We start from the raw sequence: 72,089 nt of genomic DNA, 5'->3' as shown, positions 1-72,089 counted from the left end.
ATATATATATATATATGAGCACCAAAATGACTCACAAAAGTGAGTACCCGTGCAGAGCCAGCACGTGTGGTAAAACACCAAAAAAGAGAAAATAGGGCTCGCACTAAATAGTATTATGAATATATAAATTTTATTAGTGTCTCCATATGAGACAAATCACAATTAAAACACATAGGAAACAATGGATATGAAAAATGAGCACACAGAATGACATGGAGCACGACCAAATTACTAAAAATGGCAAATAGATACAAAAATGAGTATATAGATATAGCACTAGGTGTGCATGTAAATCAAATAGAATGTTAGTAATACATATAATCAGGCAAAGGTATACAGGCTAGGTAATGATATCATACATAGTGAAACCAAAGTCTGCATATAAAGTGACCAGTGCACATAGTCAGAATAGATATATAGCCAACGCTGAGTAAATCATTATAACGCCATAAACCAACTACCTGTATAGTGCTCCAGCAACCCCGACGCACGTTTCACGCAAGGCTTCTTCAGGGGGAAGTGTGTGTGGAGGGGGGGGCTAGTGGGGTGGTTTATATAGCCAAAACGACATGGCTAATGAACGCAGGGCAGCTGCATACGATCAGGGAGCAGGACATGTGTGGCCACACAAGGAAGTGACGCGATGCGTTCCAGCTTGGAACGCACTGCATCACTTCCGGTTCCTGTAGGTGAACCGCATGGTGGAACGCAAGACGTCACTTCCGGGATTCGGCAGGAGTAACAGGGTAAAGGGAAAGCTGTGACCTGATGCGCTCCAGTAGATACATGGAGCCTAACTGATAAATGGGGGAGCAAATGTAACTTATATTTATATTTTATAGAGCATGCCAGAGTGTATTAAGCCAAACTGTGGAAAAGACAATATACAGTACATCATATGGCACGATGAAAAACGGACCTCCTACAGCGCTAAATGAAAAGCATGTTAATAAATAAAGTATATACATATATGTAATATATTACAATTAGAATGAGCAGAAAAGTGTATAAATGATAAAACAACAAGTTGCACATAAAACGTATATATAAATATATACATACACATGTGGAAGCTTGTCCCCACACATGTGTATATACAATGAATACCACAAAAGATACCACAGTGATATAAATATATAAAGTGACAAAAGTGAATAAGGTACAAGCACTGCTGTACATATAGGAAAGAGAACAAGTAAGGTGTGTGAGTGCGCGTGGACGCACGCGCGCACAGGGAAACACATGAGCGCACGCGAGTGCAAGCGCACACAGACACATGCAAATACATGAGTGTGTAAAATGAATAATAATTTAAGACCTAATTATATATAGATAAAGGTGAATACAAGAAGGACGGTTGACAAATATATAATGTCCGTGCTAATAACGCCATGAAGTGGGAATACAGAAACATGGTCAATTAGTCTAGGAAGTAGATACATCTGTGGACCAGAATGGAGGGGAGAGGAAGAGCACGCCGAATCCCAGGTAACGATGGCAACCACACCTAAATAACTGACACAGGAGATATACAAGAAAAACGGAATTAAAAATCAGACTATGTGAAAGACAAATAATTTTTTTTTTTAAACCGAGTCAGCCAAAGAAGAGGCAGCCCTAGGGGATATTAAACTAACCCTAAAAGCACCCAAGGTGGAGACGTGCCTGGGAACAGACAAGACCCCACCAGTGGGCAGACACACACACATAAAATATGTAATCGCTCTAAGGAACACAAATAATAATGCATGACCGAAATACAGAGCTCAAGAAAAACCAGGAAGACCAACTGCAACTCGTGGGTGAGGCCCCAAGGGCATTACGGCAAAAAAGGGGCAAAGCTTAAACCCTCATTTAAACCATGTGGGGTGACAGTATGCAATTGGAAGATCCACCTAGCCTCTCGTTGGGCTAGGAGGCGTTTCCAATTACCACCCCTACTGCCCACAAAGACCCTGTCGATCCCCCTTACCTGGAGCAAAGAACTGTCGCAGGCATGATGTGTCTTGAAATGGCGAGGGATGGTCTTTAGGGCGATGTCATCTTCCTCAGTGGCAGCTGACTGTATCCCCAGCACATGTTCTCTCGTACGACGCCTCAATTCACGTGATGTGAGGCCAACATATAGAAGCCCACAAGGGCAGTTAGCAACGTAGACTACGCCGGTGGTACTGCAAGTGATGGTATGTGTAATTTGATAAATCTTCTGTCCAGCAGAATCAGTAAAGGAGGTGGTAGTGAGGATGTTTGCACATGCCACGCAATTGCCACAGGGGCGGCAACCCCATTTTGGACCTTTAGAACCAAAAATGTGTGAGGGGGTGGCAGCCTGGTGATGGCTATGAACTAAGCCATCTCGTATGTTTCTGTCACGTCGAAAGGTTAAAGATGGCCTCGGAAGAAGGTGTTGTTTCAAAATGGGGTCCATACATAAGATGTTCCAATGTGTGTTTAGTGATTGCAGTACGGCACTATGGCCTGAATTGTAGGTGGTGATAAAGCGTACCATGTTGTTCTGAGATTTCTTTATCTTCGGGCGCTGTTGTAGAAGGTCCTCCCTCACAGATCGTTTGGCTCTAAAGTATCCTTTCTTCAGAGAGGATTCAGTATAGCCTCTCTCTCTGAATCTGTTGGTCAACTCCTGGGCACGCTTCTCGAACAGGTCATCGTTTGAGCATATGCGTCTTAGTCGTAAAAATTGACCCGTAGGGATCCCTTCAATCAGTCTCCGTGGATGTGCAGAGCCAGCGTGTAACAGACTATTTACTGAGGTGGGTTTGCGGTGCAGGTCAGTATAAATAAAGCCATGATGATCTACCTGTAGAAGGACATCCAGAAAATCCATGTCTTTTCGGCCAGATTTATAGGTGAGGTGGATATTAAGCTGGTTTTTATTTAAGTTGGTCATGAAGGAATCAAGCTCTCCAGTTGTACCCTGCCAAATCATGAGAACATCATCAATTTAGCGATTCCACATATGTACCCTGTCAATAGAAGGAACGGGGTCAGTCAGAAAGAGACCCCTCTCCCACAGCCCCAGGAAAAGGTTGGCGTAGGACGGCGCACAGGCCGCCCCCATTGCCGTTCCCTGGAGCTGTAGGTATATATATAAGGATGCTAATATTGCTCAGCGTGAATAAAATTGCTCAGTGTGAAAATTTTTTTAAAATATTATAAAACTTAATTACTCACTTCACTGGGCGGTGGCCTGCTGGATAAATTCAAGACACCAGCAGGGTCTCAAATGCTGATGGTTACCCAGTATGGAAGGAAAGGCTTCACTTCAGTATTATTAATGAAGTCTTTGGCTTCTTTATTGTGGACAATGAGCTCAATGCGTTTCGGGTGTGCAAACCCGTTCATCAGGAGCAGGTACATAAAATCAGTGAACATATATTAAAACAACATTTACCTGATGGGCCTTTAAATATGACTGTAAAACCGCCAAAAAGTCTATGGGAGGCGTCTTTTGGGGCCGAGGCTGCACATGTGGGACTCTAAAAGAGATACGCCCCCTTGTTAGCGCACTCCAGGCATGGAGAGATTAGGAGTGGAACGCAGGCAGAACATCCGGCCCGATATGTGCTCCACTGCGGAACACACCGAGTAACTTCCGGTTCCTGGTGTGCGCTCCACACTGGGGCGCACAGAGGGACTTCCGGTAAGCACTAGCACCGAAGGTAGAGTGTGGATCGGGTACCAGCCGCAGATATAATGCTAGGGGGCATAGCAGGATAAAAACTGGACTCTTGATAGAATTATATGTCAGATTAGAAAGCCGCCAACCTTTAGGATTAAATCAAAGGTTGGATTTGATTCTTCAATACTGAACACTAGATTCCCTGCATTCTCCATATCAAGTATGAGATTATTTTAAGTTTGAATAGGGTTTTTATTGTTATATATCCTTATAGGAGGGAGTGGCCACATGACCCTTTGATTGGTCCAGGTGCGGTTTTCTCCTCCTATAAATGTTAAGACTCAATGTTTGTTCAATGGTCATGAGTAAGGGCTGTAACTGTTTTGTTGCCTGAAACGCGTAGACCAACAATACCTGTACCTAGATGTTTTAAAATTTTGATACGAAATAAAGTGCAATTAGAACTTCTCAAAGAAAGGCTGGACAACCCCCCCCCCCCTTTTTTCATTCATACGTGCCTCCATGATTGAAGTTTCCAGACCGGTGAGAGCTGCTCTGATTACCTTTGAATAGATAAAGATAATGAGAATAAAAAATCATTAATAATATAAAAAAGTAACCAATTTTAATAATGTTATTGTAAGATTTTTTTTGGGGGGGGGTATGTGAATGTCGGTATTTGTAATGACAAACAGAAATTGAAAATAAATACATAAGTGGTTTCGTAAGTAGTTAACATATTAAAGTGACTCGTTCAATCCAAAGGGCGTAAGTGTATTGAGGTGGTAAATCCAAAACATTTATTTTAGGCTAAGTTGCTCAAAGGAAGAAGGCATGTGTTTAAGGGGGATTACTTTTAAACCAGCCAGATTACCATCATGTTCTAAAGCAAAATGGCGCGATACACTGTGGGTGGTGATTTTTCTATTGATGTTGGAGCGATGTTCATTCATACGTTCCCTACAGGGGCACTGGAGTAAATATATTACATTCATTGTGCCACAATTCATATGGTGTTTGAAGATGATTTTGTTACTGGATGCTGAAAATTGAAGCTCCCCAGTTGCACATTGTATCATTTAGCAACATTTGCATCTTCGTACTCTACATTTGAAAGCACCTTTGCTATCTATCTTTTTGTTGTTGGGGTGTATCCGAGTGACCTCCCTGGCACTCCCTGGCAGGAAGGGGCTATTATATTTTTTTGCGTTTTGGCTCTGCGGTAAATAAGGTTAGGTTGTTTTGGGATATCTTTCCCTAGAACAGGGTCCTTCTGTAGAATTGACCAGTATTTAGTGAGGATCTGTCTGATTGTTTTGTGTTTCGAGTTGTATCTCGTAATAAGACTCGGTTTGTACATATATGAATTGTTTTTAGTGTTAGTTTTAGGTTTTAGACTGTCGCTCTATGTGTCCTTTAAAACCCTATTTTTAGATTCTTTGATAAGCTGTGATAGCTAGCCTTTCACAATGAATCTGTCACTTAGGAAATCTAGTTGGTCTCTCATTACCTTATTATCTGTACAGTTACGTCTGATGCGTCTCATGTGGCCGAACGGTATGTTCGTCTTCCATTTATGATGGTGACAACTTTTAAAATCTAGGTAGCTATTTGCATCGACATTTTTAAAATGTGTTTTTGTTGCGATTTTATTGTTAACACTACTAAGGTGTAAATCTAGGAAAATGGGTTCCCTTGGATGGCATTCAAGGGTTAGGTTGAGAGTCCAATCATTTGTAGTCACGGTCTTTGTAAAGAACTTCAACACATCAATGTCACTATTCCAAATTAGAATAATGTCATCTATATATCTTTTGTAGAATATGATATTTGGGTGACTGAGGAGACCAATATGTTTCTCAAAGGCCCCCATCAGTAAATTTGCATATGATGGGGCAAATTTTTTCCCCATTGCTGTACATTTTTCTTGTAAATAAAATGTATTGTTATAAATTATGATGTAAAATTAACTCAATGGATTGTAAGACAAAATCTCTTTGGATTTGTGGCATAAGGGTGTCTGCATCAATGAATTATTAAACTGATCTTAAACCTAATGAATGTATAATATTACTGTAAAGTGCTGTGACATCAGGGTTGCCCACATGTACATAGTTGTCTTTCCACTCAAATGATTCTAAAATGCAAATTAATTGTGCAGAGTCCCTAAGGTAAGAGGGTAGTGAGATGACATATTTTTGAAGTAAACCATTGACATACTCAGACAAATTAGAAGTAAGTGAGCCAACCCCCGAGATGATAGATCATCCGGGAGGGTTATGGATTCCCCCCAAAATGACCCTAACAGAAAATCATTCAATAAACGTTCAATCCAGTTATAAATTCAGATTCTCAAGTTGAATGTTCTGACACGTTATTTAACATCAGTCCTCTTAAGACAGAATTAAAGAGTAAAGCATCTTTTTACCCTCTTGAGAGTAGAGGCCCTCACATCGAGAGCTTCTACAATATGGTTATGGGAGAATTCAAGGACACTTTTTCCCAATTAGGTCCATCTAATAAGTCAGCTAAGACTAGTAAGATGAAAAAGAGTGAGTCCTTCCCACCAGATTTGGAACCTAACAATTTAAACCCTAACCTCCAGAATTTGAAAAAGAATTATGATATATTGGGCCTTTAGTTTATGCTACACTAATCTCAAATAAAATTCTAATTACTAATGGTAGGTACTACATACTTACCATTGGATAACTACCAAGTAGAAATAATTGAATTTATTGAAAAAAAAAATAGGTCAGAAAATTCAATTCACCTCCGAATTGATTTTACCTAAATTGAGTGTGAGCCAATTGGCCTGAAAATCTGTGTATGACACACTGAGGACTTATAGAACTCATAGGTCTCTCTGTCTCTCTCCTTTCAAGCTATTATACCAATGGCAGCAATAGTAAATAATGTCAGAGTGACATATATACATATGGGAAACATACTGCGCCATCAGATTTGTTATGCTTTTTGAAACAAAATTCCAAAAATAGTCCCTTATTGGGGGAAGATGGCTGCTGTTGTTTGAACACACACAGTGGTATTAGAAAAAAACAAACTGTGGTTTGTTCTGAACAAGTGGTCCAAAAAATTATGTCATAATACATAATATACACACAGTAGTATCAGAAGAATCATTGGCTTGTTCTGAACCAGCAACTAAAAATTCTCTTTTTTTGGGAGCAGGCTTGCGGTGCTAACACGCATAGTGCGCTAACATGACATAGTCCCGTGCACAACTACTGGCTGGGCTGGTGGACACTGCTATCTGGGAAAATGCTTTTCTCCCAGCACCTTTCTGTTACTTTCCTTAACGCCATCATGAATAAATATATTAGTCCCTTCCTATAAGGTGAACATCTATTATCCATTACATCTGATATCTTGGGTTTTGATTGGTTTATATGTATTTAAAAAGGTGTGTATGTATGTTCATTGCACCAACCTCTGAAATAATTCTCTGTGTGAAACGGTGTTGGGTTGAGAGTGTTCCACACTTGGTTAGTATTGTTATTATTTGCTACTGTGCTTTATGCTTGTCTTCTTGGTTTTCCATTCAGTCTTTGCATTGCTTTTTTGAAGCGAAGTTTAGAAAAATTTGATTTGGCTGCTTCGCCGAACTTTGTCAAGAAATTTGATTTATTACGAATTAATTTGGCTTTGCGACAAATCATATTTTTCCTTAAATTCGGATCAAAATCCACTTTGGATACTTTGATTCACTCAACATTAATTGTGACCATTCTTAAGGCTTGTGCTACTTTTCATGCAGTCCTGAACGTTTTTTTACTTTACCACCCAGTGTCATGACACGTGTCATGACACCTGGATGGATGTCTTCCGCATTTTATGTATACTCTTTATCATGTTATGTGTCAATTGTATCAATAAAAATGTGTTTATATTATTATCTTTTATTAAGTATATATTTTGTTGACATTATGTGACATAAAGTTACAGAGCTTGGTTGCTGAATGCTGAGACACAATGGGGGTCATTTACTAAGTGATATACATAACTAAGCACAATGTCAAGTGGCAGATGGAGTGGAGTAAAGCATGCTACCACTTAAATGTGGAGCAGGGAAAATTTGTTCTGTGGAGCAATTACTCCCACTTTTCTATCTGTCAGTCTGATGGAAGAGTTTGGGTTTGGAGAATGCCAGGAGAATGTTACTTGCTTGACTGCAATGTGTCAATCCTCTTTGTTTTTTGTTTTTTTTCAGTGGTTCGCCTAAAAAGTATGTTTACTGACACCAGGTCTGTCGTGGGTCCTGGTAGGCCAGCTTGGAGACAGTATACAGTTATGTATATTTGTATGTAATGAAAAATATGATATTTTGACTAATTAAATTGGAATTTGGCCAACCCCTTTCGAGATTTTGTCCATCTGGATGACCAGTCTAAATTTAGAGTCATTTGCACACAGTTTGCTATTTCTACACCTTCTCCAAATCCCTCTGTAATATTATATTAAAGTGCTTTTCTCATCTCTAAAAACTATGTGAAAATAGTTTACATGCAGTAAGATTAGTACTTTTCTTTCAAATGATGAACCCTAGAGTTCTTCTCCTGCATTCCACTAAGTCCTTTAATTCCTTTCCTCAACCTTCCTTCCACTTGCTCCATTTCAGCAATATCTTTTTTATAAAGTGTGCACAATATTCCATGTGAGGCTTGCTAACTGATTTGTACTGTATACAGGGAACTTACATCTGTCTTCATTATACTATGCTATTTCTCTGCTTTCTCCAAATCCCTCTGTAATATTATTAAAATGGTTTTCTCATCTTTAAAAACTATTAGAAAGTGGTGCACATAAAGTAAGATTAGTCATTTACTTAGTTTCTTTCATACATGCGGCAAAGCAATCCACAGGCTGTTTTCTGGAGTTCTCTGGATTCGGAATAGCCAGATAGTGAGGTTTTCCTGCCAGACCCCATTGACTGTAAATGCTGGCTGTTTGCATACAGAAATTATAGACTGACTGAATCTTAGCACTTTCACTGTGGAGTGGTCGGATCCCTGCCAGTGCTGAATCCAGAGAACCCCAGCAGGGTTACTGTCTACAGCTAAGGTGCCTCTGTTAGGCAGTCTCATATGCATTAATATTATGTTCCTAGTGCTAACCTCCTGTTTGTGTGACGTCCTATACCTTAAACACATATTTATCTCCCATTGGCCCCTCTATATAGTACTGGAGATTGTACATTACATGTATCGTATCTCCATTGCCACTTAGCTTTCTCCATTCCTGTCTCTGGGGGTATAATGTTTCACATATTGGGTAGTAGATGGTGCAAAGTCAGTGAGCAAAATAATAGCAGAGAAGATGGAGTAATCACAGCACAACCTTACAAATTGTGATTGAGGAGCACACAGAAAGTTGTTAATAGAGGCAATGTCTGTGAGAGGAGAGAGAGAGGCCATTGGAACTGCAGACCTTCATATTAGTAATCAGATCCATAGCATGCCCTGTCAACATCAAAACAAAGGCACAACACAGAACTGGACATGAAAGAAGACAAGAAAATGTATTATGGCATAATCTAGTGGTCATCTATGTTTTTCTATACTTCTTATGGGCTCATTTTACCTCTTCTGTATTGATTACCATATTTTTCATCTTATAAGATGTACCTTCCCATAAGATGTGCCTAGGCTTTAGTAGGAGGAAAATAAGAGAATATATTTTTCCTCAGACCTCAGATCAAACCCCCCTATCAGATCCCCAATGTTAATCAGCCCTCAGCTTAAACATTCAATGTTAAATAGACCTCAGCTAAGAGCCCCAATCAGACCCCCAATATTAATCAGACCTCAGACCAGACCCGCAATGTAAATAAGACCTCCATGTTAATCAGAGCTCAGATCAGACAAAAAAATATATATATATAAAAAATCAACTCAACTCACTTGTTCTGGACGCTGCCACCACTCCTGAAAACCATTATTCTTCCCACGGCACCCAACGTCACACAGAGTGAGGTCACAGAGCGTGCTGATGTCCTCACGCTGTGTGCAGATCTCAGCACAGCATGGAGCGCTGGCAGATGAAGACCAGGAAGCGGTAAGTACAGAGCCTGCACAGGCAGTGCAGCATTCATCGCTTCTCGCTCCTTCTGTACTAATAAGTACATCTATAATGATAAGCCATCTATATGTATAAACATTGAAAAGAATAGAATCAAAAACTGACTCCTATGGTACCGCACTAGCAAAAGTCTTCCAATCTGAGCATGCACCATTATTACCAATAGTACTAAAAAAGGTAGATAGTGGAGACTATAGTAGTAAAGCAAGACTGCCAAAGATACAATGCTCATAAGATAAGTGATTATGCTAGCAATCAACCGTAGTTAATCTATTATAAATGAAAATAAAATAAGCAATGTATTCACAATATTCTTACTAAAAACTTACTTCCTCTCTTGTTCTTATTCTTGTAAGAGTCTATTCGTCACTTAGGTTGTGTCTGTCTATCCCTGTCAGCATGATATAAAGTAGTCCCAGGTTTTTTTGACAGGTGCATCATTCAACCAAGAATGTCCAACAAAAGTCTGGTCAGGTCATTTTTTAGGCTACTGATTTCATTTCTTTTAAACAGCAATCCTATGAATGGCTCATGCTATGACTACATTTGAATGCCATTCATTTAAAAAATATACTACACAGTCAGGGAAAAGGATATCACAGTCAGGTCAATCTGTCTAATATATCATAAACCTGTAGGTAGTTTTACATTACACTGTCGTGGTAATATATCTGCTATAGAATGCTTTTCAGAGAGGGAAAACATTATTTATTTTACCTATCAAATGCATCGTTGTTCAAATTTGTAATTTACATTATTTACCTAGGATGGCACTAAGACACATGTAAGCTATTAGATAACTGAGAGTCCATATTTTTAATTAATTCCAGTTTGTTTATAGACGCTAGCAAGCTAAGAGATAATAAAGCAGGAAACATATTTTATACTGCAGTTTATTTCTTGACTTTATAAATTTGCTACTGCTTAATGGCCTATGAAAACATTAAGGCTAGATGTGCTTTTCTATAGCATGCGAAAGAAAATGCTGTAAATACAAGTAACATAAAATCTGCAATAGTGGAAAGGTAATATCAGTTCTGTTAATGGGTAATAGAGCAAGAGGAAATTCGGTATCACAAATCATAAGTCGCTGTTTGTGTAAAGAAATAAGCATATTATGAATTATGGATTAGTGAATAAAATACATAGCAGAAATTGATAGTGCTCTGTGAAGGCAGTCATATTAATTAATAGTATTGGTAGGTTTATTCAAGAAATTTAAAGGGGTTTCCCATTAAAAAAAGCCTTTGACTAAGAGAGAAACTATGTAAAATAAAAAAATGTAATGCCTGCTGTAGGCTGATACCTGTAGGCTGTTCGGGCATGCTGGGAGTTGTCATTTTGCAACAGCTGGAGGGCTGCCGTTTGAGGGTGCCTGGTATAAGCCAATCTCTGGATAGGGTATGGTTGTTTACTTTGGTTTAGACAGATGGGTAAAAATGGTTTACTTTTATTACCAACTTTATGAATAACATTTTGGGGTGGATTTATCAAAAGTGGAGTAAAGGAAAACTGGTATAGCTGCACTTAGCAACCATTTAGATTCCACCTTTCATTTTTCATAGCTCTTCAGGAAAATTAAAGAGGGAATCTTATTGGTTGATATGGACAACTAAGCCAGTTCTACTTTACACCAGTTTGATAAATCCCCCCCTTAGTTTTTAAAGCAGATCTAGATAATGTATTACCATTGAAAAACAGGTATGTGTATAATATATTTCTTCTTTTGTTCAATATCAATTGTTAAGTAACCTAAAAGGGTTTGTCCCAGCCACCGACTGTCCCATGACACGCTATGAGCAAGGTAGTAACATTTAAAAAAGAAACGCCTTTGTTAAACTAATGGCTTCATAAAAATACAACCAACTCTGTTATTGCTATACTTGAGCTTAGTTTATATGACAAAGATCCTGTAACTAGAGATGGCCTTGCGGTTTGCCCGGTGGTTGTTTCACGGCAAACTTTGCTCGTTCGCCGGAAGGGGCGAACATATGGCGATGTCCGCCAGCACCATATTCTTTTACATTGTGAAGAACTTTGACCCATGACACATCCATCAGGTGGTACAGGACAGCCAATTGAGACGTTTCAGCACATGGAAATACCCCCTACCTTATAAAAAAAATTTCAACTGTGTTTATATACCACTTGCCCCCCCAAAAAACTGATTGAGGCAGGGGTGTGATATACCTTCTTCCACAAATACTGCTCTTCTATAGGGACTTTTGTCACAGGGTCATTGAAAAAAAAGCAGGCAGAGTAAGAGGCAGGCCATTCTGCAAAGATGGTAGGGGTCGGACAGGTGCACCAGGCCGGAGCCTAAGTGGGAAGTTGCAGAAGATGCGTATGATTACATCAATGGAAGCAACAGACTTGGTTTAGTGGCTCACTCAGCCTTCCGCTTCTGCACCCTCCTCATTCTCTCTATCTGCACCCTCTTCACTCTCTGCTGTGTGCATCCCCAAAGACTCCACCACCACCATATCCCCTCTGCTGGAGTCAGAGGAATTATTTTACCATCCATTACAAGACCTTACCGATGCACAGCCATTTTTAGCATCGGATCAGGAAGAGGGGGTATCAACGGTCGCCACCCAGCAGTCTGATGACAGTACCCAGATCAGCCCAAGGAGGGTGGTCCCCACTGTTGCTGCCTACTCTGAGATTTCTAATACCAGTGGTAGTGAAGGTGACCATGATGACATGTCGATGGACGTCACGTGAATTCCCACAAGAGAGGAAGAAGAGGGGAGTTCAGAGGGATAGAAGGAGCAGCAGATAGGGAGGAAAAGGATGAGAAGCAGGCAGAACTTACAGTGCACAGGAGGCAAAAACTGCTAATGTATCTGGAAAGAGCCATCCACCATGCACAGTCACATCTTGCGCTCCCAGGACGCCAGCACATGGCTCCGCAGTGTGAGCTTTTTTAATGTATCAGCTGCTGACAATAGTGCTGCCATCTGCAGCCTGTGCTGTCAACACATAAGTCGCGGTAAGCCCAACACTCACCTAGGGATGACCTCCTTAAGAAGACACCTGGCCTCCCATCACTGAGCCCAGTGGGAGAAACACCATCAGAACCCACAAAGCCACACTCCCGGCGCTCCACGTCCTGCCTCTTCTCCTTCTTCTCTCTCCCCTCTCATTTGTCCTCCACTCCACCTTCCACCGTGCCGTCGTCGAGTTCAAATGGCAAAAGGCAGGCTTCCGTGGCCCAAATGTTCGAGCGAAAAAAGATGATGATGCTGGATAACCCTCTTACTCAATGGCTGACCGCTGGCTTGTCGGAACTGCTAGCCCGCCAACTACTGCCATATAAACTGGTTGACTCGGAGTCCTTTACAAAATTTGTGGCCATTGGCACACAGCAATGGAAGATTCCCAGAACAAAATATTTCCCCCAGAAGGTCATCCTGGAGCTATATGGCAACGTTCAGCGGCAAGTGAATGTATCTCTGACACACAGTGTTGGTGCCAAGATACATCTGACCACAGACACGTGGTCTAGCAAACACAGGCAGGGAAGGTACATAACTTTTACTGCCCACTGGGTGAACCTTTTGACGTCCGTCAAGCATGCAACCCGTGGCACCCGTGTAATTAAAAAAACGGGGGCACATCAAATTTAAAACAAGAGTGCAGGCACACGGTATATAATACACAATATAGTTCAAAGAAGAAAAAAGAATACCGAGATAAGAGCCGCACATCTAAAACAGTATCAAATATATTTAAAGCAACAAGCACGACAAAGAATGGGTTAAAAACATTGTATACAATGGATCCGGGCCATGTGGACCAATCATGTGCACATGCCCCCCTGACTCACCACAGAAGCATGAAAATCCCCCCACATGTACAAATATATAACTGATTAAAGTGCATGAAATCCATCAACAATAAAATAATGAAGAACTGTAATACTTATCATTTAGGATAGCATAGTGGGAGTATGCCTGGTGGTCAGGAAACAAGCCAACCCGTATCGCCAGGCTCTGCTGGCTTCCTCAGGAGTGCCTGTTCCTAAATTGCACATAGGCTCATATATATACAGCCTATGGATTTGGTGTTACCGCCACGGATTGCATGCAGGCCTGCCTCTTCTTCTCCTCCTCCTACTCCATCCTCCGTATCCTCCTCAGCTGACTCCTCCTTTTCCACTGCTTCTTCCACTGCTCCCCTCAAGATCCCCAGAACCTATTTGACGTGCCAGGTGAGATGTTGCCATGCTGTGCTGCGGCTGTTATGCCTGGAAGCAAAGAGCCACACTGGTCCTACACTTCTTTTAGCGTTGCAATCAGTGGCTAACCCTGCTCAATTTGTAAAGTGGTGTGCAACAAAGGTGCCAATCTTATGAGCACGCTGAAACAGGGCAAAATGACACACATTCCGTGCATGGCACACGTCCTGAACTTAGTCATGCACCGATTCGTTGCCAAATACCCCGGGGTCCAGGACGTCTTGCGGCAGACCAGGAAAATCTCTGGCCATTTTAGAAGATCTAACATGGCCATGGCTCACCTTGCCGACGTTTAGAGGTGACACCACCTGCCTGTCAGATGTCTGATTTGTGACTGCCCGATGTGATGGAACTCCACCATGTATATGCTTGATAGGCTGCTCCAGCAGAAACGTGTAGTTAACAACTATCTGTACGAACTCTGCAGCAGGACAGGTTCTGGGGGCCTTGTTTTTTTTACACCGCACCAGTGGCTGCTCATGCAGACTTCTGCGGCCATTTGATGAGATCACCAAACTGGTCAGTTGCAGCCAGGGTGCCATCAGTGACATTGTATCTTACACCTTCTTTCTGGAGCGTGCATTGCGTCGTGTCATTGATCAAGCCGTCGAGGAGCAGGAAGATGAGGAAGTCGCAATGCTGGATGAATTCCCAGGGGGGCTACTACATCTGAGACAAGTCAACAGGAGTCTGAAGAGGAGTCAGAGGAGGATGGTGCCGGGGCGGAGGAGGAGCAAGAAGAGCATGCTGTAAACTTTTCTCGGCTTTCTAGTGTTGTCTGTGGATGGGGGGAGGAGAACGAGGACGACATTATCCTGGACAATGAGCAGGAGCCAGGCCACTCCACCGCTTCCAGTTTAGTGAAAATGGGGGCCTTCATGCTCCAGTGTTTGAAGAAGGACCCCCGTATAAAAAACATAAAGGGCAAGGACCAGTACTGGGTGGCAATGTACTTAGACCCCTGGTACAAACACAAAATGACAGACATGTTACCAGCATCACAGAGGGCTGTCAAAATGCAGCACTTCCAGGCCTTCTTCGAGAAATTCTGCATTCTGCTTTTGCGGGCACTGGCAGAGGAATTTCCACTCACAGTTATTGGTACCAATCCGACAATGCATGCAATAAAAGGGCGGTTTGAAGATGTGTTGGTCACTTCAGATATGAGATCAATCTTTCAGCCAACCCATCAATATCTGTCCTCCGAATCCACCCTCAGGGAACGCCTAGACCGACAGGTGTCCGACTACATTGGGTTAACGACCGATGTGGACGCTCTGAGAAGGGAGGAACCCTTGGACTACTGGGTGTGCAGGTTTGACCAATTGCCAGAGCTGGCACAATTTGCCATGGTACTCTTGACATGCCCCTCATCCAGTGTCCTGGCCGAAAGGACGTTCAGCGCAGCAGTGGGGATCATGACTAATATGCACACTCGCCTAGCTCACGACAGTGTGGACCAGTGATGGACGAACATATGCCGGGACGGTTCGCGGAAGCGATCAAATGTTCGTGAACCGCGGGTCCCATTCATTTTAATGGTAGGCGAGCCTGAAAAAACTTCTGTTCACATTTGCAGCCAAGAAATAATTACTAGAAGTGCACAAATAGTCCCACAACATGGACAGTGACATACCAGATGTATTATTTGAAATTTGCAATCTCCATTCATTATTTTTTTCAATGCAAATTATTGGCAATATAATTTTCGCGTACACGCATGCGCACACCAGTTATAATTATTTTTTCCAATACCGTTTGTCACTGTGTGTAGCAGAGGGAACGCAGCAAAACAGCAAACAAATGTTGCAGTATCCAAATGCACTATATAGAAAGTATATTATTGGTATACACCCCGCTTCTATCAGTTTTTTGGGGGGGGGCGACTGGTATATCACACCAGGTATAATTATTTTTTCCAATACAGTTTGTCACTGTGTGTAACAGAGGGAACGCAGCAAAACCGCAAACAAATGCTGCAGTACCCAAATGCACTATAAAGAAAGTATATTATTGGTATATAACACCCTGCTTCTATCAGTTTTCTTTTGGGGGGGGGGGGCGACTAGTATATCACACCAGTTATAATTATTTTTTCCAATTGCGTTTGTCACTCTGTATAGCTGCAGTATAGGTGCAGAACTGCTCACCACTGCTGCACAATACAAATCCACTATAGTATGCTTTCTATGTTATAATATACTTTTTAAGTGTATTACACCCCTCTGTACTGCACACTTATAAATAGTACACCTATACCAGTCCTTAAAAGGACTTTTGTGGACCTATTTGATAGCGTTTTTGTCCCTAACAGTCTGTCCCTGCTCCACACAGCAACCTTTCCCTACACTGACAAAAGACTGATTGCAAAATGGCGGACAGATCGGGTCTATTTATAAGGTAGGGGGTATGCCCATGTGCTGAAACTTTTCAATGACCAGTCCTGTACCACCTGATGGATGTGTCATGGGTCAAAGTTCTTCACAATGTAAAAGAATATGGCGGGCACAAATATCGCCATATGTTCACATGTTTGGCGAATCGCGAACGAGCAATGTTCGCCGCGAACTGACTGCATGACGAACCGAAAGGCCATCACTAGTGTGGACTACCTCACATTTCTAAAAATGAATGAGGCATGGATCTCGGAGGAATTCAACACATGTGACGAATCAACCCCGTTTAATTGAATTTCCTCATAACAGCCCACAAATATTTGCCAACACCCAGAACAAATGTTTTAGGTAAATACAGCTGCATAAAACGTCTTTTCTGTCCGTTGAATGCCTAATGTTTTAGGCATCGGAGGAACTCAAAACTTTTTTACGCCAAATGAAGGAAACATCATTGTGACCAAACAATTCAATTTTTGTTTCATCTGACCAAAACACAGAAGACCAGAAGTGTTCTTCTTTGTCCAGATGAGCTTTTGCAAAGGTCAAGTGAGCTTTTGTGTGCCTGGTCTGCATCCGTGGAACCCAGCAGTGTGCAGTGTCCGTTGGATTGTCTGCTTTGAGACATTGCCACCAGCAGAGGCAAGATTCACCAGGATGGCCTTGGTGGCGATCCATGGATTCTTTTTCACCTCTCTAACTATCCTCCTGGCCAGAACAGGTGTTACTTTTGGCTTCCGACCACGTCCTCTGAGATTTTCCACAGTGCGGAACATCTTGTATTTTTTGCTCAAATGTAAATAAAAGCTGAGAAATGTTTTTTTTTCTACAATAATGCCTCTTGTACATCGTCTTATTATCTTTTGGGAGACACCTATGTAATTTCCTGCCAAAAAATTACTTGCTGGTTGAATAAAAGTAACTTTAACCCCTTAAGGACTCAGCCCTATTTCACCTTAAGGACTTGGCCATTTTTTGCAAATCTGACCAGTGTCACTTTAAGTGCTGATAACTTTAAAACGCTTTGACTTATCCAGGCCGTTCTGAGATTGTTTTTTCGTCACATATTGTACTTCATGACACTGCAAAAATTGGGTCAAAAAAGTTAATTTTTTTGGATAAAAAAATACCATATTTACCAAAAATTTTGTAAAAATTAGCAAATTTCAAAGTTTCAGTTTCTCTACTTCTGTAATACATAGCAATACCCCCAAAAATGTTGATGACTTTACATTCCCCATATGTCTACTTCATGTTTGCAGCATTTTGGGAATGATATTTTATTTTTTGGGGATGTTACAAGGCTTAGAAGTTTAGAAGCAAATCTTGAAATTTTTCAGAAATTTACAAAAACCCAATTTTTAGGGACCACTACAGGTCTGAAGTCACTTTGCGAGGCTTACATAATAGAAACTGCCCAAAAATGACCCCATTCTATAAACTACACCCCTCAAGGTATTCAAAACTGATTTTACAAACTTCGTTAACCCTTTAGGTGTTGCACAAGAGTTATTGGCAAATGGGGATGAAATTTGAGAATTTCATTTTTTTGCCTAATTTTCCATTTTAACCCATTTTTTCTACTAACAAAGCAAGGGTTAACAGTCAAACAAGACTTTATCTTTATTGCCCTGACTCTGCCGTTTACAGAAACACCCCATATGTGGCCGTAAACTACTGTACGGGCACACAGTAGGGCGTAGAGGGAAAGGTGCGCCGTATGGTTTTTGGAAGGCAGATTTTGCTGGACTGGTTTTTTGACACCATGTCCCATTTGAAGCCCCCCTGATGCACCTCTAGAGTAGAAACTCCATAAAAGTGACCCCATCTAAGAAACTACACCCCTCAAGGTATTCAAAACTGATTTTACAAACTTTGTTAACCCTTTAGGTGTTGGACAAGATTTAATGGAAAATAGAGATACAATTTCAAAATTTCACTTTTTTGGCAGATTTTCCATTTTAATATTTTTTTTCCAGTTACAAAGCAAGGGTTAACAGCCAAAAAAAACTCATTATTTATGGCCCTGATTCTGTAGTTTACAGAAACACCCCATATGTGGTCGTAAACCGCTGTACGGGCACACGGCAGGGCGCAGAAGGAAAGGAATGCCATACGGTTTTTGGAAGGCAGATTTTGCTGGACTGGTTTTTTGACACCATGTCCCATTTGAAGCCCCCCTGATGCACCCCTAGAGTAGAAACTCCATAAAAGTGACCCCATCTAAGAAACTACACCCCTCAAGGTATTCAAAACTGATTTTACAAACTTTGTTAACCCTTTAGGTGTTGCACAAGATTTAATGGAAAATAGAGATACAATTTCAAAATTTCACTTTTTTGGCAGATTTTCCATTTTAATATTTTTTTTCCAGTTACAAAGCAAGGGTTAACAGCCAAAAAAAACTCATTATTTATGGCCCTGATTCTGTAGTTTACAAAAACACCCCATATGTGGTCGTAAACCGCTGTACGGGCACACGGCAGGGCGCAGAAGGAAAGGAATGCCATACGGTTTTTGGAAGGCAGATTTTGCTGGACTGGTTTTTTGACACCATGTCCCATTTGAAGCCCCCCTGATGCACCCCTAGAGTAGAAACTCCATAAAAGTGACCCCATTTTAGAAACTACGGGATAGGGTGGCAGTTTTGTTGGTACTAGTTTAGGGTACATATGATTTTTGGTTGCTCTATATTACACTTTTTTGTGCGGCAAGGTAACAAGAAATAGATTTTTTGGCACCTTTTTATTTTTTGTTATTTACAAAATTCCTCTGACAGGTTAGATCATGTGGTATTTTTATAGAGCAGGTTGTCACGGACGTGGCGATACCTAATATGTATACAATTTTTTTTATTTATGTAAGTTTTACACAATGATTTCATTTTTAAAACAAAAAAAATGTTTTAGTGTCTCCATAGTCTAAGAACCATAGTTTTTTCAGTTTTTGGGCAATTATCTTAAGTAGGGTCTCATTTTTTGCGGGATGAGATGACGGTTTGATTGACACTATTTTGGGGTGCATATGACTTTTTTATCGCTTGCTATTACACTTTTTGTGATGTAAGATGGCAAAAAATGGCTTTTTTTACACCGTTTTTATTTTTATTTTTTTACGGTGGTCATCTGAGGGGTTAGGTCATGTGATATTTTTATAGAGCTGGTCGATACGGACGCGTCGATACCTAATATGTATACTTTTTTATTTTTATTTAAGTTTTACACAATGATTTCATTTTTGAAACAAAAAAAATCATGTTTTAGTGTTTCCATAGTCTAAGAGCCATAGTTTTTTCAGTTTTTGGGCGATTATCTTGGGTAGGGTATGATTTTTGCGGGATGAGATGACGGTTTGATTGGTACTATTTTGGCGTAAATGCGACTTTTTTGATCACTTTTATTACCTTTTTTGGAAGTAAGGTGGGCAAAATTTCAATTTTCTCATAGTTTTTTTTTTTTTTTTTTTATGGCGTTCACCGTGCGGGGAAAGTAACATGACCGTTTTATAGATCAGGTCGTTACGGACGCGGCGATACCTAATATGTGTAGTGTATTTTATTTTTTTTATTTTTATTCAGTGATAAATGTTTTTTTTTTATCTTAACTTTTTTCACTTTTTTTTTACATTTTTTTTGACCCAGACCCACTTGGTTCTTGAAGATCCAGTGGGTCTGATGTCTGTATAATACAGTACTGTACAATATATATTGTACTGTACTGTATTTTACTTACCACTTTGTCTGAACAGATCTCTGCTTTCAGCACAGATCTGTTCAGCACCATGGACAGCAGGATGCCTGAGAAGGCGTCCTGTTGCCATGGGAACCTTCCCCGTCTGCTCAGTAGTGTTCAGAACTTCGCAGACGGGGAAGGGTAAGGACGGGTCTGTCGGGGGGCTGCCTGGGAGCTCTCTCCCTCTCCCATCGGGGGGCTGCAAAGGCACAGCAGCCCCCGATGGGAGAGGGAGGGAGCTCCCTGACCTGTTAACCTTTTCCATACAGCGGTCCGTACGGACCGCTGTATGGAAAGGGTTAAACGGCTGACATCGCATCACCGATGTCAGCCGTTTATACCAGGGTGCCAGCAATGTGCTGGCACCCTGGTATACCCACTAGAAGCCAACGATTATTCAAGGGGAGGCGGGCGGGGGATCGTGATCCCGCCTCCTGCACCGCCCGCCTCCCGCACCTCCCGCACCGCCTGCGACACCCCCCCTGCACCACCCGCCCACATAATATCATTCAGGGGTGCAGGGGGGGTTAATAAAAACTTAATTTCTGGCATTTTAACGTTTGATCCCCGCGGTCAGAGACCGCGGGGATCAGAATCGGCTAAAAGCGCAGCAAACCGCAGGTCTGAATTGACCTGCGGTTTGCTGCGATCGCCGATACGGGGGGGTCACATGACCCCCCTCAGCGTTGTGACAGGATGCCGGCTGAATGATTTCAGCCGAAATCCCGTTCGGATTAACCCTCGGGGCGCCGCAATCTTATTTTAAACTCATGACGTACCGGTACGTCATGGGTCCTTAAGGACTCGGGAACCATGCCGTACCGATACGTCCTAAGTCCTTAAGGGGTTAAGTCAAAATTTGCCAGGGGTATGAATAATTATGGGCAGCACTGTACCTCGAGTCACGTAATCAGAATTTATTTTACGTCAGGTGAATGCCTAATTTTTAAGGCCTGTATTCCCGTGGCCTAAAATAGAATTTTTCTAGGCTCCAACCGGGCATATTTCAGAGAATTTCCCTTTAAGACCCATAAAAATGTCTCCTGATTAAGATACATATTTTTTGTTGTAATTTTTGTCCTTGATCCCCCTCTAGTATGTCACTGTCCATGTTGTGGGACTATTTGTACACTTTTACTTAGTATTTTGTGGCTGCAAATATGAGCTGAAGGTTTTTCAGGTTCGCCTGCCATTAAAGTGAATGGGGCCCGCTGCGAACTTGCGGTTCGCGAACATTTGATCGTGTTCGCGAACAGTCACGGCCGATGTTCGTCCATCACTACCTGTAACTGTCATTAATGGAGGTGTTACATCAATCCAGGCTGACACAATGGGACTATGGCCCTGCTCAAGTCTTTCTTGGCTGTGTAGAAACAGAACAATCTAGGCCTAGGGACTGCTTTAATTTTACCTGCAACATAAAGGTAAAATTGGTTGGTGTTGGCATTGTTGACAATTAATCTGCATATATGGAAATATTTTCAGAAGGACATTAAAGGGGTTGTCTGGGTTCAGAGCTGAACCCGGACATACCTCCATTTTCACCCAGGCAGCCCCCCTGACTTGAACATCGGAGCAGTTCATGCTCTGATGCTCTCCTTTGCCCTGCGCTAAATCGTGCAGGTCAAAGGCATTTTCATGACAAAATGGGCTCTCCATGGGGCTGCCAGGAAGCTCAGTGACGTCAACGGCACTGATGGGTGGGCTTTAGTGCTGCCCTAGCCAGTAAAACGGCTAGGGCAGCGCCAAAGCACGCCTTTCAGAGCCGGTGATGTCACCGAACACACTGCTGGGCAGAAGCCTCCGCCTGGCAATGTGTTATTGTAAACAAAAGAGCCCCTGCCCTGCGCGATCTAGCGCAGGGCAAGGGAGCACATCGGAGCCTGGGTGAAAATATGGGTATGTCCGGGTTCAGCTTTGAACCCGGACAACCCCTTTAAAAAGAAATTGGAGTTCTGAAGATAAATGTGAAATTTTATATGACTGAACCATGCTTTTTGTTAGGTGCCTGAGAATTTAACTTTAAGAATAGTTCTTTTCAACTATGGAATATCTTTGTAATCTAAAAATGATTGTACTGTTTCTTCTATAGGACATAATGACTATTTGTTTGAAACTACTTTGTTATATAGCATGTAAACATAATTTAGAAATAAATATAATTTTGTGGACATGCAGTAAATTAGGGAATGTTATAATTAAGTAAAAGTAATTTAGCAAAATGAAAACTAGGTCATATTTTAATTGCATTACAGTTTATCTTAATTATGAAAATGCCAGCAGGAGCCATAGAAGGAAAACAGTTTTTTCATGCGCATTAGTTTAGTAGGACAAATAGCATGGTATTCAAAAGTTTGAGTTCAGTAAAAATTAAAATAATAATAATAGCTACCATATCTACAGTGCATATACGAAACTCCTTAATAATGTACATAACAGGGCCAGGAGATTATACTATATTTCTCAAAGAGATTAGCATACTGCTTGCTTATAATGAAATGTGCTCTTCAAAGTTATCAATCCAAAATGGCTTCATTTAATTTAAGGATCAAACTATGTTCACCAATGGTTCCACTGCAGTGACAAAAAATAGGTGTGAGAAGGAACCCTCTACCACACGTCTTCATAACATCCCTAGCAATTAACTTTGAAGTAGACAGAGCCCTCACTGAGTGTCTACTATCATTTGAAGCCAGAAAGGATCAAGGTGCTACAAATCATACGCATGTGACATGACCTCCCCAACTGTGATTGTACCCTAATAGGGGAACATTAGGGGAATGCTTTTTACCAAATACTCCACTTGACTGACATAGGAAAATAAAGATTCTGATCCAATCTGGATAAAGTTTGATGAGAGATGGAATAACATAACATTGTCTGCCGTGGGATTCCCAACCCGCCATGTAAATAATGTAAATAATTAATAAAATCACAAGAAGCTATCAAGCCCTTTTCAGAACTTCATCGGTATGTTTTGGATAAATGTATAGGACAATTAGAATATTAGTAACATTATACACTCACCTAAAGAATTATTAGGAACACCTGTTCTATTTCTCATTAATGAGATTATCTAGTCATCCAATCACATGGCAGTTGCTTCAATGCATGTAGGGTTGTGGTCCTGGTCAAGACAATCTCCTGAACTCCAAACTGAATGTCAGAATGGGAAAGAAAGGTGATTTAAGCAATTTTGAGCGTGGCATGGTTGTTGGTGCCAGACGGGCCGTTCTGAGTATTTCGCAATCTGCTCAGTTACTGGGATTTTCACGCACAACCATTTCAAGGGTTTACAAAGAATGGTGTGAAAAGGGAAAAACTTCCAGTATGCGGCAGTCCTGTGGGCGAAAATGCCTTGTTGATGCTAGAGGTCAGAGGAGAATGGGCCGACTGATTCAAGCTGATAGAAGAGCAACATTGACTGAAATAACCACTCGTTACAACCAAAGTATGCAGCAAAGCATTTGTGAAGCCACAACACGCACAACCTTGAGGCGGATAGGCTACAACAGCAGAAGACCCCACCGGGTACCACTCATCTCCACTACAAATAGGAAAAAGAAGCTACAATTTGCACAAGCTCACCAAAATTGGACTGTTGAAGACTGAAAAAAATGTTTCTTGAACATGACAATGAGTTCACTGTACTAAAATGGCCCCCACAGTCACCAGATCTCAACCCAATAGAGAATCTGTGGGATGTGGTGGAACAGGAGCTTCATGCCCTGGATGTGCATCCCTCAAATCTCCATCAACTGCAAGATGCTATCCTATCAATATGGGCCAACATTTCTAAAGAATGCTATCAGCACCTGGTTGAATCAATGCCACGTAGAATTAAGGCAGTTCTGAAGGCAAAAGGGGGTCCAAGGTATTAGTATAGTGTTCCTAATAATTCTTTAGGTGAGTGTATATGGAACATAATTGGAATATAAATCTGGCCTCTGAATCTACTTCAGATTTGGAACAGTTAACCCTTTGAGGAACATAAGATTACCGTCATCAATATAAAAATAATTATATTTTTTTTGCTTAAAAATGTATTTGAACAATAAATAAAGCTAGATTCATTTGTTGATAAGAACTAATATTTTGACTCAAACAAAAAAAAAAAAAATTAAGTTCTTTATCAGATGATGCAGGCAATTAAAAACATGGGACAAATACGTCCCGTGGTCGGTCCTCAAAGGGTTAAAAGGGATTGACCTATGGATCAGGGCACTGACTCCTCTGCATATGTCAAGTAGGTACCTACTCCAGTAAACTGGGGTAAAATTTGCCTGATGTGTATGCAAGCTAGGGGCTTGCATAGATTTCAGTTCTGGCTCATAAACAGTCTTAAATGTGCTACAATTATTAAGTCATGTGTCTCTTAAAGGGATTTTCCAAGTTCTATTAATGGATAACCTATCTTCAGGATAGGTGATCAATCTCAGATCAGTGGGTAATTGGTAACCCATCAATCAGCTGTTCTTTGCAGCTGCCAGAAAAAGCACAGTGGATAGAGCTGGAGGCATACAGCTGTATCTACTGTGTAGGGGCCATGCCTGGTCACTGCACATCAGCTCCCATGCAGTTTGACGGTATGGCCACTACATAGTGGATAGAAATTTCTGCTTCTCACTCCGTATGCTGTATTTTTTTCTGGGGGTAGGACGTCCAATCAATATGATATTCCTAAAGATGGGTTATCAAACTCTAGAACCTGTAAAACCCTTTTAAGGATTGTGGCACATCTAATAGAGATGGCCTTGCGGTTCGCGAGCATATGGCGATATTCGCGCCCGCCATATTCTTTTACATTGTGAAGAACTTTGACCCGTGACACATCCATCAGGTGGTACAGGACAGCCAATTGAAAAGTTTCAGCACATGGACATACCCCCTACCTTATAAATAAACCTGATCTGGCCGACATTTTACATTCAGTCTTTTGCCAGTGTAGGGAGAGGTTGCTGTGTGGAGCAGGGACAGACTGTTAGGGACACCAAATGCTAGCTAATAGGTCCACAAAAGTCCTTTTAAGGACTGGTAAAGGTGTGCTATCGATAGGTGTGCAGTGCAGAGGGGTGTAATACACTTGTAATGTACTTTCTAACATAGAAAGCATATTATAGTATATTTGTATTGTGCAGCAGTGGTGGTGACCGGTGACCTGTTCCTGTTCTGCAGCGATACTGCAGCTACACAGTGACAGGCGCAGTTACAGAAAATTATTATAACTGGTGTGATATACCAGTGGCCCACAAAAACGACTGATTGAAGCGGGGTGTTATATACCAATATATTTTCTATATAGTGTATTTAGGTACTGCAGCATTTGTTTGCTGTTTTGCTGCATTCCCTCTGCTACACACAGTGACAAACGGTACTGGAAAAAATTATTATAAATGGTGTGATATGCCAGTCGCCCCCAAAAACAGCTGATAGAAGCGGGGTGTTATATACCAATATACTTTCTTTATAGTTTATTTGGGTACTGCAGCATTACCAGACTTGGTTGAGTGGCTCACTCAGCCTTTCGCCTTTGCACCCCCTGATCCTCTCTATCTGCACCCTCTTCACTTTCTGCTGTGACCACCCCCAAAGACACCACCACCACCATATCCCCTCCGCTTGAGGCACAGGAATTATTTTCCTATACATTACAAGACATTTCCGATGCACAGCCATTCTTGGCATCAGATCAGGAAGAGGAGGTAGCAACGCTGCCTACTTCGAGATCTCTAATGTTAGTGGTGGGGAAGATGACGTTGATGATAACGTGTCGGTGCCCAAAAGAGAGTAAGAGGAGGGGAGTTCAGAGGGAGAGACGGAGCAGCAGATAGGGAGGAGAAGCAGACAGAACTTACATTGCACAGGAGTCAAAAAGCAGACTACAAATGTATCAGGAGCGAGCCATCTACCATGCATGGTCACATCTGGTGCTCCCAGGACGCCGGCACATGGCTCCGCAGTAAGGGCTTTTTTTTTACGTGTCCGCTGCTAACAATAGTGTTGCCATCTGCAGCCTTTGCTGTCAAAACATAAGTCGCGGTAAGCCAAATACTCACCTAGGGATGACTGCCTTAAGAAGGCACCTGGCCTCCCATCACCGAGCCCAGTGGGAGCAAAGCTGTCAGATTCCACAAAGCCACACTCCTGGTGCTCCACGTCCTGCCTCTTCTCCTTTTCCACTCTCCTCCCAATTGTCCTCCACTCCACCTTACACCGTGCCATCCTCACGTTTATCTGGCAAAAGGCAGGCTTCGGTGGCCCAAATCTTCGAGCGTAAAAAGATGATGACGCAGGATAACCCTCTTGCCCAATGGTTGACCGCTGGCTTGTCGGAACTGCTAGCCTGCCAACTACTGCCATATAAGTTGGTGGACTCGGAGGCCTTTAGAAAATTTGTGGCCATTGAAACACCACAATGGAAGGTCCCAGGAAGGAAATATTTCTCCCAGAAAGGAATCCCAGAGCTATATGGCCACGTTTAGCGGCAAGTGAATGTATCTCTGGCACACAGTGTCAGTGCCAAGATACATCTGACCACAGACACGTGGTCTAGCAAACACGGTCAGGGAAGGTACATAACTTTTACTGCCCACTGGGTGAACCTTCAGACGGCCGTCAAGCATGCAACTTCTGGCACCGGTGTAGATTTCGTGTTACCGCCACGGATTGCATGCAGGCCTGCCTCTTCTTCTCCTCCTCCTCCTACTCCATCCTCCCTCTCCTCCTATGCCGACTCCTCCTTTTCCACTGCTACCGTCTCTTCCGCTGCGCCCCCCAAGATCCCCAGAACCTATTCGACGTGCCAGGTGAGATGTTGCCATGCTGTGCTGCATCTGTTGTGCCTGGAAGCCAAGAGCCACACGAGTCCTGCACTCTTTTCAGCTTTGCGTTCACAGGCAGATCAGTGCAGTGCAGACCAGCCTGCTCAATTTGACAGTTGGTAATGTGTTGTGCGACAACGGTGCCAATCTGCTGAGCAAGTTGAAACAGGGCAAAATGACACTTGTGCCGTGCATGGCACATGTCCTGAACTTAGTCGTGCAGCGATTTGTTGCCAAATACCCCGGGGTCCAGGACGTCTTGTGGCAGGCCAGGAAAATCTCGGGCCATTTCAGAAGATCTTACATGGACATGGCTCGCCTTGCTGACCTTCAGCGGTGACACAACCTGCCCGCCAGACGTCTGATTTGTGACTACCCGACGCAATGGAACTCAACCTTGTATATGCTTGATAGGCTGCTCCAGCAGAAACGTGCAGTTAATGACTACCTGTACGAACTCTGCAGCAGGACAGGTTCTGGGGAGCTTGTTTTTTTTTCACTGCGCCAGTGGCTGCTCATGTGCGACGTATGCAGACTCCTGCGGCCATTTGATGAGATCACCAAACTGGTCAGTCGCAGCCAGTGCGCCATCAGTGACATTGTATCTTACGCCTTCTTTCTGGAGCGTGCATTGTGTTGTGTCATCGATCAAGCTGTCGAGGAGCAGGAGCTGGAAGATGAGGAAGTCACAATGGTGGAGGAATTCCCAGGGGGGCTACTCCATCTGAAACAAGTCAACAACAGGAGTCTGAAGAGGAGTCAAAGGAGGACGGTGCTGGAGCGGAGGGGGAGCAAGAAGAGCATGCTTTAAACGTTTCTGGGATCCCTGGTGCTGTCCGTGCATGGGGGGAGGAGAACGAGGACGACATTATCCTGGATAAGTGAGCAGGACATAGATAAAAAATAGGTCAGCACTACTCACTACTGTGAGTAGTGCTGACCTATTTTTTATCTATGTCAATGAAGGTCTGAGGACATGCATGCTCACCTAGCATAGTTTTTTTATATCTATGCTGGAGATCGTGGGAGGAGAAAAATGGATACACCAAAAAGTCTACTCTACACCAGTGAACAGATTTCGCACATTCTGAGCGGGAGTGATGATGAGGGAGCATTTTTGAACAAACCCACAGTGGATCTGATTAAACGTAAATATGAAATGGAAAAAAAACAGCTTATTAATACCGAACTTCACCTGTCCACACTAAGGGAGTATTATAAGGCTGAACGCATACCGAGAGGACTAAGGACGCATTTGAGACCAATTCTGTTTCCTAACAATCCGGAGTTTCTGACTAAATTCGCCTTTTTAGCGGATAGATTTTCCATGGACATGATGCTATTAAATATGGACTTTTTACAACAAGATCTGTTAAAAATACAAGTAAGAATAATAGAACATGAACGACAACTACAATCCCTACAAACTGAACAGGAATACCAAATAGTAAAAGAACGGATGGAACAAGATCTAAAGAAGTACCGAGATAATATTGAGACAACAAAGAGACAAAAATGGAGTAGGGACCAAGACGACTATAGTAAAGGAAGTATCTACAAAACAATAATAACAAATAGGAACAGAAATCCAAGGTCTCAAAGAAAATTCAAGACACAAATATCAAGACCTAATCGTGGGAACTTGACAGATACAGAGTCTTCAGGGGAACAAAGTGAAGCTTTTTTTAGGAGAAAGAACAAGAGAAGCACACGGAGAGGGGGATGAAAATGCCGGCGCCAGGGACAAGGGAGAGGAAGGAGTGAGAGTCACACGATCGAAAAGGCCACCAACGGGCTCCAGATTCACCAGGAAATGAATGAGGAAGTTGATAACACTCTAGTGGTAAATATCTCCTCTTGTGAACTATCTAGAGATGAAATGTTGCTTTTGAATAGGGGACTAACCTTCAGTCCAGAAATAGAGATTGACTGGTTCTAAGTGGAAATGGACCTGCATAATTTCTTTAGGCGTATCAAACTGAAGGTGCACTTCAGTGAAATGGCGCCTACAGGTGATAAGATGAAAAATACAGAAGGAGGTCCTGTCGTTGAAGAGTGTGGGCCTTTTCCTCAAAAGTGACTTTCAACCGCCTGTATACAACAAAGCTATTGAGACCTTAGTCTCCCTTGTCAGACTGGAGATTGAAAAACTTAAGAGATCAAAGGTATATCCAAATATCACCAATCTGACAAGGGGAGAGAAAGTAGCATTAAAATCCCTAAAAAATAGGAGGGAAATTACAATCAAAACGGCGGATAAGGGAGGAGCCACCGTGGTGATGGACACGGATAAGTATAAAATGGAGGTGATGAGACAAGTTAATGATAAGGAGGTATACAAACCTTTAAATAGTGATCCAAAATGGATCATTATACGTAAGATTAGGCTGTTGGCGGATAGTGCTTTTGCGAATGACCTGATCGATGTCAATCTACATACTTATCTCGTGCCACAGAACCCGGTGACTCCTCTCTTATATATCCTCCCTAAGATACACAAAGGGTTGAAAGACCCGCCAGGACGCCCCATTGTGTCCGGCATGGGGTCAGTCTTTTCCAATGCTGCAACTTTTTTAGATAAAATCCTAAGATGTTATGCAATGAAAGCCAAATCCTATGTAAAGGATACTACGGATTTTCTGTTAAAAATTGATGCACTAGAATTTCAAGAGGGAGATTTTTTGGTTTCATTCGATGTAACCAGCCTCTATACCAGTATTGATCACGAACTGGGATTGGAGGCAGTTAAATGGGCCCTAGAGAGGTCAGATTATGGGTCTGACACCAAATCATTTTTAATCTCCCTACTTGAAATTCTACTGTATCATAATTATTTTTTGTTTGATGATATGTTTTATGAGCAATGTCGGGGCACCGCGATGGGGTCCAACGTGGCCCCGACATATGCAAATATATACATGTCAAAAATTGAGGAAACGTCTATATACCCATCCACCCTCTACAGTAATGTGAGGGGGTGGATGCGGTATATAGACAATATTTTCCTTATATGGAATGGTACGGAAGAAAAGTTACAGGAATTTCATGATTATATTAATCAGTTGCACGATCAATTGAGATTTACAAAGGTGTATTCAGCGCAATCATTACAATTTCTGGATACGTTGGTTTATGTAAGGGAAGGCAATTTGGAAACCGATCTCTTTATTAAGCCAACGGACAGGAACAGCATGTTATGCTATGATAGTGCTCATCCCAGGAGGTCAGTAGAATCTTTACCGTTTAGCCAGTTCTTACGAGCAAGAAGAATAGTGTCAGAAGAGAGTCTAGTAGATGATAGATTGAAAAAAATGGGACAAAGATTTAGGGATAGGAAATACCCCAAAAAATTGATAGATAGACACCTAGAAAAAGCCAGGAATAGTAACCGACAGCAACTATTAATCAACACAATGAAGAGGGAAGAACCAAAAATAAATAGGATCCCATTTGTATCCACTTATAGTAAAATGAGCAATCGCATCTCAGGCATACTGAGGCATAACTGGCACATACTGACGCATTCCTTTCCTAAGGTTATTGAATTTCAATCCCCTCCACTGATGTCATATAAGAGGCTCAGAAATCTCAAGGATAGCCTGACATCAGCTGATGTTAAAATCAAGAAAAAGGAGGTTGGTAGAAGGGGCTGTTACCCTTGCTTGGGTTGCTGTAATTGAGGCAGCTTAATCAAGGGAGACTCCTTCTGCCACCCTCAAATGGGGAAGAAATATGACATTAAAGGACACTATACATGCAATACAGACTTTGCCATTTATAGCTTGCAATGCCCGTGTGGTCTTCTCTATATAGGAGAGACGACACAGCCCTGTAAAAACAGGATTAACCAACATCGGTACACTATACGTAAGCTATTAGCTAAAAAATAAAAATAAAAAGAAAGAAGTCAGCAAAATCAAGGAAGCGATGATGAAGCAGAATTACCAGTGCCTGAACACTTTTGGAAATATAGGCATAATGTCTCTCAATTGAGATTTAGGATTATTGATAATGTCCCAACTTTAAGGAGAGGTGGAGATAGGGAGAAGCTGCTAAAACAAAAAGAACTAAGATGGATCCACGAGTTGGAGACATTAGAGCCGAAGGGCCTTAATAGGGAATTTAAGGTGGGTTCCCTTTTCTGACTCCAGATCAGGTTGTGCGTAAATGTGTTTCAAATACCAGGCTAAGAAGCCAGTTTTTAATACATATGTATATATGAATATATTTAAACTCCTGCCTGTGCCCATATCTCCATTTTTATGTTGATAGTTCACCTAAAAAAAATATTTTCCTTTTGTCTTAGATTCTGTTTGGACAAACATGCTGTGGGAGAACCGTCTTCTTATCTTCATGATGCCTTTTCGAGTGAAAGACCCATGATTGATGGGTTAAAAGGGGATCCAGTCATATATACCCTTTAATGACGATGTGGGGTTGTCAAGGTTTGCACCATATACAATATAACCTTAGAGTGATGTATATAGTAAATGGAGACTGTTACTAAAAGGGTCCACTTGCGTGATAATCCATATAGCTTGAGAACTTTTTTCTAATAAGTAATCGAGTGAAATGGTACTGGAGGTATATCTAGAAGTAACAGGTTTTCGCCATAAAAAATCTTTTTAGGGAGACTGTGAGGGAATGTGGGCGACACCGCCAATGGTGGGGTAGCCTTACATTCCCTTACTTAAACTCCCACATAGAATGAATGACAGTACGAGGCTGGATGGGTTGGCGTACTGAGGGTTAATCACCCCATGAACGCTTACCCTATATATCGATCACTGGATGAATGGTGGCAGACCTATATGCATAGCCTCTGAATAAAATACCATGATATTCACTCTAAAGATAGGGCGATATGATACAATAGAGATTAAAAGAATGTATCAGTGGCCCAGTTAGTAGCAGCCTCCATAAGATAGGTAATGCATTAGAATGGCATAATTAATGGCCTGACTAAATGTCGATTAGAGTGTGGTGGATACCAGACAACCCACGGCGTTTAATTAGGGGTCTCATCAGTAATCCTGCATAACTGTGTTAAAAACTGTGATATATAGTATCACTGGGCCCTGGCATTTGATGGCATTTAGATTAGAGATTGAATAGAACGGAGTATGATCATGTGATAGCGCGTCATCGGAGCGACGTGATCACATGACCAGGAAGTGGGGCATAATCTGATGGAGATGCGCAGAGAAGGGCGGAAGTGATTACGCGCATGCGCAGATCATACACAGAGACGCGGAAGCCTCGTGTTGTAATGGGAGGACATCGATATGCACCTGTGTAGAGGACGTGACGGCGTCTCCTGCAGCATGGTGAAACAGGGGAGCAAAGAATGAAAGTATGTTATTAGGGATTATGGAGTGGGCAATATGTAAATGTTTGTAAGAAGCAAAGAGGGGGTTAAAGGGTAGGGCTCAGCAGTAACCAATGCGGAGCCAGGGGACTGTATTTAATGTTCACTGTGTCATTTGTGTAATGGGAGCTTGACAAAGACCATTAGGTTGAAACGTTGCTACACAAGGTGTAATAAAGAAATTGATTGGAATCCCTCTGGAGTGCCGTGGCTTATTCAACATTATCTACTAAGGATAATGAGCAGGAGCCATGCCACTCCACAGCTTCCAGTTTAGTGCAAATGGGGGCCTTCATGCTCCAGTGCTTGAAGAGGGACCCCCGTATAAAAAACATAAAGGGCAAGGACCATTACTGGATGCCAACGTACTTAGACCCCGGGTACAAACACAAAATGGCGGAAATGTTACCACCATCACAGAGGGCTGTCAGACTGCAGCATTTCCAGGCCTTGCTTCGAGAAATGCTGCATTCTGCTTTTGCGAGCGCTTGCAGAGGAATTTCCACTCACAGAGAAATAGTTGTGGGTACCAATCCAACAGCGCATGGAAGAAGGGGGCGGTTTGAAGATGTGTTGGTACACTTCAGATATGAGATCATTCTTGCAGCCAACCCATCTACATCCGTCCTCCGGATCCAGCCTCAGGGAACGCCTAGACCGACAGGTGTCCTGACTACATCGGGTTAACGGCCGATGTGGATGCTCTGAGAAGCCATGAACCCCTGGACTACTGGGTGTGCAGGCTTGACCTGTGGCCAGAGCTGGCACAATTTGCCATGGAACTGTTGGCTTGCCCCTTGTCCAGTGTCCTGTCCGAAAGGACGTTCAGCGCAGCAGGCGGGATCGTGACCGATAAGCTCACTCGCCTAGCTCACGACAGTGTGGACTACCTCACATTTCTAAAAATGAATGATCTCGGAGGAATTCAACACATGTGACGAGTTGACCATGTTTGATTGAAATTCCTTATGACAGCCCACAAATATCCGCCACCACCCAGAACAAATCACGGTCCGTGTCTTAGGTAAATACAGCGGTATAAAAGGCCTTTAATGTCCGTTGAATGCCTAAATTTTGGGGCCTGTACTGGCCGACAGTTACATTTTTATCCTGTGACCACCTAATGTACCTCCAGCCACAGAATCCAAAGTTCTCTGCAATCAGGTGAACACCGATTGGCAAATTTTGGGGGCCTGTACTGGCCTACAGTTACATATTTATCCTGTGACCGCCTAATGTCCCTCCAGCCACAGAATACAAAGTTGTTTGCTATCAGGTGAACGCCTATTGGCTAATTTTTGGGGGCCTGTACTGGCCTACAGTTACATATTTATCCTGTGACCGCCTAATGTCCCTCCAGCCACAGAATCCTACAAAGTTGTGTGCTGTCAGGTGAATGCCTATTGACTATTTTTGGGGGTCTGTACTGGAGTGGCAAGTTCTCACAACAATACTTAGTGCACCAATCACTAATATCTCATGAGACCTTATAAAATGTGAAGTGTGTACCGCGAAAAAATAAAAAAAATTTAAACAATCGATCTGCATATACAGCGATTGTTATAACATGCATGTGAAATATAATCAAATAAACTGCTTTAATGTCAATTACTTATAGTGATCAGAAATTCTTCCTCAACATCGCAAAAATTGCTGCTAACCATCTTTTCTGATCGCATCCAACTTCGGTCTGGTGGAAACCCAGTTGCTGTAGTAAGCGGCGCATATTTTGCGCACCAGCATAGGCGAAAATTACATTGCCAATATTTTGCATTTAAGAAAATAATGAATGGAGATTGCAAATTCAAATAATACATCTGGAATGTCACTCTCCATGTTGTGGGACTATTTGTGCACTTCTAGTAAGTATTTGGTGGCTGCAAATATGACATGAAGGTATTCCAGGTTCGCTTGCCTTTAAAGTGAATGAAAGTGAACAATTGATTGCTTTCGCGGACTGTCCTGTCCGATGTTCGTTCATCACTAACATCTAACGCCAGAAAGCCACAGTCAATAATTACAACAAGAGGAATGAGGGTCCTGCTTGCAAGAGATTACAAGGGTAAAAGTGCTTGTACAATGGTCCAGCCATCTTGGGAAAATAGGAGAGTAGATATAAAGCTGCATGAGCCAGTCACCAGAAGGTATCTGTAGTGCATGGGTGCGGTGGAGAGTTTGCTTGAGGATCAGGTTCAGGAACTGATGATAAATGGGCTGTATATGGAGAGGAATTAGATCAAGGGACATGATAGGCCACCCTAAAAAGATGTGTTTTTAGGGAGCACCTTAAACTGTGTATATTGCGATTTAACCTAATTTATTAGGGTTGGGCATTCCAGACAACTGGTGAAGCTTGGGAAAAGTCTTGGAGTGAGAGATTAGGATTAGAGTAGATGTCAGTTGTAAATCCTTTGCAGAGCGTAGAGTGTATATATATATATATATATACTAATAAAAGCCCTGTGTGCATGCTCAGGGCTGGTGTCCGTGTGTGTGTGCCAATAATTGAAGTGCGCATGCACGGCATGCCGTCCAATCACAGCCACCTCCTCTCTCGACTTTGCCCCAAGTCACCCCCTTGCTCTCAGCTCCCACAGACTGCGCAATCACATGACCCCGCACTTACCCCTCAGCAGGCAGCAGTCTCCTTAGCACGGTGCCCATGTCTGCGCGTGCCCCCTATATAACGCAAGTGTGAGCATAAATGTTTTTGGAGAAGATATCAACAGTTAACCACTTCAGCCCCGCTAGGTGAAACCCCCTTCATGACCAGAGCACTTTTTACACTTCGGCACTACACTCCTTTCACCGTTTATCGCTCGGTCATGCAACTTACCACCCAAATGAATTTTACCTCCTTTTCTTCTCACTAATGGAGCTTTCATTTGGTGGTATTTTATTGCTGCTGACATTTTTACTTTTTTTGTTATTAATCAAAATGTAACGATTTTTTTGCCAAAAAATGACATTTTTCACTTTCAGCTGTAAAATTTTGCAAAAAAAACGACATCCATATATAAATTTTTCACCAAATTTATTGTTCTACATGTCTTTGATAAAAAAAAAATGTTTGGGCAAAAAAAAAAATGGTTTGGGTAAAAGTTATAGCGTTTACAGACTATGGTACAAAAATGTGAATTTCCGCTTTTTGAAACAGCTCTGACTTTCTGAGCACCTGTCATGATTCCTGAGGTTCTACAATGCCCAAACAGTAGAAAAACCCCACAAATGACCCCATTTCGGAAAGTAGACACCCTAAGGTATTCGCTGATGGGCATAGTGAGTTCATAGAACTTTTTATTTTTGTCACAAGTTAGCGGAAAATGATGATGATTTTTATTTTTATTTTTTTTCTTACAAAGTCTCATATTCCACTAACTTGCGACAAAAAATAAAAAATTCTAGGAACTCGCCATGCCCCTCACGGAATACCTTGGGGTGTCTTCTTTCCAAAATGGGGTCACTTGTGGCGTAGTTATACTGCCCTGGCAATTTAGGGGCCCAAATGTGTGAGAAGTACCTTGCAATCAAAATGTGTAAAAAATGGCCTGCAAAATCTGAAAGGTGCACTTTGGAATATGTGCCCCTTTGCCCACCTTGGCAGCAAAAAAGTGTGACACATCTGGTATCGCCGTACTCAGGAGAAGTTGGGAAATGTGTTTTGGGGTGTCATTTTACATATACCCATGCTGGATGAGAGAAATATCTTGGCAAAAGACAACTTTTCCCATTTTTTTTATACAAAGTTGGCATTTGACCAAGATATTTTTCTCACCCAGCATGGGTATATGTAAAATGACACCCCAAAACACATTCCCCAACTTCTCCTGAGTACGGCGATACCAGATGTGTCACACTTTTTTGCTGCCAAGGTGGGCAAAGGGGCACATATTCCAAAGTGCACCTTTTGGATTTCACCGGTCATTTTTTACACATTTTGATTGCAAAGTTCTTCTCACACATTTGGGCCCCTAAATTGCCAGGGCAGTATAACTACGCCACAAGTGACCCCATTTTGGAAAGAAGACACCCCAAGGTATTCCGTGAGGGGCATGGCGAGTTCCTAGAATCTTTTATTTTTTGTCGCAAGTTAGTGGAATATGAGACTTTGTAAGGAAAAAAGAAAAAAAAAGAAAAATCATCATTTTCCGCTAACTTGTGACAAAAAATAAAAAATTCTAGGAACTCGCCGTGCCCCTCACGGAATACCTTGGGGTGTCTTCTTTCCAAAATAGGGTCACTTGTGGCGTAGTTATACTGCCCTGGCAATTTAGGGGCCCAAATGTGTAAGAAGTACCTTGCAATCAAAATCTGTAAAAAATGGCCTGTGAAATCCGAAAGGTGCACTTTGGAATATGTGCCCCTTTGCCCACCTTGGCTGTGTTTTGGGGTGCCATTTTACATATAACCATGCTGGGTGAGAGAAATATCTTGGCAAAAGACAACTTTTCCCATTTTTTTTATACAAAGTTGGCATTTGACCAAGATATTTTTCTCACCCAGCATGGGTATATGTAAAATGACACCCCAAAACACATTCCCCAACTTCTCCTGAGTATGGCGATACCAGATGTGTGACACTTTTTTGCAGCCTAATTCCTTTTAGGAGGGCATTTTTAGACATTTGGATCCCAGACTTCTTCTCACACTTTCGGGCCCCTAAAAAGCCAGGGCAGTATAAATACCCCACATGTGACCCCACTTTGGAAAGAAGACACCCCAAGGTATTCAATGAGGGGCCTGGCGAGTTCCTAGAATTTTTTTATTTTTTGCATAAGTTAGCGGAAATTGATTTTTTTGGTTTTTTTCTCACAAAGTCTCACTTTCCGCTAACTTAGGACAAAAATTTCAATCTTTCATGGACTCAATATGCCCCTCAGCGAATACCTTGGGGTGTCTTCTTTCCGAAATGGGGTCACATGTGGGGTATTTATACTGCCCTGGCTTTTTAGGGGCCCTAAAGCGTGAGAAGAAGTCTGGAATATAAATGTCTAAAAATGTTTACACATTTGGATTCCGTGAGGGGTATGGTGAGTTCATGGGAGATTTTATTTTTTGACACAAGTTAGTAGAATATGAGACTTAGTAAGAAAAAACAAAAACAAAAACAAACAAAAAATTTCCGCTAACTTGTGCCAAAAAAAAATGTCTGAATGGAGCCTTACAGGGGGGGTGATCAATGACAGGGGGGGTGATCAATGACAGGGGGGTGATCAATGACAGGGGGGTGATCAATGACAGGGGGGTAATCACCCATATAGACTCCCGGATCACCCCCCTGTCATTGATCACCCCCCTGGTAAGGCTCCATTCAGACGTCCGTATAATTTTTACGGATCCATGGATCGGATCCGCAAAACACATGCGGACGTCTGAATGGAGCCTTACAGGGGGGTTATCAATGACAGGGGGTGATCAGGGTGATCACCCCCCTGTCACTGATCACCCCCCCCTGTAAGGCTCCATTCAGACATCCGCATGATTTTTTACGGATCCATGGATACATGGATCGGATCCACAAAACACATGCGGACGTCTGAATGGAGCCTTACAGGGGGGTTATCAATGACAGGGGGTGATCAGGGTGATCAGGGTGATCACCCCCCTGTCACTGATCACCCCCCCTGTAAGGCTCCATTCAGACATCCGCATGATTTTTTACGGATCCATGGATACATGGATCGGATCCACAAAACACATGCGGACGTCTGAATGGAGCCTTACAGGGGGGTGATCAATGAGAGGGGGGTGATCAGGGAGTGTATATGGGTGATCACCCGCCTGTCATTGATCACCCCCTGTAAGGCTCCATTCAGACGTCCGCATTTGTTTTGCGGATCCGATCCATGTATCCATGGATCCGTCAAAATCATGCGGACGTCTGAATGGAGCCTTACAGGGGGGTGATCAATGACAGGGGGGTGATCAATGACAGGGGGTGATCAGGGAGTGTATATGGGTGATCACCCGCCTGTCATTGATCACCCCCCTGTAAGGCTCCATTCAGACGTCCGCATGTGTTTTGCGGATCCGATCCATGTATCCATGGATCCGTAAAAATCATGCGGACGTCTGAATGGAGCCTTACAGGGGGGTGATCAATGACAGGGGGGTGATCAATGACAGGGGGTGATCAGGGAGTGTATATGGGTGATCACCCGCCTGTCATTGATCACCCCCCTGTAAGGCTCCATTTAGACGTCCGTATGCGTTTTGCGGATCCGATCCATGTATCCGTGGATCCGTAAAAATCATACGGACGTCTGAACGGAGCCTGACAGGGGGGTGATCAATGACAGGGCGGTGATCAATGACAGGGGGGTGATCAGGGAGTTTATATGGGGTGATCATGGGTGATCAGGGGTTTATAAGGGGTTAATAAGTGACGGGGGGGGGGGTGTAGTGTAGTGTAGTGTAGTGTGGTGTTTGGTGCGACTGTACTGACCTACCTGAGTCCTCTGGTGGTCGATCCTAACAAAAGGGACCACCAGAGGACTAGGTAGGAGGTATATTAGACGCTGTTATGAAAACAGCGTCTAATATACCTGTTAGGGGTTAAAAAATTCGGATCTCCAGCCTGCCAGCGAGCGATCGCCGCTGGCAGGCTGGAGATCCACTCGCTTACCTTCCGTTCCTGTGAGCGCGCGCGCCTGTGTGCGCGCGTTCACAGGAAATCTCGCGTCTCGCGAGATGACGCATATATGCGTGACTGTGCGCAGGGCTGCCACCTCCGGACCGCACATCTGCGTTAGGCGGTCCGGAGGTGGTTAAAGTACCAGATGCTAGTATTTTGGCGTCATTTGATATAGTATCCCTCTATACATCCATTGACAATGGAGAGGGATTGCAAGCTGTGGGTAGGGTACTAGAAGGATCTACGTATTCTGTACAGAGTAAACACTTTCTTCTGGATCTCTTGGAACTTACACTAAGGTGCAATTATTTTGGGTTCCAGGACAGATTTTATTTGCACCGGGTGGGCGTGGCTATGGGCTCTAATGTTGCGCCCACTTATGCAAATATGTTTGTTCGTTCTCTTGAGGAGTGCCTTGTCTATGTATCTCCCCACTATAGACATGTGCTTATGTGGTGGAGGTACATAGACAACGTGTTCCTCATCTGGACTGGAACCCAAGATGCTTTATCTGAGTTGTATGTGTTCCTTAATAATATGGATGAACATATCAAGTTCATATTAGTGGCATCCAGTGAAAGAGTACAATTTCTGGATACACAGATGTATATAAAGAATGGTCAGTTGCACACAGATTTGCATGTTAAGGAAACTGATAAAAAATACTATATACAAGCTGTCATCCGACCAGGATGATTAAATCGCTCCCATATAGTCAGATGTTACGGGTTAAAAGGATTGTAGATGAGGAAGACCATTTAAATAAAGCCTTGGAAAAAATGGGGGACTCGTTCCTAGAAAGGGGATATCCCTCAACATTAGTGAAGGGGCATATTAATAAAGTAAAATCGATCTCTCGGGAGGAGGTGAAAGAAGCATGCCCCAAGAAAAGTCCTAACCGGGTACCGTTTGTATCCAAATACAATGAAGACAGTCTTAAAGTGCAACATATCATTAGGCAACACTGGGGTATACTACAGAGTGGGTACCCGAACATGTTGGCTTGAGGCCCCACTGATGTCCTATAGAAGGACATGAAACATCAAAGATAGAGTGGTGAGGATGAGTGTTCCAGAACAAGTACGCTTACGACAGACTTTTTTCAAAACTAAAAACAATGGCAGTTATCCCTGCCTGAACTGTGTAAACTAAATTGATGCAAAAACCACAGACGTGAAGACACGTTTGAACAATCACAGGTTTAGTATTAGAAATGAGAGGAAAGACTTCCCGGTATCTAAACGCTTGAGTGAGTACAAACTTAAAGAACAGGAACTTAGGTTTATGATACTTGATCATGTGGCCATGCCAAAGAGGGGAGAGACAGGGTGTGCCTCCTAAAAAATGCGAATTGAAGTGGATCCATCGCTTGGATACACTCAAACCTAAAGGGTTAAACATAGAATTTAGAGTGACCTCAGGAATGATTAACGGAGGTATGTAGTGGATGGCGCACAAATTGCTGCTACCCTTGTGTCTGGCAACACTCGAGTTATTGTAGATGACACATTATGATATAAGGATTGTGCAACTTATTTATGATATTTTTTTATATTCCGCAGTTACTTATTGAGAGTTGTGGACACCTGTGGGAGAGATCGCTTACCCAGGTTTTATCCATTTCAGTTACCTTATAATATTATTAGCTACCATTATTACAGAGGGACTTTAATATGTGAGTATACGTATGCAAATGTTCATGTGTTGAATATACCGGGTAGTATTCCTAGGAGGTCACATAGATTGTGGTCAATACCATATCTAATATAGTACTCAATAAATACAGGTAACGATTATAATTATTATTCGGGCTGGGGTCAATACAAGGTTTTATTGGTGCTTCTAGTGAATACAGCGCTTTGATGTATAGAGAATCTTGGGCGATATGAAGTGCTGCACGATGTAATACTGACGGTTGACCAGGTTTCCAGACTTGGTAACTTTGGCGCTCCTTCGGTGTTCGCCCTGTTGCAGGCGTGGGGTGCAGGGCATGCGCGTGTTACAGTGTTGGTCCGCCCTGGGTGCCGGGTTTGTGATGCACTGCGATGCGATGGTGGCGCAGGCGTAGTGAACAGGTAGACACGCCAAGTTCGGGGAACGCTCCATCTTTAATGTAGTGCTGTGAGAGCATGCTGCGAGATTGGCCTGCCTCTAACACCGGGTGACGACGCACGGCGGTATGAGGGCAGTGCAGGTGCAGTGTACAGAGAGACATGCCGAGATGGGGGAACGCTCCATCTGCGATATAGTGCCGTGAGAGCATAAGGTAACTGAATTTTATGGATTCCTGTGTTGTGGTTTTCTTACAGGTGTGAATTATGTTGGAGCAAGCCATGGATGTTTTATTCACTATCACTATTTGGGAAAACATGAGTATACAGAACATGAAGCACTATGAAATTGAAGAAAATCACGAAAATGTGATACACTATACCTGAGGGGATCCGATGGTTGCTGCACTTTGAATTGTCACAAGAGAATGAATTGTTTTTATATGCTCCAGTATGGAATTAAACAGGAAATTAGCACTGATTACTTCCTGAAATGTTTCTATATATGCACAGTCACTTTATTATGTGTTTCACTTGGCTTGATAATGGCTCTGTGAGAGAGCTGAAACATTGCCTGTATCAACATGTGTTGAATTTTTTATTTTTTCACTTTTTATCTAAGGAGTTCTGCGTTACATTTATTTGGATTGTGTTTGGACCCCAGGACCCAGGGGAAAACGCTGGCACCTGAATCATTTGCATCACTTGAAGTGAGGAGTGCTGCCCTGCCATCCTTTGGATATATGTTGGTAAGGCTGATTAGTCAGCCTGCATTTGTGGGAGGGGCGGAGGCTCTTCATATACGAGCCACACCCTCACTCTCAGGTGTGTGTTTTCAGGTGCCATTAGCACACTAGCTTCTCTGGTGGTAGGAGTCTTTCTTTGCAGCATGGAGCTTGTTATTTTGCTCTCTGCTACCATAGCATGCACGCGCCATATTACGTAAGTAGGTTGGGCCGGGGCCGTCTCTCCAGGCCGGTCGGATCCGACTTTGCTAGCGAACGGGAGGCCTCACCTCAGAATCTGCTACCTCAGGTTTGCTCGTTTGGGCCTAAATACTTCCATTTGCTTTTCATTTTTGTTTGTTGGTAATAAGAGTTGGTTCCTATAAATCTTTGCTTCGTTCGTCTCGTATGAAAAGTTTCTTTACAGCAATCCGGCTGAAGTAAGAGTTACCCGGGCTGCACCTGACGTCATGTTTGGAGATCGGACGCAGCGTTTATTGTTTAGGCCTTTTGCTGTAGCTGTTCCTTGGTTCCTTGCCATGTGTCTCCCCCCCCCCTCCCCCCGCTACCACCATCTTTAAACTTCATGTATTTCACTTTCGTAAGCCGTGTACCGGCGTGGGCTCCCCAGGATGCAGCAAAGTCACAGACATGGAAGCAACACTGACACCAGCTTTATATGCAAGAATATAAACTTTACTTTGGAAACCGTATTAACACAAGTACAAACAGTATAAGTAATACCCCAGGCCCACAGTCACCGTCCCTGTCCGAGGGACAGGCCTAGCCTGCTGGCGTACACAGCAGAGCCTACAAGTCGTACTGTGCCGCTATAGAAGACACATCTAACCGGTGGCAGACGCAGCAGAGCCTGCAAATCAATTACTGCGCTGCAGTCCAGTACAGTAAGGCCTAACAAAGCTATAACCCTATCTAACTAGCGCATACAAGGCCTAGGCTAGTCTCTGTTACTTTAGGCGCCAAACAGTGAAGTACAATTGGTAATCAGGTGTACTTACCTGCGTCCGTTCTGGGCCCTAGGATGCCGCTACCCGGGATGGCCACCAAGCTCTCAGCAACCGTGCGGCCTTGCTTGATGCTAAGGTTTTCTGTCCATACACTGGAACTGGTCTTCCTGGGACAACCTCTCTTTCAAAGTGCTAGATCCAGACAGGGGACAGCAGATGCGCTCCTTCCTTTGAGTATCCATTCACTGCCGGACATCTGCAAGCCAGGATGGAATCGGATTCAGCCCCTCACAGCACAATCCTTCCACCATGTCAGATCAACACTTACTGGTTCACCCAGAAGCATGCTGACTGTGCTGCAAAACAGCGGCCTCTAGTGCCCAGAATGCCAAATGACAGCTCCTGTACAATTTATACATAAATATACAAGCAGAGCTTCTCCACCATCTCATACTTTCATGCTCCGCTGTTATCCTGAGCGGCATTTACACTTTCGGCTTTTATTTAATGTCTTATGCTGCATCCGCACGTCCTTACTGTACTGCACTTTTCTACTCTTGGTTCGTATTCACTCAGATTGGTCTCACATTCAAGCTGCGCTCACCTGTTGGCTGTTACATCTCATTCCGTCACCAGCCAACAGCCGGATCCGTATTACATGCCTGTTATTACATGTTGTATACTCGGCTTACAGCCATAGCTGCTACTGTTACTCCGTTTTCATGCTCTGGACGCACCACCCTGGTGTTCCCACCTTGCTCCACTCACAACCAGAGCTGCATTTATACCAATTTTCATGCTCTGCTTATACCCAAAGTTGTGTTCACACTTCTACTGCTACACCAGGTCGCATACCCCACTCACCAAAGCCACTTTCCATGTCTGCTGTCACATCAAGTTAATATTCCGTTCACATCCAAAGCTGCGTCCGCATGTCTGCTTTTCACATCTTGTCCTATACTCCTTTCACTACTAGAGCTGCGTCCACATGTCTGCTTTCGCATCACGTCAATACTCTGCTCACTTTCAGGTTGCATTTATACATCTGCTTTATACCATGCTTTTCATGCGCTACCCATACTCAGAGCTGCGCCTATACCATGTTTTTAGGTACCACTCACATCCAAAGCTGCATTCACCCATTTGTTGTTACATCATGTGTTGTACTCTGCTCCCACTCAAAGCTGCATTCTCCTGTTTATTGCTACATCATGGTTTTGCTCAATCTCACCGGGGCAGTCTGCACCCACCGCTCTGGTACCTCTCCTGACAAACATAACTGCGTTCTTTTCAGGCTTACGTTCCCTTCCTCGGTGGTCTGTCACATTCCATAGGCCTAGTTTATTTTTAATCCTGGTTCGTATTCACTCAGACTGGTCTCCTGTTACTTCTGGTTCGTATTCACTTAGATTGGTCTCCTGCCCTAGTTCACCAAACAGCTCCTCAGCGGAGGTCAGTGGGCCAGTAAGTTTCCTGCTATGTTTTCACAAGCTGTTCATTTGTTTGTCACGATAAGAGACTTCTCTTAGCGAACTTGCAATGCCCCAGGCATTTCATGTTTACGTTTATGGTTCGCGGTGGTTAGTGTTTTATGTATGCACGTGCTTCGGATTACTAATGTCTATATTTTCAACGCCTGTTGGCAGTCATGTTCCTTAGGCCACCTTCTAGCCAATCCAATCATTCAAGTCGCTTCATATGCCATCAGGTCCGGCTTACGTTTTAATTACTTATCGTCACCGCAACGTCATCCCTCTGGCTTCGGGGGCCCTATGACCAATCCGACCTCATGGCTCCGGGGGCCTCTTGACCGCTTTTCATGTTTTGTTTGTTAAGGGTATGACATGGTTGTAGGCTGGTTAGTGTCCCAGGTTTCTGTTGGAGGTTATGCGAGTCCATGTCTTTGTCTTTCTAGGTTATCGAGTCCCGGTTGCTTACTAAACCCGTTGGGTTAAGGCCCAATCTTTTCCCCAGCCGTCCTTAATTCTAAGGTTTGCATCCCGGCGGCTGCCCGGTCCGATGGGCCCCTGGTAGTTGCTTCAGCCCCATGGCTTCAGGGGTCTGACCAATGGGTGTCTGTCCACCTGTGCAGCTATGCTTTTGAATGACTCATATCTTTACCTGCTTGTCAGCTTATGTTATTAATTTTAGTTAATGTCCGTTATTATCTCCATTTTCTGTCACGTTTCCCTTCGTCTTTTCAGGTAATGCAGTTGAACTATTGGGGTCACCTTCCACGTCGGTCAGGTCTCGTTCCTAACGATATTTCGCCTTGCATGTTATTCAGGCCACGTAGTTTATCTCGGGTATCGCCTGCCACATCGGTCAGGCTCATGGTTTAATTTCACGTGCACCTTATTCATGTCACTTTTCATAGTTATAATTATAAAAATAAAAATAAAATAAAAACTCGGCCCCATGGCTTCGGGGGCCCGACGACTGCTTCGGCCCCATGGCTTTGGGGGCCCGACGACTGCTTCGGCCCCATGGCTTCGCGGGCCCGACGACTGCTTCGGCCCCATGGCTTCGGGGGCCCGACGACTGCTTCGGCCCCATGGCTTCGGGGGCCCGACGACTGCTTCGGCCCCATGGCTTTGGGGGCCCGACGACTGCTTCGGCCCCATGGCTTCGGGGGCCCGACGACTGCTTCGGCCCCATGGCTTCGGGGGCCCGACGACTGTTTTCAAACCTGCTGGGCTGATTGCCTGGTTGGTTGTCCATCTGTGCATCTAGGCTGATTTGGCCCCTATGTATCGCACACATACCTGCTTCCCTAATTTCCTAATAATCCATGTTGATTGCTCCATGTTGATCCATGGCTTCGGGGGCCCGACGACCTGCTTCGGCCCCATGGCTTCGGGGGCCCGACGACCTGCTTCGGCCCCATGGCTTCGGGGGCCCGACGACCTGCTTCGGCCCCATGGCTTCGGGGGCCCGACGACCTGCTTCGGCCCCATGGCTTCGGGGGCCCGACGACTGTTTTCAGTCCTGCTGGGCTGATTGCCTGGTTGGTTGTCTATCTGTGCATCTAGGCTGGCCCCTATGTATCGCATACATACCTGCTTCCCTAATTTCCTAATAATCCATGTTGATCGCTCCATGTTGATCCATGGCTTCGGGGGCCCGACGACTGCTTCGGCCCCATGGCTTCGGGGGCCTGACGACTGCTTCGGCCCCATGGCTTCGGGGGCCCGACGACTGTTTTCAAACCTGCTGGGCTGATTGCCTGGTTGGTTGTCCATCTATGCATCTAGGCTGATTTGGCCCCTATGTATCGCATACATACCTGCTTCCCTAATTTCCTAATAATCCATGTTGATCGCTCATTTTATGTTTTGACCGCAAACTGGTCCGGTTCGCCCTACAGCATTATTGTCATGTCTTACGCAGATATTTTGTCTTTCTTTAATTGTTCATGCTTTCGTTCAGGTCCTGCCAGAGGAAGAACAAGTAGGGCAATTCGCTCTAGCATTTCAGTCTCTGATCGTAGTCGATCATATCTTGTCAACCAGGTCCCCGCACAAAGTCTTTGCCTTTTTACCACGACCAGGAATTAATTTTCGCCAGTAGCTTCATTGCATTGCATTCCCTCACTCGTGGGAGGGCATAGACAGAATCTTGTATATTATGGCTTCATAGCTTCTTGCCGCACTAACCTCAGACTACCTACAACCACGTTGAATCGGGTTTTGGACAAGGTTCAGCATTTCCTCACGGTAGAAGATTCAGATAGTAGGTCGGTCTTCACGTCTCAAGCGTAAAAACAATTCTCAGGGGCGCACAGTAGAACAAAGCGCGGATAGCTGTTGTCTGGGTAACTATTCAAGGATTCTCTTCCTATCTACTTGGTTCTTTTTGGCCCTCATTCCTGCATAGTCTAGGCAGTTAGGCTTTGGTCCCACGATCTCCTGACGCTAGGGCATTGCCAGTACTCGCACTAGAACCAAACTTTACAAGTTTCAGTTGGTTTATGATCCATTTCACAACGTATTCTCGGTCCTCCATTCCGCTTTGGTGCAGTATCCGCAATATTGAGCATCATGTCTCTGGCCTTGTCATCCACAAGATGGGTTGTAGGTTTCCTACTGGTCTTGCCTCACATACCCCGAATTTTCGCTCTAGATCCCGGATGCCTTGCAGTTGGCTTGGGGATTAGTTTGTACATGCCATTCAAATTCCTTTTCTACCCTACTTGGCTTGGTTTTTGCCCACTTATAGGCCTACCCACGATCATGGCTTAGGGCACACAACAAGCCATTTAGTCAGGTCAGCTAAGACACGCCTAGCTGGGTTAGTTTGTTCCCGTTGTTTTCTCCCTAGGGTTCTTCGGATACCTCTTGGCCGTAGCCATGACCACAAGTTGGTAAGGCTGATTAGTCAGCCTGCATTTGTGGGAGGGGCGGAGGCTCTTCATATACGAGCCACACCCTCACTCTCAGGTGTGTGTTTTCAGGTGCCCCACCCTCCCTCCCTTATCTTCTCATTTCCACAGGGTATGCCCACTTATAGGCCTACCCACGATCATGGCTTAGGGCACACAACAAGCCATTTAGTCAGGTCAGCTAAGACACGCCTAGCTGGGTTAGGTTGTTCCCGTTGTTTTCTCCCTAGGGTTCTTCGGATACCTCTTGGCCGTAGCCATGACCACAAATATATATATATATATATATATACTAATAAAAGCCCTGTGTGCATGCTCAGGGCTGGTGTCCGTGCGTGTGTGCCAATAATTGAAGTGCGCATGCACGGCGCGCCGTCCAATCACAGCCACCCCAACACGCAACCGCGCCGCCCACACCTCCTCTCTCGACTTTGCCCCATGTCACCCCCTCGCTCTCAGCTCCCACAGACTGCACAATCACATGACCCCACACTTAGCCCTCAGAAGGCAGCAGTCTCCTTAGCACGGCGCCCATGTCTGCGTGTGGCCCCTGTAACGCAAGTGTGTGCATCAATGCTCAGCGCTCTCTCAGCCCCAGCTGACGCTTCCCCGCTCAGGACTCTCCATGATGCGTGTGAAGCCGCCGCGGATACTCTCCTTCCCCACCTGCTCCGGCGAGTTCCGCACTGCTCCACCAACGAACCTAAGTTCGTTCAGTCGCGCTCACGGGCTAGTACGGTGTGGAATTCCACAGGGACTACCTTCTCTCCTCCCTTCCCCCCTTCTCTGCAGCCGGAACTACATTCCCAGGGCCTGTCCTCTGTGAGCGGAGAGCTGAGACCTCGGGCTGGAGTGAGGGGCCAGCTGACTCCCCTGCCACCCTCAGCCTGGGGAATTGGGAATACAAGAAGGAAGGGGGCAGAGGACACTCATGTAAACAACCGGGCAATTCCATCTCAGGGCACACGCTGCATTGTCCCTATGTGCTGTTGTATACCATACACAGTGTACAATATTATTATGCAGTATATACATTGATCTAATTATCCTAGAATACGTTATACATGAACCCATCATATAATTCACAGTATATCCTATATAATAAAATCTCTGTGTGCGTGCGCGTCCATGCGTGTGTGCCGCATACGCGGTGCGCAGGCCAATCGGCACACACGCACGGACACCACCTGCAGTGCCCATACATGTGCGCCCGGCGGCAATCTCTGTGAGTGGAGGTGAGAGGCCTCATCCATCCACATGTGCCGACCTCTGTCATCCTAAGCTGCAGGCTCCCCTCCCCTCCCCCTTCTTTTCCCTATTACTGTGACTACATCTGTACACTCCGGCCATGACATTAGAGAGAGCTAGGGAGGGGGCTACAGGGAATATATTATAGAGATGGAGGGGCATATAGGAGGAAATACATTGTACTGTATACATATTACACTCAAACCTCCATCATATTATACTCCAACCCCCATCATTGTACACATATTACACTCCAACCCCCATCATTACATTACAACCCTCATTGGAGTGTAATACACCTCCTGTCCCAAAAAAAAGTCACCACCTGGATTTAACTAAGCAAATAGTTATGAGCCTCCTATTGGATAATTACTGCATGGGCGATTATCTTTTAGCTGGCAATAAGTTATTTAATCCCAACTGGTGCAATGAGTTGCTTCTTATTTCTTAAACAACTATGTTGAAAGACACATCTCGTGGTCACGGAAAGGATGTTAGTCTGTTTGAGAAGAGTCAAATCATTGGCATGCATCAAGCAGAGAAAACATCTAAGGATATTGCAGAAACTACTAAAATTCTGTTAAGAACTGTCCAACGCATTATTAGAAACTGGAAGGATAGTGGGGACCCATCGTATTCGAGGAAGAAATGTGGCTGGGAAAAAAATCCTTAATGATCGTGATCGGCGATCACTTAAACGTTTTGTGAAATCAAATTGAAGAAAAACAACAGTAGAACTCAGGGCTATGTTTAATAGTGAAAGTAGGAGCATTTCCACATTCACAATGCGAAGGGAACTCAAGGGATTGGGACTGAACAGCTGTGTAGCCGTAAGAAAACCACTAATCAGTGAGGCAAACCAGAAAAAAAGGCTTCAATTTGCTAGAGAGCATAAAGATTGGACTCAATGGAAGAATGTCATGTGTTCTGATGAGTCCATTTTTACCCTGTTCCAGAGTGATGGGCACATCATGGTAAGAAGAGAGGCAGATAAAGTGATGCATCCATCATGCCTAGTGCCTACTGTACAAGCCTGTGGGGGCAGTGCTATGATCTGGGGTTTCTGCAGTTGGCCAGGTCTAGGTCACAGCAACAGTATGTGCTCCAAGAATGGATTTTTTCTTCCCTGATAGCACGGGCATATTCCAAGATGACAATGCCAGGATTCATCGGGCTCACATTGTGAGAGTGGTTCAGGCAGTATGAGACATCATTTTCACACATGGATTGGCCACCACAGAGTCCAGACCTTAACCCCATTGAGAATCTTTGGGATTTCCTGGAGAAGACTTTGCGCAGCAGTCAGACTCTACCATCATCAATGCAAGATCTTGGTGAAAAATTTATGCCACACTGGATGGAAATAAATCTTGTGACATTGCAGAAGCTTATCGAAACAATGCCACAGCGAATGTGTGCCATAATCAAAGCTAAAGGCGGAAATATTAGTGTGACCTTACTTTTTTTAGGTGGCGACTTTTTTTAAGACAGGCAGTGTATGTGAATAATGATGGGGGTAGGAGTGTATAATGATGGGGGTATAATGATGCTGATGGGTCCCGCGCAGTGCATGCCCAGTATAACAAATGGCACATGAACACAGGGCACTCACACAGGGATTTTATGTGATGGGCACTGGAGTGTAATACATGTGTATTGCTCTCTGCCTGTGATAGCTTCCCTCACTTGCTACTATGCGGCCATTTCCTGACTTTGGTGGGCGGGGTTAAGGCGAACTAGGAGTGAGGAGGATGCGGCTGCTGTGGGGACTAACATGTGCCCCCTGTGCTGACAGATACCCGGGATCCAGAATCAGAGGTCCCCAGTGCTCCCAGCTTTGTCCTTCCAGGCTCTTTGGGAGTTCTTTGAACTCCAGGATGCAATGCTGCAGCAGGAACAGGGCCACTCTCTGCCCAATGTGCATGTGTGGGCAGTGCGTAAGGGTGTCCGGTGAAGGATACGTTGTGGCAGGCTGTGGTTGCAGGGCCCGGATCCTGGAGTGTCAGTCGGCTGCAGAGGAAGCCGGACGGGGAGGAGGAGGCACGGTGGAGCTGGGAACAGCAGCGGGCCGACGCGCAGGGGTGGGCGGTGCGTGCAGAGCGCTGTGTGTTGATTGGCCGCCACGCATGCACACTTAACTAATCGGCACACACAGGGATTTTATTGTTGAGGATATATATCTACTATAATAATTGAACTGCGCATGTGCGGCGCGCTGTCCAGTAAACACACGACGCCCACACCAGCGCACCAGCACCAGCCACCAGTCGCTGCCAGCAATCTCAGCTATTAGTCAGTGCCACCAGCCAAAGCCACCGGTCACAGTACCAGCAGTCTCAGCCACCAGTCAGTGTCAGCCCTCTCAGCCATCAGTCAGTGCCACCAGCCACATCACCAGTCACAAAGCCAGCAGTCTCAGTCAGTGCCACTAGCCACAGTAACAGTACCAGCAGTCTCAGCCACCAGTTAGTGCCAGTAGTCTCAGCTACCAGTCCCTGTCATCAGTCTCAGCCACTAGTTGCTGCCAGCAGTCTTAGCACCACGAGTCAGTGCCAGCCGTGTCAGCCACCAGTCAGTGCCATTTAATATGGACTGTTCCTACTAATGTTTATGCACTAATGTTCTAGCGCCCGTTATTGTAACAGGCTTAATGTCTAGTGTATATATACCGTACAGACCAAAATTGTGGACACATCTTCTCATTCAAAGAGTTTTCTTTATTTTCATGACTATGAAAATTGAAGATTCACACTGAAGGCATCAAAACTATGAATTAACACATGTGGAATTATATACATAACAAAAAAGTGTGAAACAACTGAAAATATGTCATATTCTAGGTTCTTCAAAGTAGCCACCTTTTGCTTTGACTACTGCTTTGCACACTCTTGGCATTCTCTTGATGAGCTTCAAAAGGTAGTCACCTGAAATGGTTTTCACTTCATAGGTGTGCCCTGTCAGGTTTAACAAGTGGGATTTCTTGCCTTATAAATGGGGTTGGGACCATCAGTTGCGTTGTATTATGGCAAGTTTGTATTATGGCAAATTTGTATTATGGAAAGAAAAAAGCAGCTAGGTAAAGAAAAACGAGTGGCCATCATTACTTTAAGAAATGAAGGTCAGTCAGTCCGAAAAATTGGGAAAACTTTGAAAGTGTCCCCAAGTGCAGTCACAAAAACCATCAAGAGCTACAAAGAAACTGGCTCACATGCGGACCGCCCCAGGAAAAGAAGACCAAGAGTCACCTCTGCTGCCGAGGATAAGTTCATTCGAGTCACCAGCCTCAGAAATCACAGGTTAACAGCAGCTCAGATTAGAGACCAGGTCAATGCCACACAGAGTTCTAGCAGCAGACACATCTCTAGAACAACTGTTAAGAGGAGACTGTGTGAATCAGGCCTTCATGGTAGAATATCTGCTAGGAAACCACTGCTAAGGACAGGCAACAAGCAGAAGAGACTTGTTTGGGCTAAAGAGCACAAGGAATGGACATTAGACCAGTGGAAATCTGTGCTTTGGTCTGATGAGTCCAAATTTGAGATCTTTGGTTCCAACCACCGTGTCTGTGTGCGACGCAGAAAAGGTGAACGGATGGACTCTACATGCCTGGTTCCCACCGTGAAGCATGAAGGAGGAGGTGTGATGGTGTGGGGGTGCTTTGCTGGTGACACTTTTGGGGATTTATTCTAAATTGAATGCATACTGAACCAGCATGGCTACCACAGCATCTTGCAGCGGCATGCTATTCCATCCGATTTGCGTTTAGTTGGACCATCATTTATTTTTCAACAGGACAATGACCCCAAACACACCTCCAGGCTGTGTAAGGGCTATTTGACCATGAAGGAGAGTGATGGTGTGCTGCGCCAGATGACCTGGCCTCCACAGTCACTAGACCTGAACCCATTAGAGATGGTTTGGGGTGAGCTGGACCGCAGAGTGAAGGCAAAAGGGCCAACAAGTGCTAAGCATCTCTGGGAACTCCTTCAAGACTGTTGGAAGAAGCTCATCAAGAGAATGCCAAGAGTGAGCAAAGCAGTAATCAAAGCAAAAGGTGGCTACTTTGAAGAACCTAGAATATGACATATTTTCAGTTGTTTCACACTTTTTTGTTATGTATATAATTCCACATGTGTTAATTCATAGTTTTGATGCCTTCAGTGTGAATCTACAATTTTCATAGTCATGAAAATAAAGAAAACTCTTTGAATGAGAAGGTGTGTCCAAACTTTTGGTCTGTACTGTATATATTCATGTTTGAGTAATGTTAGTCATATGCCATGAACAATTGATAATCCAGTTCAGAATTTACTAGTTGCTAACAACATCTACATGAGACACGCAAGGATGAAAGAAGTTCATCTATTGATGAAGAAGACTGTGGGGTTTCTGAAACGCTTTTAGATAGAAAGTTTCATTCAACACTTACAGTCACTCTATGCAGGACAAATATTGCAGTTAATATTAAGATTGTTACACCGGTGCAGAGGCTGGCGTCTGAGATACTACAATGCACATGCTCAAAGTCTGTGGACATTGAACAGAGAGAAGATTTTATTAAAACCACTCTGGAGTGGGTCAGATATTGTAAAGGCCCGTGAAGCAGCATGGAAAACCTAGGTTGAGAAAACTTTCAATGGCGGTGACAGACACAGACAAAGTATGGAACAGAAGAATGTAAAGGAACTAAAAAGTACTCTTAAGTCTCTACTACATAAACACCTACAGACATGGTAGAATAAAATGTCCATGGAACAATATATTTTGAAGGGTTTGATCCCTCGTGGATTGAGAATTCAGGTTTTTCCATCCTTTGGACTAGAAAATGAACAATTTAACCCCTTAGGGACACAGCCTTTTTACACCTTAGGACCAGGCCATTTTTTGAAAATCTGACCAGTGTCACTTTAAGTGATGATAACTTTAAAACGCTTTGACTTATCCAGGCCATTCTGAGATTGTTTTTTCGTCACATATTGTACTTCATGACACTGGTAAAATAAAGTAAAAAAAAAAAATTTTTTTTGCATAAAAAAATGTCAAATTTAACAAAAATTGGGAAAAATTAGCAAATTTCAAAGTTTCAGTTTCTCTACTTCTGTAATACATAGTAATACCCTTAAAAATTGTGATGACTTTACATTCCCCATATGTCTACTTCAAGTTTGAATTATTTTGGGAATGATATTTTATTTTTTGGGGATGTTACAAGGCTTAGAAGTTTAGAAGCAAATCTTGAAATTTTTCAGAAATTTACAAAAACCCAATTTTTAGGGACCACTACAGCTCTGAAGTCACTTTGCGAGGCTTACATAATAGAAACCACCCAAAAATGACCCCATTCTATAAACTACACCCCTCAAGGTATTCAAAACTGATTTTACAAACTTTGTTAACCCTTTAGGTGTTACACAAGAGTTATTGGCAAATGGGGATGAAATTTGAGAATTTCATTTTATTGCCTAATTTTCCATTTTAACCAATTTTTTCCACTAACAAAGCAAGGGTTAACAGCCAAACAAGACTGTATCTTTATTGCCCTGACTCTGCCGTTTACAGAAACACCCCATATGTGGCCGTAAACTACTGTACGGCCACACAGCGGGGCGTAGAGTGAAAGGTGCGCCGTTTGGTTTTTGGAAGGCATGTTTTGCTGGACTGGTTTTTTGACACCATGTCCCATTTGAAGCCCCCTGATGCACCCCTAGAGTAGAAACTCCATAAAAGTGACCCCATCTAAGAAACTACACCCCTCAAGGTATTCAAAACTGATTTTACAAACTTTGTTAACCCTTTAGGTGTTGCACAAGAGTTATTGGCAAATGGGGATGAAATTTGAGAATTTCATTTTTTTGCCTAATCTTCCATTTTAACCCATTTTTTCCACTAACAAAGCAAGGGTTAACAGCCAAACAAGACTGTATCTTTATTGCCCTGACTCTGCCGTTTACAGAAACACCCCATATGTGGCCGTAAACTACTGTACGGCCACACAGCGGGGCGTAGAGTGAAAGGTGCGCCGTTTGGTTTTTGGAAGGCATGTTTTGCTGGACAGTTTTTTTGACACCATGTCCCATTTGAAGCCCCCTGATGCACCCCTAGAGTAGAAACTCCATAAAAGTGACCCCATCTAAGAAACTACACCCCTCAAGGTATACAAAACTGATTTTACAAACTTTGTTAACCCTTTAGGTGTTGCACAAGATTTAATGGAAAATAGAGATACAATTTCAAAATTTCACTTTTTTGGCAGATTTTCCATTTTAATATTTTTTTCCAGTTACAAAGCAAGGGTTAACAGCCAAACAAAACTCGTTATTTATGGCCCTGATTCTGTCGTTTACAGAAACACCCCATATGTGGTCGTAAACCGCTGTACGGTCGCACGGCAGGGCGCAGAAGGAAAGGAATGCCATACGGTTTTTGGAAGGCAGATTTTGCTGGACTGGTTTTTTTGACACCATGTCCCATTTGAAGCCCCCTGATGCACCCCTAGAGTAGAAACTCCAAAAAAGTGACCCCATTTTAGAAACTACGGGATAGGGTGGCAGTTTTGTTGGTACAAGTTTAGGGTACATATGATTTTTGGTTGCTCTATATTACACTTTTTGTGCGGCAAGGTAACAAGAAATTGCTTTTTTGGCACCGTTTTTTTTTTGTTATTTACACCATTCATCTGACAGGTTAGATCATGACGTAATTTTAAAGAGCAGGTTGTCACGGACGCGGTGATACCCAATATGTATACAATTTTTTTTATTTATGTACGTTTTACACAATAATTTCTTTTTTAAAACAAAAAAAATGTTTTAGTGTCTCCATAGTCTAAGAGCCATAGTTTTTTAAATTTTTGGGCGATTATCTTAAGTAGGGTCTCATTTTTTGTGGGATGAGATGACGGTTTGACTGGCACTATTTTGGGGTGCACATGACTTTTTGATTGCCTGCTATTACACTTTTTGTGACGGAAGATGACAAAAAATGGCTTTTTTTACACCGTTTTTATTTGAATTTTTTTACGGTGGTCATCTGAGGGGTTAGTTCATGTGATATTTTTATAGAGCCGGTCAATACGGACGCGGCGATACCTAATATGTATACTTTTTTTTTTATTTATGTAAGTTTTACACAATGATTTCATTTTTGAAACAAAAGAAATCATGTTTTAGTGTTTCCATAGTCTAAGAGCCATAACTTTTTCAGTTTTTGGGCGATTATCTTGGGTAGGGTATGATTTTTGCGGGATGAGATAACGGTTTGATTGTTACAATTTTGGCGTAGATGCGACTTTTTTGATCACTTTTATTACCTTTTTTGGGAAGTAAGGTGGGCAAAATTCCAATTTCATCATAGTTTTTAATTTTTTATTTTTATGGCGTTCACCGTTCGGGTAAAGTAACATTACCGTTTTATAGATCAGGTCGTTACGGATGCGGCGATACCAAACATGTGTAGGGAATTTTATTTTTTTCATTTTTAATCAGTGATAAATGTGTTTTTTGATTTTTACTTTATTTTTCACTTTTTTCACTTTTTTTTGACCCAGACCCACTTGGTTCTTGAAGATCCAGTGGGTCTGATGTCTGCATAATACAGTACAGTATATATTGTACTGTACTGTATTTTACTTACACTTTGTCTGAACAGATCTATGCTTTCAGCACAGGTCTGTTCAGCACCATGGACAGCAGGACGCCTGAGAAGGCGTCCTGTTGCCATGGGAACCTTCCCCGTCTGCTCAGTAGTGGCCAGAACTGCGCAGACGGGGAAGGGTAAGGACGGGGCTTGGGGGGCTGCCTGGAAGCTCTCTCCCTCTCCATTCGGGGGACTGCAAAGGCACAGCAGCCCCCCGATCGGAGAGGGAGGGAGCTCCCTCTTACTGTTAACCTTTTCCATACAGCGGTCCGTACGGACCGCTGTATGGAAAGGGTTAAACGGCTGACATCGCATCACCGATGTCAGCCGTTTATACCAGGGTGCCAGCAATGTGCTGGCACCCTGGTATACCCACTAGACGCCAACGATTACGCAATGGGAGGCGGGCGGGGGATCGCGATCCCGCCTACCGCACCGCCCGCCTCCCGCACCGCCCGCACCCCCCGCAACCCTCCCCCTGCACCTCCCACCGTGCTCGAATAACTCAGGGGTGCAGGGGGGAGGGATACATTTATATTTTACGAATGCAAAAGTTTCTGATCCCCGCGGTCAGGGACCGCGGGGATCAGAAACTGCAGAAATCGCAGCAAACCGCAGGTCTGAATTGACCTGCGGTTTGCCGCGATCGCCGACATGGGGGGGTCACGGGACCCCCCCGCGCATTTAGCCTAGGTGCCTGCTCAATGATTTGAGCAGGCACCGGGTTCCGATCACTGCCAGCCGCACGGCAGTGATCGAAAATGCACAGGGCGTACATCCAGGCCATTTTCTCGTATATTGTACTTGTATGACAGTGTTAAAATTGAATAAAAAAAAGTATTTAGATTTTTTTTTTTAAATACATTTACAAAATAATTTGAAAAATTTGCCAATTTCCACATTTTTATTTCTCTACTTTTATAATAGATAGTGATACCTCAAAAAATAGTTATTACTTTATATTTCCCATATGTCTACTACATGTTTGCATCATTTTGTGAATGACATTTTATGTTTTGGGGACGTTAGGCTTAGAAGTTTAGAAGTTTTTCAGAAAATTTCTAAAACCCACTTTTTAAGGACCAGTTCAGTTCTGAAGTCACTTTGTGAGGCTTACATAATAGAAACAACCCACAAATGGAGATGAAATTTCAGAATTTCACTTTTTTGGCAGATTTTCTATTTTAATATGTTTTTTTTCCCACTAACAAAGCAAGGGTTAACAGCCAGAAAACCTCAATATTTATTGCCCCGATTCTGAAGTTTACAGAAACACCCTATATGTGGTCATAAATTGCTGTATGGGCACATAGCACCGCACAGAAGGAAAGGAACGCCATATGTTTTTTGGAAAGCAAATTTCACTAGGATAATGTTAAGCTGCCATGTCACATTTGAAGACCCCCTGATGCACCCTTAGAGTAGAAACTCCCAAAAAGTGACCCCATTTTAGAAACTACACCCCTCAAGGTATACAAAACTTATTTTACAAACTTTGTTAACCCTTAGGTGTTCCACAAGAATTAATGGAATATAGAGATGAAATTTCAGAATTTCACTTTTTGGGCAGATTTTCCATTTTAATCAATTTTTTCCAGTTACAAAGCAAGGGTTAACAGCCAAACACAACTCAACATTTATAGCCCTGATTCTGTAGTTTACAGAAACACCCTATAAGTGGTCGTAAACTTCTGTACGGACACACAACATTGCGCAGAAGGAAAGGAACGCCATATGGTTTTTGGAAGGGAGACTTTGCTGGACTGTTTTTTTGACACCATTTACCTTTTGAAGCCCCCCCTGATGCACCACTAGAGTAGAAACTCCCAAAAATTTACCCCATTTTGGAAACTACAGGATAAGGTGGCAGTTTTGTTGGTACTATTTTAGGGTACATATGATTTTTGGTTGCTCTATATTACACTTTTTGTAAGACAAGGTAACCGGCACCTTTTTTATTTTTTGTTATTTACAACATTCATCTGACAGGTTAGATCATGTGGTATTTTTATAGAACAGGTTGTCACGAACGTGACAATCCTAAATATGACTTTATTTGGTAGTTTGTTTCAGTTTTACATAACAAAGAATTTTTGAAAAGAAATATTTTTTAGTGTCTACAAATTCTGAAAGCAGTACTTTTTTTAATTTTTTTTTTATTTTTTGTGCGATTGTCTTGTGTGCGACTCATTTTTGATCGCTTGCTATTACACTTTTTGTGATTTAAGGTGACGAAAAATAGCTTTTTTGACACACAGTTTTTTTTTTACGGTATTCACTTGAGAGGTTAGGTCATGTCATATTTTTATAGATCAGGTTATTACGGATGTGCCGATACCTAATATGTCTACTTTTTTTTTATTTATGTAAGTTTTACCCTATGAAAAAATAATCATGTTTTAGTCTCTCTATAGTCTGATAGCCATACTTTATTTTAGTTTTTGGGCGATTGTCTTAGGTAGGGTATCATTTTTGTGGGATGAGATGACGGTTTGATTGACACTATTTTGGGGTGCGTATGACTTGTTGATCGCTTGTTATTACACTTTTTGTCATGTAAAGTGACAAAAAAATCCTTTTTTTACACAGTTTTTATTTAAAAAAAATTGTGGTAGTCACCTGAGGGGTTAGGTCATGGGGTATTTTTATAGAGCAGGTTCTTACAGATGCGTCGATACCTAATATGTCTACTTTTTTTATTTACTTAAGTTTTACACAATAAAAGCATTTTTTAAACCAAAAAAAACATGTTTGTGTCTCCATATTCTGAGCCATAGTTTTATTTTTATTTTTTTGGCGATAGTCTTAGGTAGGGGCTCATTTTTTGTGGGATAAGGTGATGGTTAGATTGGTACTGTTTGGGGGCTATAAGCCTTTTTGATTGCTTAGTGTTGCACCTTTAGTGATGTAAGGTGATTAGTGATGAGCGAGCATGCTCGGTTAAATACCACATGTGCTCGAGCGGCATGCTCGAGTCTTCTCTCCGCACGTTTTGCGGCTGCTAAGAAGCCAATAAACATGCAGGTAAGTACTGCCATCACTATAATGCCAATAGCCATGTTGGCTGCTGGCATTACAGTGATTGGCTGGCTGGAGCGCGTCATCGGGTGCTAAATAACACCCGATCACGCGAGTTCGGCTCATTGCGAGTCAGGGAGAGCTGCGCTTAGGAAGGGACAGATAATGTAGGGAGATTGTGATTGCAATATATTCCAGTGAAAAACATTTCAAAGACCCAAAAGTCCTTTAAAAGACTATTGTGTGTGGTGGTGGCAGCAATTTAATTGTGCAAAGTACTACTCGATTTTTTTTTTATACTTTGTGAAATAGCGATTATTTTGCTATATAGAAGGTGTCTGCCGTTACTTGTGACATCTGTGCAGCAATACCTTCTGTGTGTCAGGGGCAGAGATAGGAAGAATATTAGTGAAAACATTTTTTTTGTCCCATAATCCGCATATTTGCTGTCAACGATGTAATATGTGAATTGTGTGAGCTGTGCTTCAATACCTTGTGTGGTTGCCAGACTTAGATATAGGGGAAAAAAATTAAATACAGAAAACTTTTTTTCTCCCATAATCTATCCACATTTTTGCTGTCAACTGTGTAATCCGTGAATTATGTGATCTGCGCTTCAATACCTTGTGTGGTTGTCAGGCCTAGATACAGGGGAAAAAAATTAAATACAGAAAACAATTTTTCTCCCATAATCTATCCACATTCTCGCTGTCAACGGTGTAATCCGTGAATTGTGTGATCTGCGCTTCAATACCTTGTGTGGTTGTCAGGCCCAGATATAGGGAAAAATGTAAATATAAATATAAACTACATCAGAAAACAGTGTCTGTACCGCAGATTCCAAAAATCTGGGCCTAAATTAGTGTCCATATTCTGTGGTGTTCTGTGACATATACAGTACGCCATTCGAAAACAGTTTCTTTAGGGCAAATTTAACAAATCTGGGCCTAATATAGTGTCAATATTTTGTGTGTTTCAGTGACATACAGTATGCTGTCCTGCATCTGAAAACTGTTTCTTTAGGACAAATTCCAATAATCTGGGCCTAATATAGTGTCCATATTCTGTAGGTTTCTGTGACATATACTGTCCTGCATCCGAAAACGGAGTTTGTATTGCAAATTCCAATTACCTGGGCCTAATCTACAGTCCATAGTGTGTGGCTTTCTGTGACATACAGTACACCATCCGAAAACTGTTTCTTTAGGGCAAATTTAACTAATCTGGGCCTACTATAGTGTCCATATTCCGTGGATTTCTGTGACATATACTGTCCTGCATCCGAAAACTGTTTCTTTAGGGCAAATTTAACTAATCTGGGCCTAATATAGTGTCCATATTCTGTGGGTTTCTGTGACATATACTGCCCTGCATCCGAAAACTGTTTCTTTAGGCCAAATTCCATTAATCTGGGCCTAATATAGTGTCCATATTCTGTGGGTTTCTGTGACATATACTGTCCTGCATCCAAAAACTGAGTTTGTATTGCAAATTCCAATAATCTGGGCCTAATCTAGTGTCCACAGTGTGGGGCTTTCTGTGACATATACAGTGTGCCATCCGAAAACTGTTTCTTTAGGGCAAATTCCAATAACCGGGGCCTAATTTAGTGTCCATAGTGGGTGGCTTTCTGTGACATATACAGTGTGCCATCCAAAAACTGTTTCTTTAGGGCAAATTCCAATAATCTGGGCCAAATTTAGTGTCCATATTCTGTGGGTTTCTGTGACATATACTGTGCTGCATTAGAAAACGGTGTCTTTAGTGGACTGCAAAACAATCTGCGCCACATCTAGTGGCAAAACCATTAATATGAAGAAGGCGAGAACTAAGGGACGGGGAGGTGGGCGTGATGCTGATGGTGCACACAGAGGGTGTGGCCCTGGGCGCAATGAAACTGTGCCAGCTGCAAGTGCACCAGAAAAAAAAAAACATCCACCGTATCCTGCTTCATGTCCAACTTAGCTGGGCAGCTTAGGACAACACTGTCCAAGTCGGACCAGTGCGAACAGTTGGTTGGTTGGATTGCTGAAGAAAATGCTTCAAGTCGGTTATGCACCACCCTCTCTTCCACCAAGTCCAGCCTCTGTAGCCAAGAGTCTGGTCAACCGAATCCTCTCTCTGATCATCCTTCCTCCCACCATGGAGAGGCTTGCCAAATGAGTAAACCCACACTCGGAGATACCAAGGAGCTCTTTCCAGCGCCACTATTACATTTTGCCCTCGCGCCCTGCACTCTTGAAGAGCGAGCTGAGATATTGTGCCCTGACTCCCAACCTCTGAAGCCTTCACAGTCTCAAGAAGATGACGGTGGTGAACGGAAATCATTCGTTCATGAGGTGGATGATGATGAGACACAGTTACCAATCACTGAGGTTGTGGTTAGGTCAAGTCAGGAGGATGAGCAGAGTGAGGAAGTGGAAGAGGAGGTGGTTGACAATAAGGTCATTGACACAACATGGGAAGGTGATAAGCCGAGTGAGGACAGCAGTACAGAGAGGGAGGGATCCGCAGCACCGCAACAAGCTGGAAGAGGCAGTGTGCTTGTAAAAGGGAGAAGTTGGCCAACACCAAACAGGTGCAACCATTACACCAGGTACCCCATGCATAAATCTATCTTGCCAAGGGGTAGGTGTTCCGCAGTTTGGCACTTTTTTAAGGAAAGTGCAGACGACAAAAGAGTGGTAGTTTGCAACCTGTGCCGTACCCAATTGAGCCGGGCCGTGAACACTAGCAACCTTACCATCGCCAGCATGATCCGCCACATGGCATCCAAGCATCATAAGTGGCCCGAACGCCTGGGTCCACAATCTGGGTCTGCAGGTCACACCACTGCCTCCTCCTTCCCTGTGTTACGCACTGCTGGCCAATCCACTATCAAAAGCTCAGGCCCGGATGCCCATCGCCCTGCACCTGGACCTTCGCATGAACCATCAGCAACAACATCCACTTAACTGTCCCAGCGCAGCAGTCAACTGTCCATAACACAGTCATTTGAACGCAAGTACAAATACCCACCCACCCACAGGCCATAGCACTAAATGTGCTACTTTCAAAGTTACTGGCCCTTGAAATGTTGCCATTTAGGCTTGTAGACAGGCTAGCGGACGCAGTATAGAGGCAACCACAAAGTCTTTAACTTAAGCAGTTCAGTGTTTTATTAACACATAATGAAAAACAAAAAGTGAAATTTTACAGTCTAGGTGTTTGTTCACACCATGAAAAGTCCACAGAACAAAAAAACTTCTACTGTGGTCCACAGCAGACTTTAGGGGCCTGCTTCTCAGCCTGCGGCTTTCAGCCCTTTTGCACGGAACAGGTTTTCAGATCCCAAAACACACAGGGACTGACAGCGCTCCACTGCCAGAGAGGAGTAATCCACACCCATCTGAAACTGCTGGCTGGGTTTGATATAGGCCAGTAAAGACCCAGCCTAGAGTGTAGGGAGAAGCCACCCACCCAGCACTTTGGCTACTGCCAGTAAGAGCCGGCCCGGATCAGATTACAGCCATACTAAAATAGAAACGTGTCAACCAGCACTAGCTGCTGCTGACCATTGAAAACACATACCTTCCGTAAACAGCGATGGACCCTTGTGCCTTCCTACAATATATTGATGAATTCAAAAACACCCATACTATTAAAATATAAATGGCGAAAAGAAAAAAAATATAGAAATAGCCGATTCGCCTTTTTTCATCACTTTACCTCCGAAAAAAATTAATATAAATTGATCAAAAAGTCATATACCCCCCAAAATGATATTATCAAAAACTAAAGATTTTTCCACAAAAAATGAGCTACCATAGATGTACGATTTCTCTCAATAAAGTATATTAGCAAAAAAATCCCTATCTCTGTCCATACATATTTGCAAAAAAGCATTACAGTTACACTTAAAATTTTAAATCTTGTATTTAAAAAAGTATGACAGCTACACTTTAAAGTTAAATCCTATGTATGTAAAACAAGAGTGCCTTGTACAACTGTTCACTGCACAGATGACCAGTTATTTGATTGGCCGACATGTAAATACTAAATTTCCTTTGAAATGACCATTGCAGAGGAATATATGTTTAGGGGATTATAAAAGCCGCAATGGCTTCTTTTTAAAATGGGTTGCCTTAGTGAGATTACCCCTTTAAGGGATTAGAATACTTAGAATTATTCAGTAATTTATATTCATGTAAAAGCTATAGAGCACATAACTTTTTTTTCTTCATACATCATGTGAGTAAAGTTTCTAACATGAACTCTGTGCTGTAATACAGCGTATTAAAGCAAAATATGCAGCAATGATTAATGACTTGCAAATACTAAATCCAATATACAGTATGTGAATTATTATTCTGTTCTACATTTGAGTTTTGACATATAGTACATGTGAAGGTATTATCTCGAACAGATCCTTTTCTGTAATTTGCCTTATATAAAAAATGTTAATAATTAGATTACATTATTGTCATTGCGTATGTAGACTTCTGCTTAAGTGGAATTTGCTGCTAATGTACTGACTGCTCCATATGTCGATATTAAATATGGATCTGGCATGACCTAAATCCAAGCTCTGCTAAAAATAGCAAAAACTATGAATTCGAGAGGGAACAAATCTCCTGTTTCCTGTTTGATGCCGATGAGTTAGATTTAAAATAAATTCAGCAATGGATAACCACGTTGATCTGACAGAAAGAAATGAAAATGTCATATTATGAATCTAGCGGAAAGTGACTTAAAAATAGAATAACCACTGGACTGTCTTCTTCCACTGAGGTTGCAAAAATAAATTTTGAATTTTTTATTTCAAGTTAGAAAGCATATGCTTATGAGGCTATGCATAGAGATCTTGCTTAATCCTCTTCAATAAATATTTAAGAGAAAAAACAGAACCAGTCTTGGTAAATTTGTTTTCTGGGTCAGCAGAGATGAAGAAGAACCAGCTGATTAGCAAGGCAGAAAGAATCCACTAGGGATTGCTGAATAGCAGCTTGGCTTATACAGGAAACCCTTTGTGACAGTACTTTCTAGCTAAATCCCAAGTATATATGTTAGGCTCATTTTTCCCAGTTTATTTTTGCATGTGCTGTTATTTTTTACTTGTCATATTACTCTCACAAAATAATCACAGTTAAATTGCAGTATCAAATCTTTTTAATATATTGACTGTGAAAATAGTCTTTTAATAATCAGAAAACTTAAAGGGTTTTTCCAATTACACATAAAAAAACAAAACAAAAAAAACACTGGCACTGAACCTTATTGCATTATATAAATCAGATCTGAATGCATTTTGACTACTCCATTGTAATTGCGATTTTGACCTGAACCCTGGGGGACATTTTTCATTGGAAGCATGTGTGTTCTCTGATGGTAATTTGTCACTAATATTGGTGCATGTAATCTTATGTGCAAAATCCTGTGACTTTTGCTTATGTACACCACAGTTCGCCAGTTTTCAAAATTTTGGAATGGTCTAAATGTAAGTTCATATACAGGAATTATACCTGGAATATGGCATATTTAGTATGTATGTAGGTATGTATTTAGTATTTAGTATGTATGACTTTTGCAAAAGTCCATAGTGTACTTTTACAGACATAGAGGGAGAGTTATCAAACTGGTGTAAAGAAAAACTGGCTTAGTTGCCCATAGCAACCAATCAGATTTCACCTAGAGGAGCTCTGAAAAATGAAAGGCTTAATCTGATTTGTTGCCGTGGGCAACTAAGCCAGTTTTTGTTTACACCAGTTTTGATAAATCTACCCCATAGGCTTACACCACATTGCACTTCCCCCAAATATATGATTATTGTGTGCCATGTTATAAATGTGGCACAAACTCACAAAGCAAAGACAGACTTAAAACTGACACCAAAACCAACGCAAATTATACTTTTCCTGAAGTAAATACTAATGAAGCTGTGATGGGTATGGGTTGGAGGAGAGTCCCTCTTCCAGCACATAGACTTTTACTAAAGAAATTATTTAACAAGTCTTCATCAGGATATACACCTCAGACATCCTGTATGGTAAGCAGGAAGGTTACCATTGCACTACAGACCTGCTCTGTTGGAGGTGATGAATGTTCTGTGCTTTAAAAGCAGTTTTCTTCAGGAATAACAATAAATAGTTTATTACGGAAACAATTGTGCCAATTACCATAAATATGTGTTTATATGGTACAGTTTATTATGATTATCGGGATAAAAAATACTGTTTTGTGATATTTCATAGGAAGTATGTTACAAAATCATTAATGGTTTTTGCAACAATATGCTTGCCGAAAATTTTAACTTTTACCATAAAAGAAAAAAGCCGGAAAGTACAAATTAAAGAGTCCAGCAAGATCTGAACTGTAGACATTCTGTATAGTAAACAGCTGCCTTACTCACTCATCTATAGAAAGTGATATTTTTCCCAAAAAATTAGACTTATAGTATTACTGTTTCTATTGTCGTTTACTTTTTGTATTCGTCATAAGACAGTGGTGATCACGTGCACATTACAGAATATGAACATATTATTTTCGGTGATTGGTAAACGGTGAAAATAAAAATGAGTTGAACACATGGTTTGCCTGTATGGAGCCCTGGAATTCCTGATGGTAGCTCTGAATACAAGCCTGCTTTAAAGCCCTGCTTGAAAAATCCTACCCTAGGACAAAGCATCATTGATGACATCATATCTACAAGGCAGGGGCTAGGAGATATGGGTAGAATCGATGATGCTGTGTCTACAAGGCAGTGCTTTACAAGTCTCAGATGTAGACGTGATGTCATCGGGACAGGGAACCAAAACAGTGAAAAATGTAGCATGACCACTGTGGAGTGCAGGAAATCAGGGCATTACAGATAAGCAATCACTACTAGTAAAAGATAACATGTTATTTACCGTTAATTGATGCTGAAAGTTGGAAAACCCCTTTAACTTAAAGTATGCCTATTATAATACATCTTTTGTGTGTAAATAACTAGTATTTATGAATCTGGGGTGCAACCAAACTTTAGCAGAAACTCCACTTCATGATGACCACTAGAGATAAGCGAATCGAAGCTGAAGAAGTGGAATTTGTTCTGAATTTCAGAAAAAGTTTATTCGCACCGAAGGCGAATTTCCTTGCGCTTCGTGGTAAAATGGCTGCTGCACATGTGAGGACATAGAGAAAGGAACTCTGGGAAGGCGGGATCACCCATAATGCCATGCATGCAGCCAATCAGCAGCCAGCCCTGTGATGTCACAGCCCTATTAATAGTGGCAGCCATCTTAGATTCTGCTATTTACCAGTGTACTTAGTGCAGGGAGAGATGTCTGCAGGCGCTAGGGCCAGTGCTAGAAAATACTTGATTGTGGTGAAAAAATGATTTATAAGTGCAGGGAAAGCATAGGGAGAATACGTTCCACAGCATTTGTGTAGAACAGGGTTCAGTAGGGGAGGTTACAGACTGGGTAATAGGAACAATCCTATTACACCTTGGTGCACTGACTGGGGATCCAAATTGCCATTATACAGCTCTGTCATTCCAGCAAACCATTCTTGTTATTGGGGTGCAAGTGCTGTTTTGATACAGCCATTAAAGACTTGATTGTGGTGAAAAAAAGATTTATAAGTGCAGGGAAAGGATAGGGAGGAATCATTCCACAACATATATGTAGAACAGGGTTCAGTAGGGGAGGTTACAGCCTGGGAAATAAGAACAATCCTGTTAGCCCTTGCTGCACTGACTGGGGATCTAAATTGCCATTATGCAGCTCTGTCATTCCAGCAAACCGTTCTTGTTATTGGGGGCAAGTGCTGTATGATTCAGCCATTAACAGGGTTTATTACAAGTAAATATTTCTACAGTACGTCTTATTTGCCCTTGAGCAGTGCAGTGATATATTCTATAACCCTGTTTGCCGTTTATTAGTTGCGAAATAAAAATATTTTGGCCGTCCAGCGTTGCACTTATCTGTTGAAAGGCCTTTTGTGTAGTGTAAAAGTAAAAAAAAATATTAGGGCCTAATTCCCGTTCAGCGGTGCAGTGATATATTCTACAGCCCTGTTTGCCATGTATTAGTGGCAGAATTAAAATATATTCACCTTTTAGCTTTGCACTTATCTGTTGAAAATCCTTTTGTGTAGTATAAAAGTAGAAAAAAATGAGGGCCTATTTGCCGTTCAGCGGTGCAGTGATATACTCTAAAGCCATGTTTCCCGTGTATTAGTGGCGAAATAAAAAATATTTTATCTAACATTTCGTTATTTGATCTAACAGTATGTCAGACAGAGAAGTGCCATGCCCTGCACAGTGGAGTGGCAGAGGCCTAAAAGTTTCTGGCGCAGGCAGAGGTCGCAGAAGAGTAAGGGTGCGTGGCAGCAGAGGTCGCAGCAAGAGGCCTGAGCTCCCGGTGTCATCTAGCAGTCGTGTCTTGATCAGCAACCCAGCAGTTCTTAAATAATAAAAGCAAAAACAAAATCTCCTGATACGTTGCCTGGATAAATAACCGCAGCAGGTCCAAAGGTCATGTGGGTACAATTCACACTCAGTTCAATGCGTTTTAGTAGACCACGCAACTTTCAAGGTCACCACTCCAAATAAAAGTATCCTCTTCTGCACATATGGGTAAAATATCAGTCTCCACAGGAATCTTTCCTCCTCCACTGACTCCTATGGGATACCAAAATATCATAGTGAAGTACTGCTACTGTTGGTCATAAGCACACCTGATATTATACTTACAGGCGCACAGTAGTATACAGGCACTTCAAACAAGCGCTAGAGATGCGAGCACATCAAGATCCTCCTTCCCAATGGTAATCCTATAAGGAGTTTGCTACAATAGTGAAGCACCGTCTCCAATATGTATAAAAGAAGTATTTATTGTACTCACAAATTCCATAAATGTATAAGCAATTCAAAGGTAAAACACAGCAGCCTTTTGCACACCCTGACGAAGCTTTAGGCGAAACCTGGGTCGGGCGTGCAAAAGGCTGCTGTGTTTTACCTTTGAATTGCTTATACCTTTAAGGAATTTGTGAGTACAATAAATACTTGTTTTATACATATTGGAGACGGTGCTTCATTATTGTAGCAAACTCCTTATAGGATTACCATTCGGAAAGGAGGACCTTAATGTGCTCACTTCTATAGCGCTTGTTTGAAGTGCCTGTATACTACTGTGCGCCTGTGAGTATAATATCAGGTATGCTTACGAACGACAGTAGCAGTACTTCACTATCAGTGTGATTTTGGTATCCCATAGGAGTCAGTGGAGGAGGAAAGATTCCTGTGGAGACTGATATTTTACCCATATGTGCAGAAGAGGATACTTTAATTTGGAGTGGTGACCTTGAAAGACGCGCGGTCTACTAAAACGCATTCAGCTGTTCTTAAATGGTTGCCTCGGTCATCCACTTCGTCCCAAGTGACATCTGTCACGACGATGCCGGAAGATGTTACGCGCTGCTTGACCAGGACGACAATATTAGGGAGCAGGTCACCTCCTATCGCATCCCTAATCTGACCCTAACTCCTAGCTGCATGGGCCGACCTTTAAGGTAGGAGGACCCATGCTCAGGAACCTTGGATCCCTAACTCACCCTCCGACCGGTCCCTGGACTAGGAGTCAGGGTAAGACGGCCTGTTCCTTCTGGACACGGAGGAACAGGGGTCTCACTGGCCAAGCTGCAGGGAAAAGGGGAAACACAAACAGATCTATGGATATGGCAGGTGAACTGAACCAGTTCCACCTACCTGCCACAGCCTTGCTGACTGGATCCCTGTGCTGGCAAGCTGAAGATCCCAACGCATCCACACACAGGGACCCAGATCCATAGCTGCACAGAAAAACAAGGAAAACATCAACTAGACATCACACATAAACTTGACATAAACTTATGACCACAAGGGTGGCCCCCACTGGCAGGTGAAATAACAGGAGGCTGCTCCAGCTAAGCATGACTGAAGCAACCCACAAACTGGAGCTAACAGCGAGGCTTTATAGGCCCAAGTAGCCACACCCAACAAACACACCCAGTGTTCACAGACACAGAAGGGAATTAACCCTTCAAACACAAGGTAAGGGAAGACGGCCACTTAAAGGGGAATACACACATAAAACACACACTACACCTGTTGCCGCGGGCAACGGCATGTGTGACAATCATGTCCTGGGAACAGCCATAGGGCTGGGACACTGCCACCACACGCACTAAAGCCCACACGTTGCCACGGACAACCAAATGCAGGAAAGTGTCACACCACATACCATAGGCCGTGACAACATCAGACACCCCAAGCCAAGAGTCGGTGGGTTCCTCTGACACGACGCTTAGTTGTCATGACCCAGTAGCAGGCCCTGTGCCCCCACCTGTCCTGAACCTTCCTCATTTTCAGTTTCCTCACGTGAGAAGTATTATATGCAGTAAGCTCAGCTCCACTTTTCAGTAAGGAAGAGCTACTAGAGGGCAGTCAGCAGCTACTGCCCAGCCAAGATCTGGAGGAGACATCCGCCGCTTCATCCGCTAGGTGGGACAGTACTGATGAGGAGAGTGGCGTGGGAGCTGGTGTTGTGAGCGGTCAGACTCCTCACCCAGAGATGGTTGAGGAGGTCATCAGTGACGTGCAGACAGTACTTGATGATGATGATGTAGCTGATCGCACTTGGGAGCCGGGTGATGAAGGGGTTTCATCATCATCAGGAGAAGAGGGTGGCAGCTTGCCTGTCAGCCAGCAAGTCGCTAGCATAGGCGGGAGGTAGCGAAACGTGCTTAGGGTGGACCACCCTCTTCACGGGAGCCTACCTGCCTGGAAAGTAGCGGTGCAGGGAATCAAGGAGGCAGCGGCAGTAGCAGTCAGTTGGGGGTAAAATTACCTACTCGGCAGTGCGGCAGTTTTTTTAAGCCACCGGAGGAGGTGAACGTGGCCATATGTAGAATGCGTGGGCAGAAAGTGAAGCGTGGCCACGGTGCCAATGTTGGCACTTCGGCCTTGCATCAACATATGCAGCGTCGCCATAAAGTGGCCTGGGAGAACCGTGGCTCTGATGTGGTGGTCCAGCCTGCCGCAGAAACTGCTGCATCACCCAGTGGCACGCACCCGGTTTCAAGCAGTCAAGGCTCTACTAGCTCAGCCAAAGGAAGCTGTAGGTCATTCCCATCTTCTGCTGGTCCAGATGCTCCTCCTCCTCCCACTCCTCATCAGTAATTTCATCAGCAATCAATCACAGAGGCGATTGCCAAGAGAAAGCAGTATGCGTGCACTTATCCAACGGCGGAGAAGCTGAACGTGCTCCTGTCCAAGTTGCTGGTGCTGCAGTCCCTCCCTTTCCAATTGGTGGACTCTGCACCTTTCAGAGAACTGATGGCTTGTGCTTAGCTGAGCTGGAGAGTCCCAAACCGTAATTTCTTTGCCAAAAAGGCAGTACCAGCCCTGCACACACATGTAGAACAGAAGGTGTGCCAATCCTTTAGCCTGTCGGTGTCTGGCAAAGTGCATGGCAGTGCTGACATGTGGAGCTGTAACTACGGTCAGGGAAAATACATGTTCTTTATGGCCCACTGGGTTAATGTGGTTCCTGCACCGCCACACCAGCAACTTGGCCAGGTGATGCCGCTTCCGCCTCCACGTTGCCACGTTGTTGGTCCAGCTTCAATGTCCGCCTCTGCCTCCTCATCCTCCACTGTGTCCTCAGTCTCCACTGCAGGGACAATGCACAATGCCCCTCCAGCATACCACATGTGCAGGGCACGGCAGTGTCACTCTGTTCTGCACCTCGTTTGCCAGGGCGAACGGAGTCACAAACGGGAAGAACTGCTCCATGTCCTGTGGCAAGAAATTGAATCCTGGCTTTCTCTGCGCCAACCGAAAATCGGAACCATGGTGACTGACAACGGGAAGAACATTGTGTCGGTGCTGCTTCGTGTAACTTCGATGTCAGCCAGTGGCATCTCATGCGTGACACCTACCATTTGCTCAGGCCCTTTAAGGAGGCCACGTTATTTGTCAGTCACCAGGACTACGGGATGAACAACGTCATTCCACTGCTTCATTTCCTGGAACAGATGCTGGTAAATCTGGCTGGTCAGGGGACTAGAGACGTGGCGCCTAAATCCCACGGCCACATGAGCCCTGTGGGGGCTGAACTGGAGGAGGACATTGGAGCACAAGCACAGCACAGGTGACAGGAGAGGAGGAGCAGGAGCAGCCAGAGGAGCTACAGAGCGATGAGAAAGACGAGGCAGAGGACCCAGACACACCGTGGCAGTATGCAGTGGAGATGGAGTCAGGGAGTGCCTCCGAGGAACTTGCACAAATGGCCCGCTGCATGCTCACTTGCTTGGGTAGTGACAGCCGAATTGCCACCATTCGGCAGAGGGATGACTTCTGGCTCTCCACCTTGTTGGACCCTCACAACTGGTCCAAAATGGGGGCCTTTTGTACACCCGCTGAGAGGAAGGACAAACTGAACTACTATAAAGACATCCTATGTAGTCAGTTGGCTGCTGCCTATCTGCACCAATCGTCCATTCTCTCGCAGGTCTGACCAGGGGGGCCCTCTGCTTTAACATTCCACTGCCATGGCTGCTGGGGAGGGGTTGGGTGGCAAGAGCAGTACCAGCTCCATCAGCAGCAGCCTTAGTCTAGAGTCGCTGATGAGCAGCTTTTTTCGCCTACATAGTGAAGAGACTACTCACCAGCAGCTAGATATAGAGCAGAACCTGAACCATCAGGTGGTGGCATATTTGGAGTGCACCCTGACAGCCGTCATTGAAGATCCGCTCAACTACTGGGCAGCCAAAGTAGATTTGTGGCCACAGCTGGCCAAGTTTTCCCTGGAAAAGCTGTCCTGCCCGGCTAGTAGTATGGCATCAGAGCGAGTGTTTAGTGCTGCGGGGGCCATAGTTACCCCAAAACGAACTCGCCTGTCCACCCAAAATGTGAAGAGACTGACCTTTGTCAAGATGAATCAGGCGTGGATCAGCCAGAATTTCCACCTACCAATTCCTGATGCATCAGACTAGATCATCTATGGTGCAACATCAACACTTTGACAAAAGAGATTGGTTTCTTCTGGCTACCTGCCTCAGCTACTATTCTGATGCCACACATTTGATATCAAATGCTCCTTCTTTCACCCACCTTCAGCGGGTACTGGTATT

The sequence above is a fragment of the Bufo gargarizans genome, chromosome 1 (genome assembly GCF_014858855.1).
Source record: "Bufo gargarizans isolate SCDJY-AF-19 chromosome 1, ASM1485885v1, whole genome shotgun sequence".
In the NCBI taxonomy this organism is placed as follows: Eukaryota; Metazoa; Chordata; class Amphibia; order Anura; family Bufonidae; genus Bufo; species Bufo gargarizans.
The sequence above is the reverse complement of the archived record's forward strand: the minus strand, read 5'-3'. Positions refer to the sequence as shown.